General features: G+C 32.9%; 1 protein-coding gene across 1 annotated transcript; it reads left to right on the forward strand.

The window, feature by feature from the left end:
- Window positions 1-12,234: 12,234 nt before the first annotated feature.
- Window positions 12,235-58,329, forward strand: LOC126885218 (probable phosphoserine aminotransferase). The gene is made up of 5 exons (XM_050651671.1): window positions 12,235-12,499; window positions 40,082-40,212; window positions 53,301-53,578; window positions 54,595-54,859; window positions 57,919-58,329. The coding sequence occupies exons 1-5, from the start codon at window positions 12,440-12,442 to the stop codon at window positions 58,286-58,288; spliced, it is 1,104 nt and encodes a 367-aa protein (XP_050507628.1). The 5' UTR covers window positions 12,235-12,439; the 3' UTR covers window positions 58,289-58,329.
- The last annotated feature ends 7,539 nt before the right edge of the window (window positions 58,330-65,868 follow it).

Here is a 65,868-nt window from a genome sequence, read left to right on the forward strand (position 1 = left end):
AACGCGCCACAAAAGAGTTTCAAAATTCAAACTGTATCAAAGTTACTCTTTTGTGGCGCGTTTACTTCAAATTTAGCAAATATTATGGAAAAATCTTTTAAAATAAAACTAGAATTTTGTTTTGCATCAAATGAAAATCCATTTTCGCGCCACGTAATATTCATATCAGATCTTTTGTAGCTGGAATATTTTATGCGCCACTCATTTTTACGGCGTTTAGCCGTTTTTTATTCTTGTATACTATACCACAAATATAAGATTCAAAATGTATGCTAAACTTTATTCTTTTGTAAAAATTTCTTATCTAATAAAAAAAAAACTTTAATTCTAGTACATATCTCCTTTTTTTTAACCAAAATTCATTTAAATGATTCGTTAGACTGTTATGTTCTTATTATTATAAAAAAACAAAATTTAATTTTCACTTTTTAAATATCTCTGGCTCCTGTGAATAAGCACATAAGTCAATTTTAGTAAATTTTTCAGGAGAGCCGAAAGAATGTTTACGGGATCGTGCAAAATCGCAGAATAACGTTCAAACATTTAAATGCATTTTTTTGACGATAACAAGAGACTATTATTGGATAAAAATATAAGTAGTTACATTAAATTAAATTTTATAAAATATTGAATGACTTATCCGGATATTCACAGTTGTACTTTAGGTGCGAATTTGACATAACTCAAGATATCTGAAATAGTGATATGTAATACGCACATTTAGTGAGGATTTATTTGCTTACATCTAAAATAATTCCACAAAATTTTAATCAAAATATTTTATTATAAACCAAAGTAGCACAAAAAATATCTACATATCATCAGGATCGACCTCTATTTACTAAATCGGAATCGAGGTCAGGAACATCAGCTACCAACAACTCTTGATAAAATGGTCAAAATTGTTTATCTATGAAAGGCAAACGCTCCATAAGGTTTTTGTTCTTCTCTTTGCTCATCGGAACTGGCCCATCATGCAGCTTTAGTAGTTGAAGCTAGGCTGATTGTTTTCCCCTTCATCTGTAGTTGACAGACTTAAATTCTTCTTCATTATTAAGTGACGGCTTGAAATACAGAGTTGTAAAATTATCTGCAGAATAACGTGCCCACTGTAGGTCTTTCCAAAGAAACTTTTCGCCACTCTCAGTACCTTTTTTTTTTGTATCAAATTAATTTTCAATAATGCTGCAAAATTATGAAAATCGTTGGATTCCATTACTTTTACTATAAAAAAATTCTTTTGTTTACAGCTTTTTATAAGCTGTACCCAATCATATGGATGGTTAATTTTCATCGTAGTTTTCTTGTTTTCCTTTTCAATAACAGAATGATCTGCATCGCATTCCAAATGTGTATGACCACTCAAAAGAACCTTGTGATCAATATACTCTATTGTACTTTTGTTTTGCAAAACGCTCATAAACATTGCTGACACGTGACTGTTTTTATTCTGGCCCTGGCATGTATCCGAATATAGACATACTCTTTTATGGTTGATGGAAGATCCATAAGATATCGGTACAAAGATGAGGCAATTTGATTTCCTCCTCTGGCTGAAACAGACTCATTCCAAATATAGCAAGTAGCTATACCAGTAACTAAATTGTGGACAGTTAGATTGTAGGTTAAGAGTTGCCGTTTGTAAAATGAAATGGATATTTTCAAATAAGGGGTTAGCAAATATTGTTGAAAATCAAAAGCAAATGTTGTCGGATCATTTATGGATCAAACTTTTATCACTTGACTTTGCGTTATACGCTTCTTGAGCTGTTATGTGATGCTTTTTCTGCTCTAAGATTAAGTTTTCCGTTTCAGTTTCTTCTGCATATGATATTTTAATTGCTAAACTATCGCATTTAGAACACGTATCTTTTTGGGGATTTTTAAATTTGAGCCCTAGTTTATGGAATTTTGTAGAGTAGATTGTCATTGAAACACAATTTTTTATTTCAGTGTTCTCTTTATAAAGGCGATACATTAAATTTTGGCGAGAGTCAAATCAGATTGTAAGTATAACTTAGATGTTTTTGTCTACAATAATGACTCTTATGCAGGAAAGCTTCGGATATGTGCAACAACTTCATTTAAAACTTGTTCTGACCATTTATTTTTGGGTGAATTCAGACCTCTTTGATCATCTATAATTATCAAAGACACCGACGAGTGTCTGTTTACTATAATTTGGTTTATGAAGGCATTTGGATTAGGAATGCTGTTCTCTTGTACACTATTCCAATAATTATAAAAACAAACTGATTTAGGTATTTACGAAATAACACAATATAATTCCAACTGTTATAGATAGACAGAGAAACTAAACAGATTAAATTTCACAGATACAGTGGAACCCCGATAAGTCGGCCTCTGATAACCCGGAAGTCCGGCTAACCCGGACCGATTTTCATCAGAAAATACAAACATTTTTCACTTTGACTGAGTTTTTACAAAAAAATAAACAATAATTTATAAACTGTACGTAATTTAGATGTACTGTGCATATGTATTTCATATTTTTGCAATGTTAATGTGTGTTTGTTTAATATTTATATTTATTTTATTAATTTTTACCATATTCTCCGGCTAACTCGGATTTTCGATAACCCGGATCGGCCGTGGTCCCGATTAATCCGACTTATCGAGGTTCCACTGTACTAAGTTCCATATTTTTTATGGCTTATGGCGTCATAAACATCTAGTTGACGATGGCGTGAGAAAAGAATCACAAAGAATAACATTTATAACATGGGTAAAATGCCTAATATAGAAGTTTCAAATGAACCCAGTCCGATAAATCGCGTGGTGAATAAGCAAATAACTGTACTTATCGGCTTGTTTCCAATTCGCAAAAATTTATTGAAACCGTATAAGACTAGTTATTCTCTTGCGTTTCATAATTTTCAAGATGTTTGAATATTCACATGCTCATAATTATCTAAATTTAAAAATATTGAACTTATTTGTTTATGCACAGGCCGGGGAATTACATTTTAACGTTAAGTACATAATATCTCAGTTTTGATAATTTGTTGACTTATGTGCTTATTCACAGGGGCCAGAGATATATTACTTATATCTTCTATGAATTTATGAATGAATAAATTGCTGTAAAACTGTTAAGTTGACAAAAAACAAATATGGTATGTAATATAAAACACGGAATGGGACGTTTCATCGCCGCCGGTTCATCGCCGCCGTTTCGATACCGCCGGTTCATCGCCAGTATATTTCATCGCCGTCCGTTTCATCGCCGTCCGTTTTATCGCCAGTTAGTCAGTTGATTTTGTATTATGGGAGATGACACGACACGACGTTAAATTCAGTTCAAAACTTTTGACAATTAAAAAGATAAAAAATATTATTATATTTACTGTTCTACTTCCCCTAAATTTTTGTACAGAAATTTTGGGTTCTTTTCGAATTTAAGAAACAGTTTCTCTTGTTTGGAAATGTTGACCGTGAAATTTAAAAGATTATCATTATAATATATTTTATATTATAAAAGTTTAAAAGTCTATTAAAAGATTAAGTATGGCAACGGGAATGGTCACTTCCTAGAATTCCTAATTAACACTAAAAATAAATAATAAATGTAACTGTGGAAAATTCGGAAATATTATATATCAGATAGCGATTAAATGACTGGCGATGAATTGGCCGGCGATGAATGGGCCGGCGATGAATCGGCCGCCGATAAACTGGCGGCATCGAAACGGCGGCGATGAACTGGCGGCGATGAAACGTCCTAGACCCTATAAAACAGCTCTCTCAACAATATCAATCTTTATAACTCCAAGATTTCTTCTCTCAGGTCAATATCTCGTGCAAGTTGATATAAACCGGCTACTTGTTCCAGACAGAAACTGGAATCTATTCGGACACAAGGAGTTTGTACTTCTCGACTTGATCACGATTTCGTCTCAACACGGATCTGCTTCCACGGCCCCCAGATTAACCACTTTACACAAAAATACTACTTTCGAACTAGACTGGTTGCTTCCGATCATAATTACACAGTGAATCCTGTTTCCCTCATCAATCCGAAAACCAACCACTCTATTCTCCCTCCATCGTTCTCCTCGCCAATCACAAGCATTCTCTATACATCATATCCCTACTTTTTTTTCTTAAGAACAAATAGTAATGTATACAAATTTTATGTCTTGTCAATTTTCAGGAGATGTTAAAATTAAATTTTACTTGCATTCTAGAAAAACCCTCTATTCTAAACTAAACAAAATTGTTTACTATCGTTTATTTCTAGGAAACCATTTAGAAAAATGGTCTATTGTTCACTCCAACGCGGCACTTTAACTTTCTAAAACGACCGTATTTTATTTCATTGTTTTAAAATGTATAAATCCGTTCGTAGAAACTTTACCACTAGACTTTAACTCTTCCACGAACACTGCTTACGGCTAAATTATTTTATTTACAAATTTTGGTCATATACAGGGCGATGAAAATTTGCGATCTCGTGGTCTTTGGCATAAAATTAATTCTCTAAATTTTCCCCATAAAAATTATGTAACAATATGTAAATAATACCAAACTTGAGCAAGTTGATCAAATTGTTTATCTTGGATATGAGTTAAATTGTAACACAGAAAGTCACGGTGAAAATAGATCCAGAATATAGCAGGCCAGAGCCGCTTTTAGAATAATGTCCAAGGTATTATATTATAACAGAGACCTAAAATTTGCATTCAGGATCCGCTTACTTAGCTGCTACGTGTTCTCGGTCTTTCTTTATGGTATCGAGTCTTGGACTGTGAATAAAATTGATATTTTTCGATATCTATCGCTTTGAGGCTTTCGAAATGGGGTGCTATAGAAGAATTTTAAAAGTTTCTTGGTTGGACAAGATTCGAAACTCACAATACTAGAACGTCTCAGGAAGACTACTGAGATTATAAAAAGCATCAGGAAGAGAAAGCTGGAGTATTTCGGGCATGTAATGAGAGGTCCCAAATATAGGTTGTTACAAAATATTAAGCAAGGGAAAATAGCAGGCAAAAGCAGTCCAGAATGAAGAAGGACTTCATGGTTGAAGAACTTGCGAGATTGGTATGGTATTGATAAAAGCACGCTATTTAGGGTAGCAGTAAATAAAATTAAGATAGCCTTGATGGTAACCAACATTCTGAAAGGTATAACAAATACATGAAAAAGAATAGGTATAACAAATCTTAAGTTTTTAAAGTGGAAGGAATTTATGTGGATCAATTTTTTTACAAATGAGTGTATCTTTCAGACTGAATTAGACGCTATAAATAAGGGGTGGGGGAGTGGAAGGGAGGGGGTTGACAAATGACAGATGTACCTATGTACCGTAAAAATGTGTCCCCCTTAGATCAAGAATCGACCTGTTTCGTCATTTCCTGAAAATCTATTAAATACTGCCCAATATCGAGGTGGATTGTTTTCTTTGGCCCACTCTGTATATCTGCTTTATGTTAATTTTAATATTATTCTTGCCCACTATTTAGGTACCTATCTTATGCCTATTATATTTTTCAATTTTTCATGAATGTGCAGCATTTGTCCCTATTATTATTTCTTCTTTGCCTTAATTAAACTTCAATAGATTATTCTTGCCCACCATATACTTATCTTATACTTATTATATTTCCTATTGTTTCCATTAAAGTGTAGCAGTTGAAAGTACTTTTTCCATTTCACTTCTATTATTAATCGTTAATTTGATTTATCTAAATACAGTGCAACCTCAATAAGTCTGATTAGTCGGGACCGCGTCCAATTCGGGTTATTGAAAATCCGGGTTAGCCGAAGAATATGGTAAAAATTAATAAAATACATATAAATAATAACAAATATACATTATAATTACGGGTAGCGGGTAGGAACTCCTTTGGAGTCCCTTGGATTCTATTGGATAGTCCTATCAGGGAAAGTGAATCAATCCCTGCCCCCTGCAGATTCCAGGAGCTTCCTGACCCGGGAAGCTAGCACCTGCTAAGGGTCCCTTGTCCAGGGTCACGGATGAAGTCCAGAACGGCATCCAAGGCGACGAAGAATACTTCCGGTACGGCGAAGATGGCGGAGCTGGCAACCCTTGATTTTAGGGATAGTATAATCTCACAAACCAGTAGCGTCTGTCTCAGAGTGAGCGGCTACAAACAGCGTCTGACCCAGAGTCGGCGGCTGAATAAGAACTCACCAACCCGCATGGCAAGCGTGGTGTTTTAACTGCCATTACCCCCCTCTTTTTATCATGGCGAATAATAAAACAAACGGAAATGGTCCCCAGGTGGGTAAAGAAATTTCTGAATCCCACACCTCAAAGGTCTGCCTCACGGATTCTGGGGGAGGCAATAATTCGCTCTTGATAGATAAAAACAAAAACCCACTAAGACGAACACAACAGAAACCAAGAAAATCTATCAATCTGTCAATAGGGACATACAATATTAAATCAATGTCCACGGATGAAAAAGTACATGAACTGGAGGAAGAACTAAAAAATATAAAATGGGATATCATAGGCCTATCGGAAACTCGAAGGAAAGAAGAAAACCGAATACAGCTAAACTCCGGGAATCTACTGTATTATAAAGGAAATGAAAAGAATAGTAATTTTGGAGTAGGATTTATAATAAATAAAACCATAAGTAAGCATGTTCAAATAATCAAAGGTATATCAGATCGTGTCGCCTATGTCATACTCAAAATAAGAAGAACATCAATTAAAATTATCCAGGTATATGCCCCCACGACAGCTTATGATGACGAAGACATCGAACTATTTTATGAAGATATTTCAAAGGCTATGGAAGAACATAAAAATCGTCTCACACTAGTAATAGGAGATTTCAATGCTAAACTGGGTAAGAAACTAAACAAAGAAGAAACTAAAATAGGAAATTTCGGATACGGCCAGAGAAATGATAGAGGTGCTACTTTGATGAACTACCTAGAAGAAAAGCGTCTATACGCAATGAACTCCTTTTACAAAAAAAAGTCCCAAAGAAAATGGACATGGATCAGCCCTAATGGGTCCACAAAAAATGAGATCGACTACATACTGTCCACGGAACGATATATCATTAAAGATGTAACAGTTCTTAACAAATTCACAACAGGTAGCGATCACAGGATGGTCAGAGCAAAAATTAATATCGACGGTAACTATGAGATGAAAAGAAAAATAATAAGAAACTCGGATATAGTAGATAGAAACAAACTAGGGCAATATAAAGAGAAATACAAACACCTGTTAAAAGAACAATTCACCGAAAAATTAGACAGTGATGATAAAGATATAGACGAAATAAACAACATACTTACAGCAACGATGGTTACATCAGGAAAAGAAATAGCAAAAAAGGATGTTAAAAAGGACAACTATGTATCAGAAGAAACAAAGAAGCTTATGGATAAAAGAAGAAAGCTTGTCGAAGAAGGCAAAAGGAAATCTATAGAATATGTAGAAATCAATAAGACAATAAGCAAAATGATAAAAGAAACTAAGAGAAAAGAACAAGAAATAAAAATAGAAGAAGTAATACAGAACAACAAGAATATGAAATGCTTAAGACCGAAACTCGGCAGATTTGAAATAAACAAAATAAAAGACGTAAACGGAGTAGAAACAAACATTAAAGACGACATCATAAATATAATCCAACATTTCTACTCAGAGTTATATAAAACAAAAAAGGAACCATCAGAAGAAATAAAAACCCAACTTAACTCGAAAATAAAAAATGTCAATTCAGAATTACAGCCAGAAATAAGCAAATCAGAAATAAAGAAGGCATTGAAAGAAATGAAAAACAACAAATCGCCTGGAAAAGATGGAATAACTACAGAGATGCTGAAATATGGTGGAAAAGTGGTAATTAATACTCTCTATTCCCTTTTTAACAAAATATTAAAAGAAAAAAGAATCCCAAACAACTGGAAGGAATCCGTAACCATTATCTTACACAAGAAAGGGGACAAAGCAGATATAAAAAACTACCGTCCTATAACACTCCTCAATGTAATGTATAAACTCCTAACAAAAATTTTAACCAACAGATTGACGGCAAAATTCGACGGATACCAATCGAGAGAACAAGCTGGTTTTAGAAAGGGATTTAGCACAAGTGATCATTTATTAAGTATGAAAAACCTTATAGAACGAGCAAATGAATACAACATCCCTCTATATGTAACGTTCATAGATTTCGAAAAGGCTTTTGACAGTGTCGAACATTGGGCAGTGAAAAGTTCTTTGATTAACAGCAGAATTGACCACAGATATACAGACCTAATAGCCAATATATATAAAGATGCCACAACAACAATTAAAGTATACGAAGGAACACAATCAATTCAAATAAATAGAGGCGTAAGACAGGGTGACACAATATCACCGAAACTTTTCAATCAGGTTCTGGAAGATATCTTTAAAAGATTAGAATGGGAAGAAAAAGGTATAAAAATTTGTGGACAACGCTTGAACCATCTAAGGTACGCCGATGACATCGTATTGATAACCGATAAAAAAGAAGAATTGTTTGAAATGATGAAAGAACTGGACATAGAAGCCGGAAAGATAGGCCTTAATATGAATTACAGCAAGACCAAAATCATAACAAATACAGATGAGGACATCACAATGAGGATCGGACAAGATGAAATAGAACAAGTTCATGATTATATATATCTGGGTCAAATTATAAAACTTAACAAGGAAAACCAAACAGCAGAGATCAAAAGACGAGTTAGACTGGCATGGGCGGCATTTGGAAAACTAAGCTACATCCTTAAAAACAAAAGATATCCACAACATCTTAAGACCAAGGTATACAATCAATGCGTACTCCCTGTTCTCACTTACGGTTCCCAAACGTGGACGTTTACAAAAGCAAACATGGACAAGATCATAAAGACGCAAAGAGCAATGGAAAGGCAAATGTTGCACATAAAACTATTGGATAAAAAGAGAAACGAGTGGATAAGAGAGAAAACCAAAGTTAGGGATGTTAGACAAGAAGTTGCAAAGTTGAAATGGAGATTTGCCGGACACACTATAAGACAAAAGGAAGACCGATGGAACAAAATTCTCATAAATTGGAGACCGTGGCAATATAAACGAAGCAGAGGAAGACCACAAATGAGATGGGCAGATGATGTCAAGAAGCACGTGGGCTCTAGGTGGATAACTGTAGCGACAGACAGAGAAGAATGGAAAAGGATTGGGGAGGCCTATGTCCAAAGATGGACCGAAGAAGGCTAATTAGATAGATAGATACATTATAATTGCAAGAACAAGAAATACATATGTCCAATACATCTAAATTACGTACAATTGTAGATTAGAATTGCAGTATTAGTAGAGGATCCGATATAAGGTCGTTTTTGCACCGATCTGTTTAATGGATAAAAATTATTGGATATGTAATTTAGCATGTTAGCAATTACAAAAAACATGGGTGGCCCGATCTAATCTTGTTCTAACTATAATTAATTAATAAGTAAAAAACGAAATTTTTTTATGAATTTAAAAAAAATTGACCCGGGCAGATAGTATATTAAATTTTTGGATCAATCTAAACAAAAAAAGTCTTTTGTAATTTTTCTCTAAAGTTGATCATTTTCGAGTTATAAACAATTTAGAACTGAAAAAAGAACGAAAGATGACAATTTTCAAGGCTCAAAAACACAAGTAAAAAATATCATTTTTCTATGGATGCTATACAATGTGCAACTTCTCTCACTACTTACATACATTCAAAACGAACAATTTCTCATGCAGTGAGAAAAGTCGGCCATTGCAGTGAGAAATATTTTTTCTCACGGGTCCTCCTACGGTTTTCCATATACGATTGCCGTTTCCATGGTAACATGCACAATACAAACACAATTAATGTTGTCAAATAAAACGTGTTGAAGCAAAACCTACCAGGAATCACCTTTCAAAACTGTTCGAAAATAACAACTGTTAATTAGAATTTTAAATAAATAACGTAAGTACATAAATTTTAAGAATATTAAATACCTACATGTATATATTTTATTTCAATTTATGCATATAATATACCTAAAAGCACCTAAATTATTTAATTTTGTAGTTTGAAATCTTGACAAAACTGCATCCATAGAAAAAGTACAGTGTACAGGACATGCTAAAATGACATAATTCTCCCTCGCTTGATCTCCCTCGCAACAAACTTCTGCGCTCGTGAGAAATATGTCTTTTTTCTCACTTGTTGTACAATATACTATTTTCTATGGATGCTATACAATATGCAACTTCTCTCCCTACTTACATACATTCAAAACGAACAATTCCTCACACACTGGGAAAGTAGGCCATTGCAGTGAGAAATGTTTTTTCTCACGGGCTCTCCTACGGTCTTCCATACTATGATCGCCGTTTCCATGGTAACATGCACAATACAAACACAATTAATGTTGTCAAATAAATGTTTTAATGCAAAACTTACCAGGAATTACCTTTCAGAACTGTTCAAAAATAACTGTTAATTAGAATTTAAAAAAATAAGGTATATAAATTTTAAGAATATTAAATACCTACATGTATATGTATTTTATTTCAATTTATGCATTTATAATATATCTAAAAGCACCTAAATTATTTAATTTTGAAGTTTGAACTCTTGAGAAAACTGCATCCATAGAAAAAGTACAGTGTACAACACATGAGAAAATGACATATTTCTCCCTCGCTTGATTTGCGGCCCTCGCCTCGTGCCTCGACTCGTGCCAACAAACTTCTGCGCTCATGAGAAATATGTCTTTTTTCTCACTTGTTGTACAATATACTATTTTCTATGGATGCTATACAATATGCAACTTCTCTCCCTACTTACATACATTCAAAACGAACAATTCCTCACACACTGAGAAAGTAGGCCATTGCAGTGAGAAATGTTTTTTCTCACGGGCTCTCCTACGGTCTTCCATACTATGATCGCCGTTTCCATGGTAACATGCACAATACAAACACAATTAATGTTGTCAAATAAATGTCTTAATGCAAAACTTACCAGGAATTACCTTTCAGAACTGTTCAAAAATAACTGTTAATTAGAATTTAAAAAAATAAGGTATATAAATTTTAAGAATATTAAATACCTACATGTATATGTATTTTATGTCAATTTATGCATTTATAATATATCTAAAAGCACCTAAATTATTTAATTTTGAAGTTTGAACTCTTGACAAAACTGCATCCATAGAAAAAGTACAGTGTACAACACATGAGAAAATGACATATTTCTCCCTCACTTGATTTGCGGCCCTCGCCTCGTGCCTCGGCTCGTGCCAACAAACTTCTGCGTTCATGAGAAATATGTCTTTTTTCTCACTTGTTGTACAATATAATATTTTTGTAATCATCAAGTACATAAATTCAAGTTCAAACCTTTTTCTATCAGGTCTCGATAAGAATTTTAGCCATGTTTTATTCTAAAACATATTTTTTTAATTGTTAATGAGGAAGGTTTCTTATGAGAAGACGGGCATTAATAAGTCTAAAAGACTTATCAAGAACTGATAGAATAAGGTTTTAACTTGAATTTAGGTACTTCGTAATTTCAAAAATGATATTTTATACTTATGTTTTTGAGCCTTGAAAATCGTCATCTTTCGTTCTTTTTTCAGTTTTAAATTGTTTATAACTAGAAAACGATCAACTTTAGAGAAAAATTACAAAATACCTTTTTTGCTTAGAATGACCTAAAAAATCTGAAATATCATCTTCCCTGGTCGAAAAAATCTTTTTTGAAGTTTATAAACAAAATGTCATTTTTTGATTATTAATTAATTATAGTTAGAACAAGATTAGATCGGGCCACCCTTGATTTTTGTAAATGTGAACAGGCTAAATTACATACCCACTAATTTTTATCCATTAAGCAGATCGGTGCAAATCGACCTTATATCGTATCTTAGACTATATTGTTTACTTCTTGGTAAAAAACTCAGACAAAGTGAAAAAATATTTGTTTTATCTGATGAAAATCGGTCCGGGTTAGCCGGACTTCCGGGTTATCAGAGGCCGACTTATCGGGGTTCCACTGTACACAAGAATTAAAAGTCATTAACTGTTTTGACAAAATAACATATTTTTTAAATATAGTTTTAATTGCAAATCATCTTGTTTTATGTTTAAAATATTCCCAATGTACAAAAAATTACGAAATTTTATCAATAAATTACGATTAAATAAAGATATATATACACACAAGCAACCGGCAACGCTGTTGAAGCGCCCCACAACAATCCCCACCACGAAAATAATTATAAAAGTGATTTTTGCTCTATCTAAATGTAAACAAATCAATTGTGTGTTTAAAAAGTTCGATCGTTAATACGAGAAATCAGTGTGGAAAGTGACTTAGTTCACTGTTGTAGAATATTAGTTGTAGTTTAAGTGACAGGTTTACTCAGTAGTTTATTTAAAATGGGAAGTGCACAGTCAGCTTTAAATTTTGGTGCCGGGCCCGCCAAGTTACCTAGAGAGGTAGGTCTTAATTATTTTTTAATCTGATTAACAACAAATTTTCTTTTTTATAAGAATTATTACTAGTTTTTAAGGATAGGTACTTCATAGACCGTCGTAATTTCCGACGAAGTTTAACCAAGATTTTATCTTCCTAGGAAAATTGAATTTTCTTTTTAAAGAAAATCTCATGTGCTATGACGATGGCTTATGCCATTTTAGGAATCGATAGAGGAGTATTGATTTAATTTTTAAAAATTTTGGCATTAGGGCTACTGGTAACCTCTAAAGGGTGTTAATTATTATGACCTAAACATATGTAATGTTAAGGTCAGTGTCCGTGATTTTTTCTTTTATGCTACTTGAAAATTTGTTAGTTTTCACGAGAAGCAACCTGCAAAAAAAGACATAACGGTAGGTTGTGAAAACAAAAAATTTACGTTAGAAAAGTTGCGAAAAATAATAGTGTAGGAAACAGAGGGGAGCCTCGCAAAATGGACACAAGTCCGGTTTTATTTTTTTTTCTGGTATATCAAGGGGTGCTTATTCTGAGACCAACTTTTTCTTAAAAAATTTCGCCCCGAAACCCCCCTTTTCATCCCTTTAAAGGGGGTAATTTGTGGTTTTTGCAAAACGTAGCCCTTCCTGTACGTTTTGCAAAAAATTTACTAAATAGCAAAATGAAGAGAACTACCCCTATCCCTTGGCGAGCATGTTTTTACGATGTTCTCATTAGCTATGCATTTTTTTAAAACAGTAGTTATATATAATTAAAGACCACTATTTTCTCTACAAATAAGGTTCTATGCATTTTTTTCGTATAAGCAACCGTTACGGCACAGTGGCGCCGTAAACCTCAGAAATGCGTTGGCGGGCTCCAGTTTTTGTTTTTTTTTTTGTCACCTATTCATTTTATTGATAACGTACTTATGGAAAATAAAAGAACACACTGTCTGCTACACATTATGACCTATGCATATTTTACTTTCTTTACACCCTAAAGCCACAGTGGTGGTCCAAAATCAATTTTTGATTATTTTCTTTATTAATTCTCCTTTTCTTTTGGGGTGGTTCTGGGGAAAATATGGGGGTGCATTATACAAATTTCTAAATAATACTTGCACATGGGTAATCGCTGAAAGTTTTTTTACTCTAGCGTAGGCGGTTCAGATGGTATAAAAAGGGGCTTTTGAAAATATAAAACCCTGTAATTAAAAAAGGGGGAATTGCCCTTAAATGAAACCTATATCAAAAATCAGCCACTTATTTGTGATTAATTGCCGCAGGGTTTTTTCTTGATTTTCATTACAGTTAGGGAAAAATATATTTTTTAAAAAAACATCTTTTTTAAAATCTTGTCAACTTTGGGGCGCCACCCCCGCTAAACTGTGGGTGATAGACATATGCTGTCCAGAAATAAGTAGTAGGAAATATAGTCCTATTCATTTTACTATTAAGTAAATTTTTTGCAAAACGTACAGGAAGGGCTACGTTTTGCAAAAACCACAAATTACCCCCTTTAAAGGGATGAAAAGGGGGGTTTCGGGGCGAAATTTTTTAAGAAAAAGTTGGTCTCATAATAAGCGCCCCTTGATATATCAGAAAAAAAAATAAAACCGGACTTGTGTCCATTTTGCGAGGTTCACCCTCTGTTCAAGGGCGCCCATATAAAAATTTTTAGGGGGGGGCCAAACGTGAAGAAGTTGCACATTACATTTTGTATATTTCGGATGACAATATATACAGTAGACTCTCTCTATAACGAACACGGATATAACGAGGTTTCGCTTATAACGAGGTACATTAGGTGTCCCATGAAATTCCTATTGAACTATAACGCTCTATAACGAGGCATATTTGGTCATAACGAGGAAAATTTAAATCGAAGAATACTTGTCTTTACCTGTTTTTAGCGTTGTAATGGTCATAAATAAATAAATGCCCCAACTACCTGTACATAGAAATGCCCAACATCTGTCTTATTATCGAGGCCAGTGCTATAATAAACTCGGCCACCTGTAATAAACATCTGCCTGTTTATCGACCGATATTGAATACTATAGGAAATTTACAATTTATGGCGGCGAAGTCTCATTGTTCACTGTTCAGGTTGACTATCGACACATAATAAACTACGTAGAGGCATCAAAAGATTTCAATATTATTATTGTTTGATATAACGAGATCCGCTTATAACGAGATAATTAATTCACCATTTCAGTTCTCGTTATAGAGGGAGTCTACTGTAGTTTAAACCACCTAAAAAACCTAGTTTGAACCCTGTTGTGAGGAATTATTCATACATTTAAACACTAGACCAAGTTTTTAAATGGAAATGTCATGGGTACCACAAAAGTTGAGCCTCTCTTTAAAACCCGTTTGAAAAGAATACAATGCTTGCAAAGCCTTCCCTTCAACTTTGGCGAGCAGACTAACCAAAAGAGTATGTGTCGAACCAAGTTTTTACTTTAAAATCTTAAAAAGGAGCCCCCTTTATTTTTGCAGATATAGAATCCTTATGAAAAATAAGGCACACATATTCCAAACATTTTTAGAATTGTTGATAGATGGCGCAAATAAATCTCATTTTCCGAATATAGCGCCATTCGTCAACAATTCTAAAAAAGTTCGAATAAATGTTACTTATTTTTTGAGGAGGAAACTCAATCTGCAAGAAAAAATGGGGGTTCCTATTTAAGATTTTAAAGTTAACTCTCACCCCACCTCCAGAGTGTGGAATGAAAAATCCTGTTTGGTATCATTCTATAGATTTTTGAAAAATATTAAACACGTGTTTTTTAGTTTTATTTGGAAGTACATATATTTCTCGAGATATTAGACCGTTTCTATAATTTTGCTGTGGTATCACGATATACCGTTTTTTCCGATTATAGCGCTATCTAGGTATCCACAATTCGCAAAATGGCTCGAATAAAATTTGCTTATTTTTACAAGGAAAATCCAAATCTGCAACAAAAATTAGGGGTTCCACTTAAGATTTTAAAGTTACCCTCCGCTCCACACCCAGGGGTTGAAGTGGTGGACTTGTTTAGTGTCATCGCATAGATTTTTGAAAATTATTGAACACGTATTTTTCAGTTTTTCGATCCGATGTTCATTTCGCGAATTATTCGGCCTTTCCGCTACTTTTGGGACACCCTGTATATAACACTCATTCATCATGAAAGATCACCTGTTTTTCATTTAAATAAAATTGTTCTGTTCATCATAATGCACATTTTAAAAATAATCTACTTACTAAAAAAATACTTTTGCAAACTAAAATTTGACTATGTTCAATAACTTTTAAAAATTATTTTTCAGTATGAATTTTTTCAAAATATAAATATGTACTTTATACCAGTTGTTAAAGACAAATGGCTCATTAGTGATTATCGATCAGAGATCGGAATTCTTGCTGATATGGTTTTTTTGCAGTATAAATGATTCATTTAATTTGTAATTTTGGGTGTCGATTACAGTGTATATGTTTCCCACGCCTCTACTCTCTTTCAATGTTTTCGTTAGTAGCATACCGTGATTGTGGGAAATGTGTATTTGCACATTCCATACAGACCACTGTCGCAGACACAAAGATTTTCTGTTAAACTATTAATAACTACCCAATATGTGAATTTTTTTTATTAATAAATATGTTGTTTCCAATTTATCTCTCAAAATTATCCAATAATGTTTTGACAAAAATGCGTTTATGTAATATAAATTTAATTTTTTTCTTTCCCGAAAATCTAGGGGGGGGCACGGCCCCCCTGCCCGTGTGTATGGGCGCCTATGCCTCTGTTTCCTACACTATAGCAAAATTCGATTTTCAGAAAAACACACTGGTTTAACTCTAAATTTCCTTATTTTGTTTATCTAATATGACATTTTTAGTACACAAAAATGCATAAGGGATAAAATTGTGATTGAACTTCGTCTATCATTGTCTGTTCTTCGGCTCGACGTGGTTTTTCCTCATTTAGGCTCGTCATTTCCTCTATTCATGCTAAAATAAAAATAAATTTAGAAAAAATTGTTTTTTATGTTATTCTAATTTGCATTCCTCAATTAAGTTCGTTAGATAATTTTCTAAAGAAGAAGCTAAGGATCATGAGAACAGATCAGAGCAAATCTGCGGTATCCCAAAAAGCCACATTATGGAAGATGTCTGAAAATTAAAAAGTACCTTGTGCATCTTTTTCTTGATGTACCTATCCCTGACGAATGTAGGCGATCATCATGGTAATCTTTATCTCACCTGCAGCATCTCGGAAAATCTGCATAGATGTTGTGTTGAGCCAGGTTCTGAGGTTCTTTAACCAAGACGATACTCTTCTTTCTGGACCACGCTTTTAAAATATTCTTCTTTGAGGGATAGCTTGTAGGAGGGCATATCTGGATTGATTTCTCATAATCTGCCCAAAGTATTGTAACTTTCGAGATTTGATTGTGATCTGTACCTGTCGGTAGAGATGTATCAAGTCAAACTAGTTTGATTTTACTCAACAAACTTGACTTGACTTGAAAACCAAACTTTTTTTGTAAAAAAGTTTGACTTGACTTAATTTCGATAACTTTAGGTTTGACTTGAAATCAAACTTCTTCAAACAGTTTAAAGTTTGAATATCATATATTAAGGGCCGGTTGTTCGAACGCTAATCAACAATGATCAAATATCAACTATCAAATATTTAATTACTGTCACCAACTGTCAATGTGAACTTTGATTGGGTTGCTGAAAATATAATTGATCATGATTATGACATTAGTTAATCAATTAACATAACAATTATTAACATAATTGATTAACTAATTTCATATTTGTAATCCATAATTATGTTTTTAGCAACCCAAACAAAGTTGACATTGACAGTTGGTGACAGTAATTAAATATTTGATAATGATCATTTTTGATTAGCGTTCGAACAACCGGCCCTATATTTCTACTAATTATTCTAATTGAGACTTTGTTTTGACTTATTTGGATAGATCTGAACCAGTACCTACTCTGATATAGTCTGTACGCTGCTATAAAAATATACTCATACTCCGCAAATTAGTTATAGTTCATTTAAGAAGTATATGCTAGGCTTGTTTATTACGTTCGTTTTGAAGGGTGTGCTTTGTGCGATAATGTCTGAATCTTAACCCTTTTCGGCTCAGAATATGTACCGGTACAAATTGAGTCTGATCTTGAAGGTATTCTTACTGTAAAAATTAAGAGAAAAAATCTGTAGACGAAGCACAATTAATTAAGAAAAATAAATATACTGATTAATTTGATGTTGTGGCAGGCGATTGCAAAACAATGAAAATTGCAAGTGCATATAACACACAGTGGATCTAATTCTTTAAAACGCCATCTGATGCAATGTCACAAAAAATTCATTAAACCTACTCTGTCAAAAATATAATGTTTTGTTGTTTCTTCATAAATTTTTGTTGAAGTAGATTATATTACACTTGGTATGATAAAAAACCCATCCAACGAATTTTTTGCTGTAATCTAGTAACACTAGATTACAACAAGTAATTATCACCGATTATCGATAAAACGAATCTTGCCAGCAAGCAATGTTGCTACACGTTATGCATGATACTACGCGTAGTGAATCATTTCCAAGAAATTTAGGATCTATTCTGACTTAAATTGCTTCCCGTATCAAGTTATTTTGATATGAAGCTCATTGAATTTTTAATTTTGTTATCTTAATTTGCAACTAACATTCCTATCTCGACAAAAAAGTATGTCTACTAAATAAATTATTTTTCAAACTCTTTCAAACAAGTTTGACAAACAATTTGAATTTTCAAACCAGTAACTATTGACGAGTTTGACTTACTTGAATTCTTTGTCAGAAGGATTGACTTGAGCAAGTCAATCTCAAACATTCAAGTCAAACTTGTGCAACTCTACCTGTCGGTCTTTCTTCATTCTTCTGAGGACCTCGTCATTTGTGACTAGGTCAGTCCACGGTATCTTAATTATTCTCTGATATAGCCTAATCTCAAGTGCTTCCAATCATCTGCACATATCCTCATTCAAGGTCCACGATTTAACACCAAAAAAGGACAGAGCAGACGTAGCATCGCAACATTTATAAGAAAAGAGAGAGGTTGGGACTCTTGAAGAAGGCCCCCATCCGGTTGGAGGTGGATCTGGATTTTTCAATGGCTTATCTCATGATTGGAAGCACTACAAGCATGCAGCATTGACTACCGATACACAAGGTTAATTTACAATACATACAAAAACGCAACTATGTCGGTGAAACTACATAAAAACACGTACCATATTCCAATCGGCAGAGTCCGACAGGGCGATACCTTATCGCCTAAACTGTTTACCGCAGTATTAGAATATGCTTGTAAAAAACTTAACTGGGAAGAGCGAGGCCTGAATATTGACGGTAGAAGATTAACAAATTTGAAATTCGCAGACGACATAGTTTTATTTTCTGACAACCTCAAGGAGATATGTACAATGCTACATGAACTTCAGTTAGTGTGTACCAGTGCAGGTCTTAAAAAAACATCCCCAAAACAAAATTCATGACAATCCTAGTACCTAGCGGAAATATCAACATTGGAGACAAGAAGTAGAGCTAATGGAAAAATACATGTACCTTGGACACGAAATAAAGATCACAAGAGACAACCAAACATGCGAACTACGAAGAAGAATAAACCTAGCTTGGGCAGCCTATGGAAAACTCAAAGACATCTTTAAAAGCGATATACCAATTTCTTTAAAACGTAAAACATTTGACCAATGTGTGTTGCCTGTGATGACTTATGGTGCCGAAACTTTGACATTGACAGCTACAACTTCTAAAATGCTGCAAATAGCCCAGAGAAAAATGGAGAGGTCAATGCTGAGTATATCGCTTCGTGACCGAGTTAGAAATGAAGACTTAAGACGAAGAACAGGAGTTACCGATGTAATTTCCCGAATTGCCACCCTGAAATGGACCTGAGCCGGACACGTCGCCTAAATCAGTGATGGGAGGTGGACGAAGAGATTATTTGAGTGGAGGCCGAGATTAGACAAAAGAAGTAGAGGAAGACCACCTACTCGTTGGACTGACGATCTCAAGAAAATATCAAGAAATTGGATGCAAAGTGCTCAAAATAGAGCACAATGGACAAAAATGAGGGAGGCCTATATCCAGCAGTGGACGCAAAGGGTTGGTGGAGGAGGAGGATGATGATGATATCTCCTGATTGTTGCTTCATTCGTCATTTATTATGGTGCCGAGGGAGTTGTAGTGCGTCACTCTTTCTACTGGGGTTTGGTTTTTCTTCTTTACTCCTTTATATTTACTCCATATACTGTTGACTGAAATAAGTGATTTTTTTCATAAGGACTTATAGAGCGTCTACGTTGTCCGCAATACTATGGTGTCATCTGCATATCTGATATTGTTTATCCGAGATCCGTTTAGTAAAATGCCTTTTTCAGTTTCTTGTAAAGCTGCGATAAATAAAAGGAGACAAAATACAGCCTTGCCTCAATCCACTCATGATTTTCACATATTTGGTGTGTTCACCTTCAACTCTAAGATTTGCGATCTGATTCCAGTAAAGTTTTCTAATTATTTTCAGATCTTGGTTATTAATTCCTGTTTCTATTATTATTTAAATCACCTTGTACTGTACCTACTCGATCAAACTCTTTCTCGTAATCAACCAGACATGCGTATTATACGCCGCTATTGACGTAATGTGAATTCTACTAAGGAAATCTTTAAGACCCTAAAATTGAGCTCAGGGGAGTCACAGGTATTCTCACTGAATATTACTCACTCAAACTATCATATCCTTAAAATAGACGAAGTAGACAGATTCAGCAAAAGTACAGATGACTCGGGCGAGCATTGTATCTTCAACTGTGAAGTAATTATTCACGTAAACCATGAATACATGGAGTAGTCTTTTTCAAATCTGACCAGAATATGAAATGTATTTTCGAAAGGGATAATATTACGCAAGTGAATGGGAGCCGGAATAGGATATTTCTTCCGAATTCTATCCTACTGCATGGATTTTAATGAAATTTATTGCCTAGCCTCTACTTATCTCCTAATTCAAAGTCTACCCTATGCCAATGTGTGCTTTTATCTTGCCTTCTTAGGGGTGGAAAAATTGTTGGTTAAGATTACCACGTAATTCGCTAGAGAACCTAATTCTAAGCAAAAACTGTTTTATAATTTTTTTTTTTAACTCAATACTTTTTGAGATATTCGTGGTTGAATATTGGCCATTTTCATTGAAACATAATACCTTTTCGAACGGTTTTTTTGCGAATACCTTAAAAACTATGCATCTAACTAAAAAAACTATATTAAACATTTTTGTAGGTTATAAAAAAACAAAGAGACACTCGCATTCATAAATATTCTAGTTATAATACAAAAAGAGATATGGTGGGTGAAAATAGTTTGTTTTTTGGTACATTCTCAAATTCGTGTATTCAACTTGAAATAACAGAGAAACTGTCGATTTTAGGTGTATAATGCTGCTAATACCTTTTGTAGTACTTGAAAAGACCTTAAAAATGAGCTCTATTAAAGGTACATTACGTTAAAACTAAGCGAGATATGCTGCAAACAAAATTGATAGGTAACTAATGTATTTTAAGAAAAAATGAAAAGTAATTTTAACCCCATCCACCAAAATGTAAATGCATCGTTTTCCTTCCACAAAACCTTTTACTATAGTGTTATTTCTATGTTCAAAAAGTTGGACGGGTTTAAAATGAATCGTTTTTGAAAAAAAAAGATCAAATTATAGAGCGCATTTTTAAATTTTCTTAAAAATCGTACTTTTTCTCCATGTAACTTGAAAATGATAAAAGATGCAGTAATGAAAAATAAAAAGGAAATTTTTATCTGAAAAAGCCCTACATTTTTGTGTCGTATGTTTTTTTCATATTTCTTATATTTTTCGAGTTAAATGGAGGAAAGGAAGATTTTTAAGAAAATTTAAAAATGCGCTCTCTAATTTGATCTTTTTTTTTTTTTCAAAAACCATTCATTTTAATCCAGCCCAACTTTTTGAACATAGAAATAACACTATAATAAAAATTATTGTAGAAGGAAAACGATGTATTTAAATTCTGATGGATGAGGGGTTAAATATACTTCTTATTTCTTCTTAAAATACATTAGTCATCAACTTTTTTGCAGAATATCTCGCTTAGTTTGAATGTAATCGACATTTAGTATTATAGCTCATTTTAAAGGTTTTTTCAAGCACTACAAAAGCTTTTGTATCATTATACATCTAAAATCGACAGTTTCTCTGTTATTTCAAGTTGAATACACCGATTTGAGCATGCAGCAAAAAAACAAACTCTTCTTACCTACCATATCCCTTTTTGTTTTCTATCTAGAAGATTTATAAAGGAACGAATCTCTTTATTCTTTTATAACCTACAGAAATATTTTATATAGTTTTTTTTTTTGTTAGATGCATAGTTTTAAAGGTATTCGCAAAAATCCGTCCGAAAAGGTGTCATTTTTCAATGAAAATCGCCAATTTTCAACCACAAATAACTCAAAAAGTATTGAGTTTACAAAAAATAATTATAGGACACTTTTTGCTTAAAATTAGGTTCTCTAGCCTCTTCCGTGGCTATTTTAACCAAAACATTTTTCACCCCCGAGAAGGGGTGGGAACCACCCCCAAAATAAAAACGGACATTGGCATAGGGTAGACTTTGTTTCTTGAGCTATTCCCTACTTACTGTGAAAATATCAATTAAATCGATGCAGTAGGATGGAATTCGGAGCCAAATACACTCATTGACTGCCCTATATGCTTTATTTGTCATTTAGATCATTTGAACTAAAAGATCGGTGTAAAATATCTATAACCAAAAAATATTTCAGGTCGCAGCGTTTAAAGGCTTTCGAGGTTTCGATATTTTTTAAATATAACCTTTATATACATATAAATCCATAGATATATAAAAGTCAACTATCATCTATATTTTTCTTTGTCTATCTAGTATATAGACAATCAGAGTTCAATATTAGTTCAGCCAAGATTTTAATTCTTATGCCTTTGAGAGTATCTACTGAGAGACCCATATTACGTATCGATAGAGAAGTACAGAGAACATGCAAAAAAGGCATAATGGCAGGTCGTGAAAATGAAAAGTTTTACCTTGGAAAAATAGCGAAAAATTAGGAGAATTCGATTTTTAGACAAATGAACCCGCTGTAACTGTAAATTTTCTCGAAATTTATGTTTCATGGTACTATTTACAGAAATAAAAACACTAAAAACCCAATAATCACTAATCGTTTAATAATAAATTAACAGATTAACGATAGACGATGAGTTTTTAATATTTTTTCCGATTTAAAATACTTATGATTAAAACAAGTAGAACAACAGGACAATCACCTATAAAGTGTGTCAGTGACGTCAAAAAAAGGAAATAATTATCATAAACAACATAAAATAAAGGAAGACAGTAAAAGAAAAGAGAATTGAGCGTTTTATATCGAGTAAAAAACAGAATAACTAGATAGTTATATCAATCTATCTTGCATTAAAATCTTCAGGCCACCTCAATATTCTAACCCACTGGCACCATTAACCGCCAATTCATTTAGAGGTTAAGATCATTCATAATAATTATTGTTATTTTAGAATTATCTGAAAATGATTTCCAGATTGGAAATCGAAACGTCAAAACAAACATCAAGTATAATTCTCATTACAATCAATAGGGCTTTTCATTCACAGTCATTTGTTTCGAGCTTCTGTCATGTGTCACATAATATTAATGTATCTACGTCATACGTTATTGACATATACTACTGATACAAACCAAAGACGTATGACGTAGATATATTAATATTATGTGACACATGACAGAAGCTCGAAACAGATGACAATCGATGAAAAGTCCTATTGTGGTTTAGTCTCACTAAGGCCGATGCCACATTATGCGTTTTGACCGGATGCGGTGAAAACGCATCCGTTTCCAACGCAACCGACCGACCTGTCACACTATGCGTTTAGTCTAGTGCAGTTTGTAAGCGCGTACCGATGACTCAAAACGCATCCGTTTCCAACGCAACCGGACCGATCTGTCACACTATGCGTTTTCACCGGATGCGGCGGAAACGCATCCGGTCAAAACGCATAATCTGACATCGGCCTAACTCAACATTCTAATGTTCCATTTCCATTCAATCTTGTGTCGTTTTATATTTAGTTCAGAGAAATAAGGAAAAAAATATCCTGTTGGTGACACGACCCCCTCCAGGCCGAAACCAAATTTTTGTTAGTATGGACCACGGTACACAGAGAACCGGTATGCCGATTTTCGTCGCTAAATTTGGTTTCGGCCGCGCAGCACGTCACGTGGGAACCTAACAGATATTTTTTGCTTATTGTTTGGATGCATTATTTCGTATGTGGTGGCGTTGAAAATGAATAGATTGAGCCGGTTTTAAAATATTAAGCTGTTAACGATTGAAGTAATTCTATATTTTAGTTACAAATTGTTGTTTATTAGCATAACCGTGTATTTTTAAAACTATTATAATATAACTATTAGTTTTATAGTAATTTATTAAAACCGAGACAATAATGCCATTTGAGGTGATATTATGCATGTGCAGAACACGAACATATATTAGAATGAGGGATATTAACAGAAAAAAGTTTTAAAAACTGCCAGAGATCACTTGACAAAAAGATATCTAAATTTTCTAATTTTAAAAAATGATTTTATTTGTAGATACTTTATAATTCTAATATTATTAATAAAACTTTTCCCGCAAATTTGTTTTTTTAATAATATACATAATATGTATATAGTATTTAATATAGGTACATAATTGATTTAAAGTTAAACCAGGTTAGAAATCTAAAAGTTTAAAGTGCGAACATTTTATACATACATATACAGAGTGGGCTAACGAAAACAGTCCACCTCGATATTTGGCAGTATTTATTAGATTCTAAGGAAATGAAGAAACAGGTCGATTTTTAATCTAAGGGGTATACATTTTTACGGTACATACATCTGTCATTTGTCAACCCCCTCCCTTCCATTTATCCCACCCCTTATTTTTAAATAGGGAATACGGGTCGTGTGCTACCTCATTTGAAATGTTATTAAATTCTTTATTCAGTAATATTAACATTGACATACTTATTTATACAGGGTGTCCAAGAAAAATTATTTTGAATTAAATTAATTGGCACAAAAAGAAGAATGTATGCAATTTATTGAAATCAAAATACATTCTACTACTGACAGAAAACAGAGAAAAATGTTTATTTGATAAATAAATATTGTTTTTCGCTTAAATTCAATATTCAACCTACCAAGAGGCAGATGGGTGGCAGCTTGAATATTGAAATTAAGCGAAGAGCCATGTTTATTTATCAAAAAACATTTTTTTCTGACAGCAGTAGAATATATTTTGAATTAAATAAATTATATACATTCTTCTTTTTGTGTCAATTAATTTAATTAAAATATTTTTTCTTGAACACCCTGTATAAATAATTATGTTTATGTTTATATTACTGAATAGAGAATCGAGTAATCTTTTAAATGAGCTAGCACACGACCCCTATTCCCTATTTAAAAATAGGGGTGGGGGGAGTGGAACGGAGGGGGTTGACAAATGACAAATGTATGTACCGTAAAAATGTGTCACACTTAGATCAAAAATCGACCTGTTTCGTCATTTCCTTAAAATCTAATAAATACTGCCAAATATCGAGGTAGACTCTTTTCTTTGGCCCACTCTGTATATTATGTATGTATATTACAGTCTAATAAAATGTTCGCACTTGAAATTTTTGGATTCCTAACCTGGTTTAAATTAAAATCAACATTTTTCTATTTTGTAAATCAAATTTGAAAGTCATCAAGTAATTGGTTCTATTCATCTAAAACTTCAAATTTCTTAATTGATTTGTGGTTAAGTTTTTATTTTTAGTCAAATATTTTTCAACGATCTAGAATAACAGTAAGTAGACACAATTTTATGTGAAACATTTTTACAGACCCAGTAGTAAAGTGAATGTTCATATTATTTCTGTTTTATTTTTTTTTAATATACTATGGTGAATGTATATTGGACAACAGATACCTAAAATCTTTATTTTTCAACGGAAATTCATGTTTAAATTAAATGCACATTGGAAAATGACAGTAAAAAGAATATACAATACAATTACTTATTTAAAAAGCAATGATAGGTACATAATTTTAAAATTCAAACAATATTACCGCTTCATTTAGCATTGCCGGATGAAAATTAAGGTTCCCATATGACGTCACGCGTTCGCCTTCCATGCGTGCGAACATACCGGTTCTCTGTGTACCGTGGTATGGACATCTATAATAGGTGCGTTCGCGGGTACAGTTGACAAATTGTCGCCGACAATTTCTAACCTCACTTAATATAAATAATACCGTTAATAGATAAATATACAAGGTATATTTACTTTTAATTAATATTAATAACTAATAATTAAATTATACTAGGTAAATATACCTTGTATATTTATCTATTAACGATATTATTTATATCATTTTAAAGTGCGCATGCGTTTTGCTGCTAATTTGTCGCCGACTAGTCGCCGACAGGCTCCCGCGAACGCACTTATTAATAACCTATATGTTCCCTGCAGCCGATTTTGATGATATACATACTTAGTTATAAACAAATGAAGATCGAAAAACGGTAAATTTCCACTTTTTTCGTCTATAACCAAAAAGTTAAGTATTTTAAACAAATTTGAGAGTGAGAAACTCATAAATCGTATAAAAAACTTTAATATGGCGTTCGCTGGAGTTTTTATAAATATTCATAACTTATGTAAAAATTTACTTGGAACGTTCTTATAAACGGAATGCTGAGACTTCTGGTGCTTAAATCATACCCTAAATTTCAAAGCAATTGGTCAAATAGTTTAAAAGGTATTTAATTTGTTTATCCCAAATTAATTTTTTTTTGCAACGCTATAAGTCAGAAAATGATGAAGCTACACTAATACTTTGGATAGTTTATGAAAGAAGAATATTTACACTATTAATTTAATTTAAAAAAATGACAAAAAGTAATTCTAAATACTGCAAAATTATTTTGCAAAAACATGTGTTATTCTAATTGTTTATAGGTAAGCAAAAAATCGACGTGTTTTTGCAAAATAATTTTACACTGTTTAAAATTACTTTTTGTCATTTTTTTTTAATTAGGTCAATAGTATAAATGTTCTTCTTCCATAAACTGTCAGAAGTCTTACTGTAACCTCATAATTTTCTGACTTATAGTGTTGCAAAAAAATGAAATTGGGATAAACAAATTAAATAACTTTTAAACTATTTGACCAATTGCTTTGAAATTTAGAATATAATTTAAGCACCAGAAGTCTCAGCAATTCGTATAATAAGAAGGTTCTAAGTTAATTTTTACAAGTTATGAATATTTATAAAAACTCAAAATTTATGATTTATTTTGCAATTTTCTAAGCAACCAATAAGGAGATACATATTCAGCGAACGCCATATTGAAATTTTTTAGACGATTTATGAGTTTCTTACTCTCAAATTTATTTAAAATGCTTAACTTTTTGGTTATAGACGAAAAAACAAAAATTTACCGTTTTTTGATTTTAATTTGTTTATAACTATGTGTATCATCAAAATCGGCTGCAGGAAACATAAAGGTTATTAATATAGATGTCTATACTATTAAAAAAATTTGGTTTCAGCCTGGAGGGGGATGTGTCACGAGAAAAATCTTATTTCTCTGGACTAATTGGGATTTACTTGTATTCCCATTAGTGGGAATATATCCCACTAATAATCGTATCTGTAATCCACCTTCCTTCAGTATATCCGGTGCTATTTGATCCGATTACTGTAATTTATTATTCTTTAATTTGTCTACTGAAGTTCTGATCTGGGCTATTTTGGTGGACTATTTTCTCTGTTGTCTGCTTCGTCTAATGTTATATCATGGTTGTCTTCCATCCTATCCCCATCATTCCTATTCTTTAAAATAATCTACAGAGACAGTAAATAACGTATTTGAGCAAAATAGTAATCCATAGAGAAAAACAGAAAATATAGGTATATCCGGAAGATATAGGTTTCTGTATTTGAAATAACTTCCCAAAGTAGAATAATTAAATTTTCTGTATCTATAGCTATTTGACGAAAACAATTCCTCACAAATATTTCTTGTTAAAAGTCCGTCCTTACAGTATAGGTATAAACGTTTATTACTTTATCATACTTTATTCAAATCATTGTAATTTATATGCGCGTGTATTAGCCGTATACATAAACAGCGCAAGTTGGATAGTAACGACTTTCGATTGGTATTGAGTTCAAATGCAAAAACAACTATACAAGGTTATACGAAGATAACCAAGGTAACTGGTATCTCAGGCCATTGACTATAATAATTAAAATAGGAAAAAGAAAACATAAATGTGCTGAAATAAAAGAGTAAATTGAAATAATAACTGAATTAATACTTTTTGGAGATTTAATTAAAATGGAATAAAATACAGAAAAAATGCATCAAGGGTCATAAAATTTTCTTTATTTAAAACATAGTTTTACAATTTTTATTCGAATATATGTATTTGGGATCGTACCTACATTCATAATAATACGGTGGCTATTGTATTCCAAGCTCCCAATTATTTCTGGTTTATCAGCATATGCAAAGATCTGGGTGGCCAATGTACAGGTCTAAAACATTCACCAAAGGATCTGATCTAATCCATCTCCAAGATCGTTCCATTCCTGGTTTGGTCGAAAAGATATAGACTTCTGTACCACTTATTAGTCATTTCCTTTACATTTTTGATGTTGTGTGTAGATATTACATAAACATATTCTGTTTACACTTTATCTATTTCAAGGAGATGATATCTGAGTGAGCAGTATCCATTTAGTCCAGGGCGGATCTGTTTTGAGATGGACGTTGAGAGGTGACTCAAATTTTTTTGCAGAAATTGCTTGAAAATAAATCAAATAATAATATTTGAGTTATCCTCCCTCTCAAAAAGGTCCGCAACATTGTTTAAATAATCAAAATGTCAAAAATTGAAGGAAAAATTGGATTTTTTTCTTTGTTTTTTGATTATAACTTTAAAAGTATTCATTTCCGAGAAAAGTTGTACTGACATAAAAGTCGCGTAATTCAATTTACTACAATATAGAATTGGTTAAAAATTTAAAAAATAGTAACCCTAGTTGCAAAATAGCAATAATTGCGAAAAAACCATACAAAAACAAATATTCGCATTTTACGTTTTTCAACCATTTATGCTACACTTAGGAGCTTCATATTTCTCCCTGAAAAACTTTATGATACAGTAAAACAATACTGTAAACTTCATTAAGATCGGTTCAATAGATTTTGCAAAATAAATTTTGCAATACAGCTTTCGCAAAAAAAATTCATTTTTTCAAACTGTTACAGGACTGAAAGTAAAGCAGATAGCAAGTTGAATTTTTTTTTGCTTATAGAAATGTACTCTACCTTTCATTTGCAATTTTCAAAATTAAAATCGATTAATTACCACGGCGTCAGAAAATTTTTGAAATAAACAATAATTTTTGGTGCTACGCGCAGGACAGCTGTGTTCGATTCACACAGGTTGATTTCCACCAAAATTTCTTCTAATCTTTATCTAATATATTACTTTCTTACTCTATATTTTGTTGTATTTTAATATTTTAATTCCACAAAAATCAAACTAATTTTATTATTGTTTGTGAAATATTGTTTAAACAATTGAATATGTTTAAAAATAATAAACTTTTATTATTTAAGTTAAAATATATGAACAAAGAAAGTTTTTGCTAATAAAAGTGTTATTTCAAAGGATAGAGTATGTGTTTTTATTTTGCAATAAACAAATTTATTTATTTATATCAAAATGTCATAAAAATTAAAATGTATCAATCATTATAAAAGGTCATTGAAATGCCCAATCAGAGCAACCTATCCGCTGTCCTGCGCGTAGCACCAATAATTAATGCTTATTTAAAAAAATTCCTGACGCCGTGGTGTTAAGCGATTTTAATTTTGCAAAATTGCAAATGAATGGTACAGTACACTTCTATGTGCAAAAAATTTTCAACTTGCTATCTGCTTTATTTTCAGTCCTGTAACATTTTGAAAAAATGAATTTTTTTTTACGAAAGCTGGATTGCAAAATTTATTTTGCAAAATCTATTGAACCGATCTTAATGAAATTTACAGTATTGTTTTACTGTATCATAAAATTTTTCAAGGTGAAATATGAAGGTCCTAAGTGTAGCATAAATGGTTGAAAAACGTAAAATGCGAATACTTGTTTTTGTATGTTTTTTTCAAAATTATTGCTATTTTGCAACAATTGTGAGTATTTCTTAAATTTTTAACTAATTCTATATTATAGGAAATTTAATTACGCAACTTTTATGTCAGTACAACTTTTCTCGGAAATGAATACTTTTAAAGTTATAATCAAAAAACCAAGAAAAAAATCGAATTTTTCCTTAATTTTTTGACATTTTGTTTATTTAAACAATGTTCCGGACCTTTTTGAGAGGGAGGATAACTCAAATATTATTATTTGATTTATTTTCAAGCAATTTCTGCAAAAAAATTTGAGTCACCTCTCAACGTCCAAATGTACTAATATTTTTACAGATCAGCCCTGGTCTAATTGTGAACGCCCGTGATTAAGTTCAGATTTATAAGTTCAGATTTCTATAGCTACACCTAAAACAAAGTTATTTTATTGCTCATCGCAAGTTGCTTAAGAACCTTCTAAGCTTAAGAAGGTTCTAAGGTAAGCTTAAGAATTATAAACTTCTGTCAGAGAAAATAAATATTTTGGTGTTTTTTAAATCCACGCATTGTCTCTGACTTCCTTGAGTTCAAGTATCTATTGCTGCTCAAACATCTAATTCTGCTTGAAACATTGTACGAACACAGTTAGGGCACTTCTTGTTATTGAACAATTTTATTAGGTATTTTCATTTCGTTTTCTAAAGAGAATTCAAAATTTTGTTTTTTGTTGCTAAATTTTGTTTTTGTTTAATTATTTATATGGGAAATAAGCCATAAATAAAATTATTTTTTTCATTTTAATTGTGGCTTATTTCCCATATAAATAATTAATCATAAAAATGCCACAAGGAAATAGCTTCAGAACAACATTAATTTTGTTTTTGTTTAATAAACAACGATTTTGTTTTTCTTTATCAAAAAGCTAATACAGTATGGATTTTTTTGATAAATAATCGATTTTTCGAAGTATTCATGGATTATGTTGTTCCAACTCTTAAAAAAAACACCCAGACAGGTCACAAGGTTTTAGGTGGTGTGCTTCTATTAGCCTAAAGTCACTTTCTCTACTTACATGTACATACATTTAGCAGAGGAAGGTTTAACATTACGTCTAATGCTGCAGTGAAACACGATTTCGTTGTACCTGTAATACTTATATATAATGATTGTCCCAAAATTTACGAGAGATTTGAATTGAACAGAAAACTCTGTTTGTTTTCTTAAGATTATAATTTTTTATTATTACTCCGTGGAGTAACTAGGTGCATTTTACGTTGGAACTGTATCAAGCTGCAGACGGGGGTTGTGAATTGCATAGTGTAAAATTCCTTCCCTTTTGTCTTCACTGCAGCATCCATTTGGCTTGCAAATTGTAGAAGCCTTGGAGGTGTCACCAAGGAAATGTACCAATAAGTTTTCAATTTAAAAATCTTTTAGTAATATTTTTAATATTTTTCAATATGTATTATTAATGTTGCTATTAGGATTGAAAAAATTTATCTTTCAATTGCCAGATGACGCTAGTCACCTAATCCATTCACCTCAGTTGCAGTGTGGGACTAATATATGTCGAAAAATTTACTGGATTAGAGAAAAGCAACCTATGCATTCTCTGAAGAGCCTCTAACAAGAGGTGAAATCGTCGATAAGAGTGCTGGTTGCGCTCTCTAATCTAAGTAAAAATTAAGAAATTTTTGGCCCCGCATTGCAACTGAATAAAATGGTATACATTTTTATTTTATAGTAGTATTACTCCGTGGAGTAACTAGGTGCATTTTCCGTTGGAACTTTACCAAGCTGCAGACGGGGGTTGTGAATTGCATAGTGTAGAATTCCTTCCCTTTTGTCTTCACTGCAGCATCCATTTGGCTTGCAAATTGTAGAAGCCTTGGAGGTGTCACCAGGGAAATATACCAATAAGTTTTCAATTTAAAAATCTTTTAGTAATATTTTTAATATTTTTCAATATTATTAATGTTGCTATTAGGATTGAAAAACTTTATCTTTCAATTGCCAGATGACGCTAGTCACCTAATCCATTCACCTCAGTTGCAGTGTGGGACTAATATATGTCGAAAAATTGACTGGATTAGATAAAAGCAACCTATGCATTCTTTGAAGAGCCTCTAACAAGAGGTGAAATCGTCGATAAGAGTGCTGGTTGCGCTCTCTAATCTAAGTAAAAATTAAGACATTTTTTTCCTCGCCTTGCAACTGAATAAAATGGTATACCTTTTTATTTTATAATTTTTTATTGAAACGTAAATTACATAAGAGAAGGATATGTATGGAATAGCACATCAGGCAATTAACCTATATGGCTTTGCTGGAACATACGCACTCTTTGGTCGAAATGCTTCATAATCATTTTGCATAAATGTGGCTGAACTTCTTTGGATGCAGCATTGAATTTCCTCCTTCAATACACGGGTGACCGTAACCCTATAAAAATAAATGCAATGGTGTTAAATCACACTATCCAGGAGACCACTTCTGATCACCGAAACGAGAGAGTACACGACCAGGAAATACCTCATGCATGTGGCGACGTCTTGTTAAAACCACAATAAGAATAAAAAAAAAATTAAAATACTATAGCACCTAAAGTAACCTTCCGTGACTAACATTCGGTCTGTGAGACGGACCGTAGGGCCAATTTCCAATTTCTCATATCGAGTTTAACTCCAGTTTAACCTGAACTTTTAGTGAACGTTAGTTTAAAGTCAAAATCGTCTTTCTCAATTCACGTTCAACCGATGGCACTTGAACGATGCTTGAACGCTGGAATTCTGCCGTTCAAAGATTTTAGAACCCAGTTCAGATGATTTCATGGATTAAGCATGCGTTGTATTAACACGAAACGCTGTCATAATATAAAGACATCATATTTGATTATATTAAGCCTAACGATAAATAACATTATTTTTGTTTTTATAACATTTATTTATAATTATTAAAATTACTATTTGACTATAAATACTTAAATTTAACTTTATTCAAAAACAGCATAAAAAATTTCGTACAAAATGGCGATAGTTTTTTACCTTTTGCCATCTGTTGGCATTTTTCGAAAGCTGTAGAACGTGCACTGACATGAACGTGCAATGAGAAATGCATTCCAAACAAAACCGAAGTTCACCGGTGAACTGCGGTCAACTGAACCATAGATTAACGCAGGTATGAGAAATCGACCCTTAGAATTTTTACGATTACATATATAATATTTTATATCCAATACTACACTGCAGAAATCAAAGTCAGAATCGAAAAAGCACGTTCTAATTTTATGAAAATGAAAAAGGTCCTATGTAGCAAAGATTTAACATTAGCTCTTAAAGTACGCCTAACAAAATGGTACGTATACAGTGTACTATACTATGGAGTGGAATCATGGACGTTAAATGTAAAGACAGTGAGACGACTTAACGCCTTTGAAATGTGGACCTATAGAAGAATTATGAGGGTTTCCTGGGTAGATAGAGTTACGGTCAACGAAGTACTGAGAAGAATAGGTAAAGAGAAGGAAGTTGAACTTACAATTAAAAAAAGAAAACTAAAGTATCTCGGACATGTGATGTGGGGCGAGAAGTATGGCATCCTGCGACTCATAATGCAAGGAAAGATAGATGGCGGAAGAAGCATCGGAAAAAGGCGAATTTCATGGCTGAAGAACCTGAGAGAATGGTTTGAATGCAGCTCAAAACATTTAGAGCTACTCCCTCAAAAATTAAAATAGCTATGATGATTGCCAACCTCCGTAGCGAAGATGGCACCTAAAGAAGAAGAATATATCCAAATCGTTCGTTATTAATCTTCGCCGCCATCAGTAGCTGCCTGATTTAGGTGCCTGTTTTTAGTGTTGAAGTTTGAGCCTTCAGTGCCAACTAATTATGCAATTATCGGCAAATTTTGTCTCAGAGACCCATGTTGGATCCATGTTGGACCCATGATCTACTCGATGAAAAAAATATTTAGTTTAACAACGGTTTAACGAAAGACCGTGCGAACAAGTGCTGATAATTTAGTAACCCAATTGCCAGGAGTAAAAAGTGAACCTAGAACCTAGGTACAAGAAAACAGCAATGGAAATATTGAGGTTGTTTTTGACAAATGAGATGTTATGTAATTGTTTTTATTTTCTTTGGTACTTTGCTAATGTTAAAGAGGTTTAGTAATTTAAAAATAGGTATCATTTTTGTTTAATTTTATTCCTTCAAAGAGTAAACACAATCCTGCGCTTGAAAGTGTGTCAATGGAAACATTTTTTATGTCGGTCTCTGACACCAATGTTAGCTTTAATATTCAGAAAACCTATGTTAGTTGCGGAAGGGTAACATAGCTGCGAAATATAACATTTAAAAGAACGGGCAAAAAAGAGACCAAGAGCCACAGAGATGGACGAACAGCGGGAAAACAAGGGGAGAAAGGATTACAAATAAAAAAAATCAGACAAATTATGAAGGTAAAACATGAAGTCAGATACGAAATACAAATCAAAAAATTAATTTGTACGGACATGTAAAAAGAATGCTCAATCACAGAATTCCAAAGAAAGTATTAGAATTAAATCCAAAAGGAAAGATAAAACGAGGAAGACCGCGGAATTATTTTTTCAGCACCTCTCTTTTCTACAATAATTCTTCTTCATTCTAATATACCTTGCTTTATTCGTCTTGGTAATTCTCTTTTATTCCATTTTTACATATTCACATTTCCTGAAAATTAAATTTTCGTGTTTTTTGCAATATTATATATTTTTTGCAATATTATCTATCATCTACTTACAGTCATGGATATATTTATCATTAAATAAATAAATAAATGAATGAGGATTTATTCAAATGCTAGTGAAACCTTAGCTAGGTATATTGGGTAATTATTCATATATTTTAGTTCGTATTTTTAAAATTAATATTTTTATTACTCAGAAATATGAATATTATCGTTAGCAGCTGATAACGTATTCTATCTACATAGTTATAAATAATATAGAATTTCCGATAGATAGCATTTTTCTATTTGAAGTATTTTGTATTATGCAGCGACACCAACCAATAACCTTGAACATGACAATTATTGACTATCATGGATGTGTTTAATGAGCCACAAACAGGAATAAAGTTATGAAACTCAATATTAATAACATCGAGACATCTTTTTTTTCCTGAAAAATGGTTTTGGCAGAGCCAATTACTATTAGCCAGATTCGAGACATCTTAACCACATAAGAACCAATATAATGAATGATGTACCAATGACTGGCAATGACAAAGAATATTTTATGGTTTATAGAAACTAATATTTTCATGGGCACATATACCTACCAGTTAATACCTACAACAATATGTACCTAGTACTACCTTGATACAACAAAAATATCGACAACGGCAGAATAAGAAAAAGAATTAAAAGTTTAGGAACACAAAAACTAATTTCAGTCATATTTAATGAATATCTAATATCTATAAAATACAATATTTATTTGAACAGTTGAAAACCATTTGTTTTATGATTGGCGATTCATGGAAATTGATAAGATAATAGTTTATCTACTTATTTGTTTCATTCATACACCACAATCTTCTGTTTAAATAATTAATAGAAAATTAATATATTTTTTTGACATAGTTATAAAGAATGAATGATTAAACAACTTATTAGTGGGATGGACGTTCACCACAAATTAATATCTTTTATTAGAATGACACTCAGTAACAAAATGTTAAGAAAAGTCAACAAAGGGACATAAATGTTAAGAAAAATTTCAAATTCATTCCAACTGGACAGAATTAAAACTTAAGATATATTTCAAAAGCAATGTGTCCAGACTAGATAATAATTTTATAAACTAAGTACATAACACTTTTAAAATATACACCTATCAATAATTTTCTTTATTAACGTGGCTTCTAAATGCTGCTGTCTTCATTTGAACATTACTTTTTTCATTGGCTCTACTACAATCTAGTAGTCCTAATCGATCGAATAATTGAAGAATACCTATTTTGACTTAACTATACTGCAATCACAATAAAGATGCACTAGAAATAAACAAACGTGTATTACTATGTTAATATCAAGATTTATATCGTTTAAACATAAAGATAGTAGGAAATTTTTTAGATGGGGCCATATTACCGTACATGGCCATATCACCTACACCTACCTTACCTATATCCATTGTAAAGCCCAAATAATGATTTACAAAGTTTATACATTGTAAATCATAATTCGGGAGTGCTCCTTGTAACATTCAACGTGTCTTGGTTTGTTTTAATATTTTTAGTGCATCTTTATTGTGATTTTAGTATAGAGAAAGCAGATCTGGAATTCGAACCTATAAATTGTTTTGGTCTTAACGTCCTGTTCAAAAAGCGAACACCTACCTACCTATTAAATTCACCCCTCCATACCAGAGGCGTAGCTACCGCCGTATCAGCCGTATCAATTATATAATTCTACCCCCGACATTCAGGGGCCCCAGCGCGGCATGTCCAAACAAAATTCCATTCAAAAAATTGAACAAAATATTCTACAAATACTTCACTATTAAAACGTTTTGAACAGTGTATATTGTTTGGATATCGACATTTTCGTGAAATGGATTCTTTATCTATATAAACTATAGTTATGTACAGGTACCTATCTATTTTCTGCCTCTCGCCTTTTTATAACTTCAGAGCTTTTTTGTTTTCACGCTACTTTTTATTGTCTATTCACCGTTTGCTTTGAGTGAGACATGGTATAATGTATAATGCCAAATTGCAATATTTGTAATCGTTTTACCTTTGAATATTTGAAACATTGAAACACTGTGTAATGTTTGCTTATATTTTCGTGTAATCTGTTCTTTATCTATAAATTGTATTTAGGTATATCTATGTATTTGCCGGTCGCCCGCCGCTAAAGTACAGAGCTTCTTTGTTTACGTTCATTTTCAATGTCCATTTACCCTTAGCTTGAAAAAACTGAAACTGTTTTAAAACAATGAGTCTCAACAATTCAAATCTATTTTTCGACTGTGGTTTATTAGAGTTTATTAGGTTTATTATTATTATTATTATCTATACTTGGGTGTTATACGCAGCACTTATTAGTTCCTAAGCTTGTATTATGCAATTTGCAATTTATTTAAATTTAGCAATATACAGGGTGTTTTATTAATAATTGGAAATAATTTAACTGTAGATTCCTGGCCTCAAAATATTAAGATTTAACCCAAATCACCTAGTCCGAAAATGCTTCCTAAAGGAGCTAGAGCTCTTTGAAGAAGGCGTCTTGTAATTAGTTTTTTTAAACACCTCCAGCACTCTTCTATTTAGAGAAACTAAAACTGGTACGCCTATTTATATTCCAGAGATAAATCGTCTCCATAATTTCTAGTACCGGTCATAGGCGTCCGTTTTGGGTAGGGCAACGGTTATTTTATCGCATCTTTTTTGTCTTTAACTTTTAAGCCTTTTGACACTGGAGTTATAAATTGTGAGGTATTCTGGTAATAAAAGGTACTCTTGATTTAAGTCGGTAAGATACACCGTTTACTAGAAATATCGATTTGAAAATTTTGTGTTTTTAATTTGAGAAAAATTTTCAAAAAAAAAATTTGAAAACAAAAAACGAACACTGTTACGTTTATTCCAGAGATGAATCGATTTCATTAATTGCGAATTTCTAGTACAGGTCATATGCGTTCGTTTTGGGTAGGTTTAGGTCGGTAAAATACACCGCCTTTTTTTTGAAAAATTTTTCAAATTTTGTTCAAATTCAAAAAACGAAACATTTTCAAATCGATTTTTCTAAAAACAGTGTACCCTACCGACTTAAAGTAAGAGTAACTTTTAGTACTAGGATACCTCACGATTTAATAATCCAGTGTCAAAAATGCTTAAAAAATAAAGACAAAAAAGTTATGCCATAAATAACCGTTGCCCTACCCAAAGATGACGCATATGGCCGGTACTAGAAATTCGCAATTTATGAAATCGAACAGTTTTCGTTTTTCTACAGGGAAGTGTTCTAGAGGTATATAAAAAAAACTAATTAAAAGACACCATCTTCAAAGAACTCTAACTCCCTTAGGAAGCAATTTCGGAGTAGGTGATTTGGGTTAACCTTAATATTTTGAGCCCAGGAATCTACAGTTTAAATATTTCCAATTACTAATGAAACACCCTGTATTGTTTTCTTTTATCTCATAATTTTTATTTTGTAATAATATTGACCATTTATGTAATTTCAGTTTGTTATTGTTTTTTTCCTAATCTTTTGTCCATAAAATTGTAAAACTTTCAGTGACAATAAAGCATATTTTTGTTCTATTCTCTACAAGCGTTTTTGTTTTTTTTTGTTGAACATTTTTTTAGCACTATGCCATATCAGTAGTGGAAAAGGGCCCCGCGACAAACTTTGATATGAGGCCCCTGTGGGGCTAGCTACGCCACTGCTCCATACAATTAAAATACCTTCAAACAATTTGTTACAGGCTTTGTACCATATCGATAAAACATATTTCCTTCTTAATGCTGCTCTGTATATATTTCTTTTTCGACAAACACAATCCAGCTCTGTACTATTTTCCTTTCGAAATATTTATTTAACTCGTAAAAAAGGTGGAGTCTTTCAAATGTATTTTAATTTTGTAACTCAAATCTCTCCAATTTTATTCCCTTCTTCATAGATCGTCTCATCCCCCTATTTATATACATGATTTACAGAATATTTAAATCGCCAAACTCTAGTGATCAGTTAATATAGGTCATGATTTATAAAAAAAAAAGTGTAAAGGACCCTTTCATATCTTTGGTGCCGTTCCGATGCAAAACAAACAATTGCAATCGACAACAAACTGCATGTTAAATTCTCACTGAAAGATTTTAACAGCTGGTCTTTTTTATTCCTTTGAATTTACCAAAATATAGCCGTGCATGGACCACATTGTCATTCTATTTTTACTAAAAGCTTTCTTAATAGTTGATTAAATAGTTATTTTCCTAACTAGTGCGGAAAGGATACTTTCACGTACGAGACTACCGTTGACCCGAACGACGCGATAGCGGAATTCGGGCAAGCAGTCGAATGCGGGGAAGACACTTTCCGCATGAGTTAGGAACAATATTTTTTCTAGGGCCGTACGTTTGGAAAAAATCCACAAAAAATAGAGTTATATCAATTTTTATTTAGAGTGAAAATACACAAATTAATTCTTTGGCAAGGTTGTCAAAACCAAACTTTCAATATAATGCGTTACCACGACGACGATATCGGATTCCATTACGACGATTCAAAACCATTGTAATTGTCTACTGATCTGACTTTTAAATATTATGTCAAAATAATTTTATTTCATCGAATTATTGCGCTAAATTCATTAAAACATGAACACAATAAGATAAATTGAAATAAATTAGTAAATAATATCTAAATATTAGTTTATTGCATGTATTATAATATATTATAATGCACGTCGTGCGGGAACATTTACTTTCACGCACGCCGTGCGGGAAAGTGCAACTTTCGGAAACGAAATGCGTGCGTGGCTCTTTAGCACGGCCGTAGAAAATACTATATTGTGCAACAAGTGAGAAAAAAGACATATTTCTCACGAGCGCAGAAGTTTGTTGGCACGAGACGGGGCACGGGGCGAGGGCCGCAAATCAAGCGAGGGAGAAATATGTCATTTTCTCATGTGTTGTACACTGTACTTTTTCTACGGATGCGGTTTTGTCAAGAGTTCAAATTACAAAATTAAATAATTTAGGTGCTTTTGGTTATATTAAATGCATAAATTGAAATAAAATACATATACCTACATGTCGGTATTTAATATTCTTAAAATTTATATACCTTATTTTTTAAAATTCTAATTAAGTTATTTTTGAACAGTTTTGAAAGGCAATTCCTGGTAGGTTTTGATTTAACACATTAATTTGACAACATTAATTGTGTTTGTATTGTGCATGTTACCATGGAAACGGCGATCATAGTATGGAAGACCGTAGGAGAACCCTTGAGAAAAAATATTTCTCACTGCAATGGCCAACTTTTCTCACTGCGTGAGGAATTGTTCGTTTTAAATGTATGTAAGTAGTGAGAGAAGTTGCATATTGTATAGCATCCATAGAAAAAAAAACTTTTTATTACATGAACCAGTTAGAGGTTTGGTTCTCGTCTTATGTTGGGGATAACTGACAGTCACAACACAATTAACATGACTATCTATTTAAAATGGTTTTATACTAAAACTATCGTATTGTTGCAGGTGCTAGAAGAGGTCCAAAAAGAATTCCTTTCCTACCAAGATTCAGGAATGAGCTTGATTGAAATGAGCCACAGAGGCAAGGAATATACCAAAATCAATAAAGATTCACAAGCGGTTATCAGGGAGCTTCTGTAAGTATATCGTCATCAGAATACAAAATTTAGTTTTAAGTTAAGTTCGTTCCCATCTATACATCTTAAGAGATGCGTAATGATTATGAATGTGCCTTCCATCCAGGATCGTATTGGTCTTTTTACGCTGTCTCTCCATCTACATATTACTATTTTGAGTGAAACGTACGTGACAATAATGAAGTTAATATCAAATAATTTCTCGACTGTATCAGTCATTCAGTCCATCGGGTTAGTGATCACCTCGATTTCTTCTTCCCACTGATTTGCCTTGGACAACTAGTCTCTCCATATTATCGTACGTTAATAACGTGTACATAAGAATGATAATCTTTTTGAATATAATGTAGAACTAGAGAGACGTCGTGGAATGTTAACATCCGAAAAACAGATGTATTTGTTCTTCTTGCTGTCCAAGAAATTCGTAGCAGTCTTCTCAAACACATCTCAAATGCATGGATTCTTTTGCTGTTAAGATTGATCTAACTGTTTTTTATTATGTGTGTGTTTTTCCATATTTTAGTCAGGTGGGACATTGCGGTTGTGAATACGTCGTGACACTATTCACTCTTCTTCTTCTTCTTCTTCGTAGCTTTCTATCGTCCACGTTTGGACATAGACCTCTCCCAACTCCTTCCACCGGTCTCCAGGGCCGCGTTTAGGTCAATTGACGCCCTAGGCACTTCTCTAGTTGCCGCCCTTTAAATATGTACCTACCATTTTTGCGAAAAAAAAATTGCAGAAATTTTTTTTAAATAAGAATACACTAAAAATAGATTTAAACTACGATGTTAATATACCTATAACAGAAAAAATCGTCACTCCAGTTCGATCACATCAAAGAATTCTTTTCAAATAAAGACTTTTCAAAAAAAAAATTTTCTTAACAAAATCGACAAATTGTTAACACGTTCTTGCTTCATACTTAATGAGAAATTATTTTTAATTCTTGACATTTTCGAAAATGACCTTTCAGAGGACACGTTGGCAACTGGGATGCCTAAATAAATGTGCAAAGCAATGTTAAAATTAGGGAAAATATCTTTCAATCATCTTAGTGCAGTCACTGAAGGTTTTCACCTCCGATTTCGTTGAACTTTCATCGATTTTCATGAAAATTGGTGAGTGGTTAGAGGATAGCTCAAGGAACAAAGGTGACATGATGCCAACTTGCGCTTTTGCCGTGGTGGTGGACGCCACCACTTCTCAGCGGTGAAAATTATTATTTTTTAAATAATACCATAAATCGATAGAGAGACAAATTCTAAGCAAAATTTGTTATATAAAGTTATTAATTTAAATCAATACTTTTTGATTTATTAAAGATCAGATTTTATTTTTTCGTAAAAAATGCATGTTCTCAAAAGCTATAAGTTTTTACAAAAAAGTTATTATTATCAAAATTAAAGATAGATTAATAGCATGGTTTCTAAGTCATTAAAGATGCTTGGCTTTGTTAAAAGATGCAGCTATGACTTTACGACTGGTCGTTCTTTAAAATTTCTTTATTGTTCTTTGGTTAGACCACATTTAGATTATGCATCATGTGTTTGGTCACCTCAATATAACTGTCATATTAATAAAATCGAACAAGTTCAGCGTAAATTCTTACGTTATTATGCTTATAAGATGCATCTCACTGGTCAAAGTTATGAGTCTTTACTGCAAATTATTCGACTTGACTCATTACAGAGTAGGGTGGAACGAAAAAAATGATTTTATAATTTCAATGTGTAATAGTGATAGAAAGTTGCCTATAGTCATTGTGAAGCCACAAATAAAATATTTTTTCAAACAAAATATTTTTAGAGGTGCCGCAAAAGGGTTGAAAGTTAGAATTTTTAGTTAAATTTTGCAAATTTTGATGATTTTGGTTTGGTAAAAAATAGCTATTGTAATGTCTTAATTCCTATTTTAAATGATAAATACACACTCTAAAACTACTCTTTCAAGATAATTTTAGTTTTTACTTACAACAATCCATTGTTTATTTTTACTAAAACTGGAAAGTTTCAACTCGAATTCCACATTTAAAGAAATATTTATTTCATTCCTTAATACAATTTAACATTCTGACTATAGCAGAAGAGCACATTTCAATAGTAGAGGAACCTGGATCAACCTTGCTAGGGTATATAACTTCTGCTTCCGGAACAGGTGAAGCTATAAAAGATAATGGAGCATTTCATCTTTTGAACATTTCCAATTTAACAGCTGTCGGATTTGATGGAACTGCCACTAACACCGGCATTAACAATGGTGTAATTGCTTTTATAGAAAAAAACCTAAATAAGCCGCTGAAGTGGCCAATTTGTTTGTTCTATACTAATGAATGATTGCCTTTGCATCATTTTTTTTGCACATTAGATGGAAAAACTAAAGACCTTAATGAATTTGGAGGGCTTTTAGGCAAAGAACTTGAAATCTGTAACCAGCTTCATGTGGTTAATTTCGTTCCCATACAAAACAACCTCCCTACTCTAGAGATTAAGGATGATCTAAACACAGATCAAAAATATTTACTTGAAATCTTTCTTTAAAAACCCATGGGAAATTAGCTCATTCACGATGGCTTACGTTGACCAATCGCCTTTTTCGGTTATATGTTGCAACAGAGAATCCTTCAAATAATCCGAAAACTGTAACTATGTATGTGATGAAGGTGTATGTCCCAGTCTGATTTCATATCAAACTGAAACGATTTTGTGTAAATGGATCAAAACATCTATGGAGACTCATCAAATTTTCACGTTATCTTTGTGAGGAACATCTCTAAATAATTGATCCAGTAATTCAAAGGAATGGGACAAGAGAAAACATATAAGGAAGCTGGCCTGCTGCGACTTTTGAAGCCAAGATCGGAACTCATAAATGGTGTAAGGAAGTTTGTTGTCCCGAAGCTTAACTTTAATGCCAATGACTTACATTGATATAGATATAATTAACTGAACGGTATAATAAAATTACTTAGCCTTCTATCACAAAACATAGAACTGACGAGGACTTAAAAAATATATTATATAAGTGAAGCAAGAGACCCTAGTTGTCAGGTACAGTGTGTGGATTTTCCGTGTTTTCACTGTCATACATAGGTAGCGATGTGAAATTACGTGTAATTTCAGAAATTGTAAGTTACACGTGTAAAATTACCCAAAAATTACAAACCAGATGTAATTTATGTAACTTATGTAATTTATGTTCATTGTATTAAAAAATCAATTGTTTGCATTCATATTGAATATAATAAACACAAAGTAACTACATACTTATGAAATAAAGAAAAGTGGATAAGAAATACATACAAATAATAAAGAAATGAAAACATAGGTTCTTTAGTTTTGTTTTAAGCGGCTTTTATAAATCACAACTTCCTTTTTCGCAGACAACTGGAGACCTTCTTGTTATAAAACGTCGAAGTTTCAATTGTTTGCTCTTCCAATGAGCCTTGTGTAATTTTTTTTATCTCCGGCAAATCCAGAACTGCATCCTGAAATTAAATAGGAAAGTGTAAACATAGAGAGTAAAAATAATGGGTTTATAATATAATATATACAGATCTAACTACCTTGTTTTCGGCATCTGAAGTATCCTTCTCGACTTCCGTTTTTTTTTGGGGTTGTTCTGTGCCTTTACCCTGAAATTGATAATTTTGGAATATAAACAATAAATATGTATGTGTTTACACTAATTTACCGATTTCATTAAGACGTTTTCTAAAATGTTCACTTTGCTTTGTCTCAAAATGCGTGCTGGTCTCTGTTCCCTAGTTTCCATTCTTTGATCAATTTCATCATCGGTCATTGCAAAGTCAGCAAAATTAAAATCATCGTCGGAATTTCCATTTCCTGTTGTATTTGAATGCCATGATGATATTGTCTGAAAACATAAGATTTATAATTTTTTATTCGAAAACGGTGGAATGCATTGGAAAATCGGAAAAGAAGCAAACTGCATATATCACATGCACATATCACATATCTAAAAAATGCCTAAATTTAAAATTACCTCGTCTAATTCTTCCTCTTCGGAAATATGGTTTTCAATTACTTCTATCTCCTTCTGTAAGTTTCTACCTTCTATCGAAACGTTGTTCTGTACAGTCTCTTCTATAGGATATTGACTTTGTATGTGATGTTGTCGTGAACGTTTCAGCAATTTTGAATTATATTGTATATAATTTAAATTTGCTGCCCTTTGAGTTGTTAGGCGATTTCTTCTCTTCGTATGAATGCTGCTCTGGGAGCTAAAGCTTCTCTCTGTTGCCGCAGAAGTGCACGGCATTGTCAATATCCTGACTGCAACTTTGGAGAGGCATGAATGTCCACAAAATCCTTTCCACCATGTAACCAAAGAGACATTATCGAGTATGTTCCATAAAAATGTTTCGCCAAAAAAGTCTGTTTTAGCTAAATAGTTTCCTAAATCCTCAGTAATCTTTGACACTCCTTCATCACCAATCTCTATCGTGGTCGTGGTTGACATAGTAGTAATGTATTTCATCGCTTCAATCCTTTCGGCTGATGATAAATTTGCACCAACAGACCGAGGGTTTAGTAAGTCTGCGGCAAAATGGATCGGTTGAAGGGCGTATTCCTTCCTTGATATAAATTTATCCATCGCTTCTGTTTTTTCGCAATCCGTTAGTTTCACGCATTCTAAATGAGTAGATATGTTACTACCGATTTTCGCGAAAGTTTCACAAACCAAATGAATTGACGAAGAATCTCCTTCAAGACGTGTTATTGCTTCAGTAATTGGCTTAAGCAATTCAACAAGAGCGCTAGAATTTATCCAGAATCCTTCATCAAGTAAATTTGCTTTTGCGCTGCGTATTCTATCTTGAATTGTTTTATCTGGAGATATTGCTAGACGTTGTAGGACGGACTTGCATTTAGTCAGATCTTGAAGACATTTTACATGTGAACCCCATCTTGTTTTTACAGGTAGGCTAAGAGACACTCCACACTTCATCTCATTTCTTATTTCTGTGAATTGAGCTCTCAGTACTTGACACTGGTTAATAGTTTTAACGATATGTATAATATGTGACAAATGTGTCTCTATTGAAGATAATTTCAAAATATCGCTGCACAATAAATGTAATGTGTGCGCTAAACAGCCGTATGATACAAGATGGGGATACATCTCTTCACATTGTCTCACAGCCTTCCTCATATTCTTTGCGTTATCAGTCACAATAGCGAAAAATTTTTTAGGTCCATACTCCTCCAGAACTTCAACCATTAATTTTGTTATATATTCTGCGGTATGCTTCTCTGCTTTTGTTAGTACTGATTTGACAAATAACGGTTCGGGTGTTGTAACAATGAAATTAATTACACTTTCATTTCGCAAGTTGGACCAACCATCGCATTGCAATGATAAATTGTCAGCTTGCTTAATTTTATCATTAACTTGAACTTCAACTCGCTCGTACTCTTCGGTCAGGAGACGATTTGATAACATATATCTCGATGGTAAGGTGTATGAAGGTCTAATTTTTTTAAAAAACAATTTCCAATCTTCATTCTCGGTAATTGAATGTGGTGCTGAACTGGTGTAAATAGCTCTAGCAAGCAAAATATTCAATTCGTTATTTTGTTCGTGTGTCATTCGATCACAAAATGATTGTATTCTGTTGATTTTTGTGCAAACAGGTGTTTCCACATGAATGTTATCAGAAGCAGATGTTGATGCTGTGGAAACCGTTGATGATGTACAAGCAGCATCAGTGTTATCGTTATCCAATTTTGCCGATGTGATCTTTTTCATGGATGTTTCAAATGGAAATTTAGAGTGATTCCCCTTTGACTTTGGAGTTAAAATATTGAATTTAAGTTTTATCATATGCGGCACATAAGTGCATTGTTGAAGATGAGATTTCATTCTTGTAGCATTTTTTGCATGTACACTCTTGCAAAATTTACACCTCACATTTATGGTCTTTTGATTAGAAGAACCCGCAGGTAACACTTCAAAATAAAGCCAGATATCTGTCTTACGTTTCACCATGTTTTATGACCTAAAAAAAATATTCAGGTAGACTTAAACATTAAGAAGGGAAAAAACATTATTTTTCAAAGTATTTGATGGGCACGAGGGCATAAAAAATTGTTAGGCATCCTTAAATAGAAGAAAGATTAAAATTGAATCTGTGTAACAATTTAATGAAATTCGAATAAGCAGAATACTGGATCGGACAACTACATTATTTTGCCCTCAACGTTATCAAAATTTTTTATTTAGTAAGTTATGTCAGTGTAATTCAATTACACATGCTACATGCACAAGTACCCCCGTTGCTCCTATCATTCTTATAGTTATTGTACAGTAAACTAATCTAAAAAATCGAATAAAACTTGGTAAACCGAATTCAGAATTAAGTACTGTAGCCACATATAAAATGACGCGCGTTAGATTTAACGTACAGTCGATATGCGATAGGCCCGCCCCTGTGTTTCCCAATCTAAGGTTGCTATGGACATCACCGGCACGTGTTTTGCTGTTTGTAGAAATAATATATTTCTTACCTTATAGTTTCTGTGCTTCCTTATAAATAAATGTAAAGTAACCAACGCTGCGTGAATGAATAGAGAAAGAACAGTCGAAAACTAACTTATACATACACATTACACATACAATAACAGAAATGTAAACATAACCTGCCTGACTCAGACTAAGGAACGACTAACGAGCGACGAGCGTAATAGCACCCACTGGTTCGCGCGCGCCGGCACCGGCGCACCGCACTTACGACAATTGCGCGCGCATAAGTTGCCATAATATATGTAATTTTACCAGTAATTACATAAATTACGGTAATTTATGTAAATTTATCATAAGTTACGTTAAATTTCATAAATTACGTAAATTCCAAAAATTACATAAATTACATTAAGTTACGGGTATCATGTAATATTACCGTAAGTTACGTGTAATTTATGTAACGTAAGTTATGTAATTTTACAACTCACATCACTATATATAGGCAGTGAAAAGAGCCATAAAGCTCGTGACTGTGTTATCTCTTAATATCTGTTGTCTTGAAGCAAAAATTGCTTTGGTAGAGCAAAGATTTCTTCCCAAAAGAGCATGCCCAAGTTTGAAACAAAAAACCATTTTATGTAAGTATCAAGATGCATATTGTAACTAAAGAAATCTTTAGCAAGAAAGAGCAATAATAGCAATGTTAACTGTTATTAGAAACAATATTTGACTAAGAAATGTTAGTTACGTCACCAGGTTAAATATAAAAAATATTTGAAATTTTCTCTATTTTTGTCAAAAACCTATCTTTTAAGAGCTCTTGCGGCACCTCAAGATGTAAACCTAGAACAAAAATATTTTGTAGTTTTATTGTAGACGTGATAAGGCAACTTTCGAGTGCTATTAGAAAGTTCCATGATAGAAAAAAATTTTTTTCCTATCCTTTCGTTCCACCCTATTACAGAGTCGTCGTCAACATAAAGATCTTTGCTTCTTATATAACTTAATTCATGGTCATAAATTCTGTATCCCACTTTTAAATAAAATTGGTCTACATGTACCTTCAAGAACCACCCGTTCTGTGACCACCTTCCACGAGGTCATTAACCGCACAAATTATAGTTCAAGTTCCTATCTCTCTAAAACTCTTAAATTAGCAAACACATTATCTCCGCAAATTTATTTCTTTGTGAACGACTTTACTGCGTTTTCCACACAATTATATTTATACTTAACTTAATGTTCTAATTTCAAGACTGATTTGTCAACTACTGTTATTGTCTTTGTTCTAGGATAAGTTGTATTTGTCAATTTCAAAATGTTCTAGCTCTCAATTGTTGAATGAGAGCAAGTAAGTTTATTCTTTATTATTGTTTGTTATGTATTTACCAATTTTGTATCTACTAGATCTTATTTTTCTAATTTGTGTGACATTTTAATTGTAAAAAATTTTAATTGTATCATGTACTAATGGACTTCGGTTCGTAAATGAATAATAAATAAATAAATAAATAAAATCTGAATACACTCCTCACTTAAAGAACTAAACTAATGTTAACTCAAAATGAGTTATGGGTAATTGAATGTATATTTTTGTCGACGAGTACGCAAATCTAAATATTCAAGCTTAAATAACGAGAAAATGATGCGTTTTATAAAATATACCTGTAAAATATGATTTCAACAATTTTGACCGGTTTAGAATTTATATTTAAAAAAAAATTAAAAAGATCAAAAATTTTTAAAAATATCGTAATTTTCATTTTCTTTTGATTATTTCACTAGACTGTTTTTAACTGATAAAACTTCATAGCAACGCCACGTTTCCTACTGACAAAACTCCTTAACGACGTGATTTCTCAGCGACAAAATTATGACAGATCTGTCACGAAAGTTTCTGGTAATAACAAATAAATAAAGATTATATTTCGTTGATATTGTGCATTAATTGTCTCGTGAAATAGTCTTGTCGAATATCATTCGAGAGAAAATTATTTACCGGCAAAATTTTCTCCTGGTTTCATTCAAGTTCGTTGCCTTTTGGTAATTTTCGCTTATGAAATTTTGACAAAATCACTCGACTGACGTCTCGTGATTTAAGTCAAAATTTAATTCGCGAAAATTGCCATGCAACAAACTTTCATACCAGTCGAAAATATTGCCGGCAAAATTTTCTCTCTTGTGATATTATATACGATAAAAACTCCAAAAATACTCAATATACGTAAAAGTGACAAAATGTATAACCAAATTTTTGTTTTTTCTGTATCAATTATTTTACCTTTTTACTATTTCTGTAGGGTAAAATAATACACGAGATAGAAACATTTAAAAATTAAATTTTGCTGCGAGAACCATGTAACCGGGGCCATCCAACCTTTTATTTTTTAAAAAAGTAAGGCGTTTGAAAGATTAACTAACCCAGGAGTAGTCGCGCTCACTTCTGTAACGTCGATAGTCGCGTGTGAGATTCTATCTCAAAATACAGTGGAACCCCGATAAGTCGGCCCCCGATAACCCGGAAGTCCGGCTAACCCGGACCGATTTTCATCAGACAAAAATTTAACAAATAAACAATTTAACAATTTTATCAAATAAAAATGTATGTAGGTCAAATAATATTTGAGAGATAATGTGTATTTGTGTAATTTGAACACATATAAGTATGTACAACAGTAAAAATGATTCATGCACACGGCGGCAGGCAGAGCGACCGTCTCAGCTTATCGGAAAGAACAGGCACCTGTCTGTATTCCTTTTCGGTTATTTATGTCAAACTGTCTTAGCATTGTTTAAAATAGACGTGACTATTTAAAAATTCTTTTTTAAAACAATGGCCTTAGTCTGTTCTTAAATAACAACATTGTTTTAATCACTTCCGTTCTGTAATCGTGCTTCAGATTGTGTTTGCCTGATTTTTGTCTACGTAATGGTAACAAAACTGTAATGTTAACAAAACGTAAAAATGTTGTGACAATGGAAAAGAAACTAGAAACATTAGGTAGGATTGATAAAGGCGAATCTTTAAAATAAATTTATTGCAGCATCATAATATGATATTATGATACCATAGGTCTGGATCCCGCGTATGAAAAAAAAGTTGATTAATAGCAAGCTAAAAATTTGTTAATAGCTTAAGGGTGTCTAGTCGGATAAACTTTGATATATGAGAACACTGGAACAGGGGCAGTTTTAATTGTGGAACAGGTAAAAAATCTGGAACGGTCAGAACACGAAAATGGCACATTTGTTTTGTCCGACAGAACAGACATAAACTCTACGAACAGAGATTAAACTCTCATGCAAAAATCAGACTGCTATTTATCACCTGTCATAATTCCTGTCATTTGACATATTCTACATGTTCCACTCATTAAAACGCCAATTTGGTGATAAATAGCAGTCTGATTTTTGCATGAGAGTTTAATCTCTGTTCGGAGAGTTTAAGTCTGTTCTGTCGGACAAAATACATGTGCCGTTTTCGTGGTCTGACCGTTCCAAATTTTTAGCCTGTTCCACAGTTAAAACTTCCCCTGTTCCAGTGTTCCCATATATTAATGTTTGTCCGACTAGACACCCTTAAGCTAATAACAAATTTTCAGCTTGCTATTTATCAACTTTTTTTTCGTACGCGGGATCCAGACCTACCATATTATGGTGTCGGTACATCTCTACAGTATGACTGAGTTTTTTACCAAGAAATGAACAAAACTCTACACTCTATACAACTATACGTAATTTAGATGTGTACTGTGCATATGTGTTTCATGTTTTTGTAATTATAATGGAGGTTATTTATTAATTTTTACTATATTCTCCGGCTAACCCGGATTTTCGATAACCCGGATCGGCCGCGGTCCCGATTAATCCGGGTTATCGAGGTTCCACTGTACGAATTTAAAACAAATTTTTATTTTGTACTATTTTTATCTACTTTTTATATTGAAAATATATATTTCTAACAATTTTATTAAAAAAACCTGTGTTAACGGCCACCTGCCAACATCGGCAACCTGTCCTAACGGCCAGTTAAAAAATTTCCCAATTATATGTAGGCTACAAAAACTGGCAATACCGTCCACCTTTCTATATCGGCCAATAGTTCTTTCATTTTTAGTGGCCGTTACTGACAAATTTTACTGTACAGTAAAACCTGTGTTAACGGCCACCTGCCAACATCGGCCACCTGTCCTAACGGCCAGTTTAAAAATTTCCAAAACCAATTATATGTAGACTACAAAAACTGGCAATAGCGGCCACCTTTCTATATCGGCCAATAGTTCTTTCATTTTAGTGGCCGTTACTGACAGGTTTTACTGTATTACGAAAAAGGATGAAATGTGAGATTCTATTTAACGGCGCGACTACTCGCAGGTTAAAGCTAATTGGCTCTCCCCAAAGCCATAAATTCCACAAAAAGAAGAAGAAGAAGAAAAAAATTCCTACGCATTATTACACCCTTCCTCGAGGCACTTACGAAATTTTTTCAAAATTGCAAAATTTTTCATCAAGTTATCGCGAAAAAGAATAAAAATTGAGATTCTATCTCACCGCGCGACTACTCGCGGGTTAAATTCAACGTGATTTAATAGCCATTAAAATTAACTTTTAAATGGTTTTTAGGCAAACCTGATATCGTAAAAATTAATGGAGTTATTAAAAAAAACAATAACTTTTTTGGAAAAATTTTTAAAAGGTAGATTTTGAAAAATATTTGGTGCATAAATTTTAATGCTATCAACTTGTTCGGAGGCTCATTTTATAGATATTTTTAAGTACCTACTTTGACAAATATTTAATAAGGTTATGTTATAAAATGCATCATTTTCCCGTTATTTAAGCTTGAATATGTACTTTGATTTGGGTACTCACCGAAAAAAATATACATTCAATTACCTATTATAACTCACTTTTAGTTAACATTAAAATGTTTTTCCAGTAAGGAGTTTATTTCATTTTTTATTAGCTTCAATTTTGGTAATAATAATTATTTGGTAAAATCTTATAGTTTTTGAATTATTTATGAAAAATCGGTTAAAAACATGCATATTTCTCACGAAAAATTAAAATCTTTGATCTTTAATAACTTAAAAAGTTTTGATTTATTTTAATAACTTTATGTAACAAATTTTGCTTAGAATTTACTCTGTCTAATTTTGGGGATATTTTTAATAAAATAATTTTCACCCCCGTTAAGGGGTGGCATCCACCTCCAGGGTAAAAGCGCAAGTTGACACCATCTCACCTTTGTTCCTTGAGATATCCTCTAACCACTCACCAATTTTCATGCAAATCGATAGTTCAACGAAATCGCAGGTAGCTCATATCCACATTCAGTGACTCTAACTCTTCTTATATCAATTGGTGATTTTATTGTGATATCGAAATGGCCCTTTAAGTGAATGAATTCATGTATGAATGATGTATCTTGGTCGTCTTTATATTGTATCAGATTTTCAGCTTCTTTAATAATTTCTTCATTGATTAATTTTGGCAAATCTGTTAATAACACGAAAACGTTGATAAATAAGTCGATAAGTTTCCAGACGTCTATTCAGGTGTCTTATCAGAGTGTCGATTATAATATAGAATGTGTGGATTTTCATCTCATCACTAGCTGAAAAGTTTAGTTCATCATCGGCCTCCTCGTCAAATTGAATTTTTCTTTTTCTCTTTCTTATTTCTTCATATGTTTTATTTGGGCACAATTTTTTGGCTTCCTTGAGGTAAAGTAATTTGATAGAGCTTCATACTCTTTAAGATCCATAATTTTTATATACAAATATTTTTTGTACAGTATTCTTGCCGCCCTCTCATAATGTGCCGCCTTAGGCAACTGCCTATATTGCCTAATGGATAAAGCTGCCCTGCCGGTCATTAAAATATGCTATAAAAGCATTTATAAAAATGAAAAAAAAATGTTTGTTAATCGAGACCTTCCTCTAAAGCTGAGGATAAGAGCCTTAATATGCTACGTGTTCTCGACTTTGTTGTATCGAATGGAAAGCTTAACACTAAAAGTTGACAATATAAAAAAGTTGGAAGCATTTGAGATGTGGTGCTTTAGAAGGATATTGAAAATACCATGGATTCAACAAGTTACAAATGCAGAAGTGCTAAGAGGGCTACAAAAGGATTGCGGGGTCATAAAAAACATTAAAACAAGAAAGCTGGAATATGTGGGCCACATTACCAGAGGTGTAAAATATGAGATATTAAAGCTCATAATGCAGGGTAAAATTAAGGGTAAAAGATCCATATAGGTAGAAGAAGAATTGCCTGGTTGAGAAACTTAAGAGAGTGGTACAGTTGTCGCCAATAAGGTAGGGATAGTTGTGATGAGAGCCACCCTCCGATAAGAGAAGCAACTGCAAGAAGAAGAAGAACTCCACCTAGAGAAATGTCTCCTCCTCGTTCATTTAAACAAGTCTGATGATGTGTTCGCTGTATAGCCTAGTAACATTGAGGATAATATGCAGCCTTGTCCGGTGCCTCTTCTAACTTTAAAAAATCCCTATTACCTGCACAACCCTTGGATATTTGTAAAATTTTCTTTTTTCTACGATTAATATATAAAACATTTAACAATTCATTTTTTATAGTAATGTTCCGGACAACTACAAGATTCTGCTTATGCAAGGCGGTGGATGTGGAGCTTTTGCCGCAGTTGCCATGAATCTCTTGAATAGAACCGGAACCGCTGATTACGCCGTGACTGGTACATGGTCCGACAAAGCAGCTAAAGAGGCATCCAAATATGGAAACGTCAATCTAGTATTCCCAAAAGCCAGCAAACCAGGCAGTGTTCCTCCTCAAAACACGTGGAAGATGAATCCAAATGCTTCCTACGTATACTACTGTGATAATGAAACTGTCGATGGTGAGTAATATAGTGAAAATGTTTAACTCTCTTTTGTGATTTGTGTCATTAACTCTCATCCTTCTCTTTGCCTTATCCCTATGCGGGGTCGGCTTCCGTAATTGCATTTCTCCACAAAATTCTATCTTGGGTCATATCAATGTTAATCCCCTTTACCAACATGTCCTGCCTTATCGTCTCCCACCAGGTCTTCTTTGGTCTTGCTCTCCTACTCCTTCCAGGAATCTGCACTTCAGCTATTCTTCGTATTGGGTGATTAACGTCTCGACGTTGAACATGACCAAACCATCTTAACCTATGCTCTCTCATTTTGCCATCAATTGGTGCCACACCTAGACTTCCCCTAATATACTCATTTCTAAATTTATCCTTCTTTGTCACTCCACTCATCCATCTAAGCATTCTCATTTCCGCCACATGCATTCGTTGTTCCTCTTTCTTTTTCACTGCCCAACATTCAGTTCCGTACATCATAGCCGGTCTTATGGCTGTTTTATAGAATTTTCCCTTCAGCTTCATTGGAATTTTTCTGTCACACAACACACCACTCGCTTCTTTCCACTACATCCATCCAGCCCTAATTGGTCATAGAAAGCTCTTCTTTCATTCTCACCCAGACCTGTTTGAGGAGCATACCCACACACAACTTTCAATACCTATTTATCAATTACAAATTTCACTGACATCATTCTATCACTCGTTCTTACAACTTCTACTACGTTATTTTTCATTTCACTATCAGTAATTATACCAACTCCACTTCTAGTGTTATTACTCCCTACATACCACAATTTGTATCCTTCACCTAGTTTTTTCGCCCTTTGTCCTTTCCACCTAGTTTCTTGAATACAAGCAATTTGAACTCTTCTTCGTTTGAGCGCATCCACTAATTCCAGACTCTTACCTGTAAGGCTACCAAGATTCCAAGATCCTATCCTGATTTGTGTCATTAACTCTCTTTCTATAATTTTATTTGTTATTCCTTCCTTGCCTAAAATAACTGTTCTCTTTTTTAGGTGTTGCATTCCATTACATTCCCGAAACCAATGGTGTTCCACTAGTCACTGACATGTCATCCAGCATAATGACCAAGAAACTAGACATCTCAAAATTCGGCTGCATCATTGCTGGTGCCCAAAAGAATATTGGACCTGCGGGAGTAGTAGTGGTTATTGTCCGTGAAGATCTTCTAGGAAATCCCATGAAATGCTGTCCATCTGTAATGGACTTCACTCACATAGCCAAAGAAAACTCTGTACATAACACTCCAGCAACATTCTCGTAAGTAATAAGTATGAAATATGATTTATTAAAATTTAATATATTATAATATAATATACAGACATATTATGTCTGTATCAGTATCTTTCGGTATATTTTTAAAACAAAAGAAATCCTTTATTAAACTTTAAAAGTAGTTAAATTAACTTATTACTATTACTATTCTAAAAATGCCTAGTAAAGTCTCAAAAGTATTGGAACAGTAAAATGATGTCAAAAAGACCATACTCGTATTTCCTCCAAAGGTTGTACCTACGAAAACGCAGAGAACATTCTGCAGAGGAAACGGCTGAGCGTATTGTCTTTAATTGCAGTGCAATTTTTTGCCAACGACATGAATATCTGAAACAAGTCTTTTTAAAACCTGACCACGTTAAAAATGGATCAGTGAAGCATAAAGTAGGCTATTTTAGAAGCGGTTGTTTAGACTGATCGTGGATATAGCATATGAATAAAAGATCTACAAAGCTACAAAAACTATGAAGCCAAACTATTTCTTTGAAATTTAAAATCCGCAATCCACAAATCACATGGTTAGCAAATTTGCATATACCAAATAAAGAAATAAAGAATAGCGATGTTTAGACAATCCACAATTAGAAACCTAATTTCAAAAGTTAGTTACATTATTGCACTACTTTTTTTAATTCATGAATTAAAATGTTAGTCTCTTCGTGGCTAGATGGATTATTGGCAACTTTCAAGTAGTTAATATGAAATTACCACTTGGCAGTTTTGACTTTAAATCATGTGTGGGTAGGATAATTTAGTAATGGGAGAGTGTTGCCCAGAAAACTAAGTAAACCTTTAAAACTTAAACTTCAGCATTTCGAGCTCCACTCCTTATTAACAAAAATGTATTAGTCCTTGTTTCTTTTCGCTTTTTGTATCTGAAATCATACAATCGTCAAAAAATGGCAAAGCGACAGGTCCTGATAAAATTCCAAGTGAAATTATACTAGCTTATAAATTATAGCAATGTTTTAGAGGTTATAACTTCTTTTTCAATACCGTTTATAGCGGACAACTACCTAATAGTTGGTCCAATTCATTGTTCACAGCTCTACCTACGAAGACAATAGCAAAACATTTATTGCTTATAGAACCATTAGTTTGTTCTTCTTCTAAAGGTACTTATCTTCTGGAGATGATGGCGACCACATTGACCCATCTTATTCTCTTTACAGCAGCTCGAAATAGATCAGTTGACGTTAGACCAGTCCACTTCCTAAGATTGGCCAGCCAGGATATACGTCTACGTCCAGGGCCTCTCTTGTGCTCAATCGTGCCTTGTAGACTCAACTGCAGAAGTCGGTATTTATTATTACGTATAATGTGGCCGAATTAAGCCAATTTTCTGTTTGTTAAGCCATCTCATTAACAAGAGAGGAATTGTTTGGGATGAACGTTCTTGCTCAAAGAAGCCATGATGTATCTGTAGACCTGTACTCTTATTTTAATGACTTCCAAGAAGCATTTGACCGTGTTAAGTACTCTATATTGATCGAAGTCCTTAGAGATATACGCTTGGATACCATAGACGTTTGAATAGCTACGAAGTATTGGAATCAAACAACATCAGTTTTAGTAGACGATTTGAATAGAATAGAATAGAATAGAAATATGCTTTATTGTCATGAAAAATTTAACAATTTTATAGACAAAGCTTACAAGAATCATAAATAAAAACAATAACAAATACAATTTACTAAAATTATACAAATCGTCAATATAAATAAAACATAATAAAGTCAAATAAAAATCAGTAACAATCTATTGCAAAATTAAAAAAAAAATTCAAATTGCGTAATCTACCTTAAGAAATTTAATAAGTGATTTAATAAGTTATGCTGCTGCATATGACACTCAAATATAGATTAAGATTCTACTTATACATAAGAATACTGTAATTTCTAGTTATTGGTTAAGAAACTCTGCTATTGAATAATATGGTCTTTCAGATTTGGAATCACAGGCTCCTAATATTAAAAAAGGAGTACAACAGAGATGCCTCTTATCACACCTGCTTTTCAACGTTTACTCCGAAAGAATTTTCAGAAATGCCCTTTCTGAAAAACAAGAAGGTATAATTTTGGATGGTGAAGTCATTAATAATTTGCGATATGCGGACGACACAGTACTCTTAGCTTCTGCTTAAAAAGATCTGCAAATATTACTTGATAGTGTCGTTGATAGCTGCGAGATAGCAGGTCTGGATCTGAACATACAAAAAAAAACAAATTACTAGTAGTAATAAGTAAACAACAGAATATAAAACAGTCTATATTATGTAAATAGTATCAAATTTGAGGAAGATAATCGAATATTTTACCTTGGAAATAAGTTAAATTATAACGCAGAGACTAACGGTGGAATTAGATCCAGAATAGAGCACGCCAAAGTCCCTTAGAAGGATGTCCAAGATATTATAACAGAGACCTAAAATTGGCATTGAGGATCAGCCTACTTCGTTGCTACGGGTTCTCGGTCTTACTTTATGGTGTGGAGTCTTTAACTGTGAATACAATAATTGATCTAGATTGCCTAAGATTTCGAAATATGGTACTATAAAAGAATTTTAAAAGTTTCTTGCGTGGGGAAGATTGGAAACTCCACGATACTAGAATTTCTCAACAAGACTACTGAGGTTATAAAAAATCAAGAAGAGAAAGCTGAAATATTTCGGACATGTAATGAGAGGTCCCAAATATTGACTGCTACAAAATATTATGCAAGGGAAAACAGCAGGCAAACGCAGTCCAGGACTTCATGGTTAAAGAACTTGCGAAATTGGTATGGTATTAATACAAGCATGCTATTTAAGATAGTAAGTGAATAAAATTAAGACATCTATAATTACAACCAACGATCTGAGGACATGATACATGAAGAAGAAGTATATGAAGTGATTCTGCAATCCAGATTCCATTATAATTTAGTATAATTTTATTTCCGATCACGTTATGATTTCAGTTTCAAAAAGTGAATTGATATGTATTCCTTTAGACTTTAGAGGATAATTCTGATTCAAATGTTCTTATATTCTTTTTTTTTTTCAGTGTCTACGTCATGGAAAAGGTACTTCAGTGGATTAAAAAGAACGGAGGTCTCGAAGCCATGGAAAACCAAGCCATAGAAAAGAGCAGTTTATTGTACAACGCCATGGTTGAATCTAAAGGTTTCTACACTTGCCCAATTGATGAAGACGTCAGAAGTAGAATGAACGTACCATTCAGAGTGGGTGGAGGCAACGAAAAACTCGAAGAACTTTTCTTAGTAGAAGCAGAGAAAGTTAAGATGTATCAACTAAAAGGGCACAGATCTGTAGGAGGAATCAGAGCTAGTTTATATAATGCAGTTACTTTAGATGATGTTAAATTGTTAGTTAAATTTATGAAAGAATTCCAAGCGCAACATGGATCAAAGTGATGTTATTAATTTGTGTAAAATAAATATAATTCGGAATTGTATGTTTGTCTTTTCTAATTGTAAATTTGTTTAATATTTAAGACTGCTCTATTTCGGGATGTAAGATGTTATATGTACATATTTTTTAATAAATATTTATTTTGTAATAAGTGTCACTGTTTGCCACTACTTTTACGAAAAGTCTCTAAATTTGTTTCAAGCTTTCGTCAAATAAAAATGTTAACCAAAAAATCATTTACATATTGCTGAGACTGGTGATAGGATATTTACTTCTGGCAGAGAAAGTTGAAGATACAATTTTATGACAAAGAGATAATCGTTCAACGAGTTGTCAAACACAGCAAGGATAAACACGAAAAATGTATAAAAAAATATAATGTGCATATAACTATATTGGCACCTGATAAAATAAAAAAAATATTAATAACAGTAGAGAGCTGAGACATCTACTCTACATCGCGCTATTTACGCAGTAGATGGCACAACACCGATCAAACTGAGGGAACCAGAAATGCGCATAAACCACCTCACTAAAGACGAAAAAATGCGCACCTGGATGGGTAAACCTCTGCACCGGCGACATCCCAATGAGGTCAGCCACGACTATGTCGACAATACAGCGTCGAACTATTGGTTCACATTAGGAAAGATATTCCCTGAAACGGAGGGTTCATTGCTGGCCATTCAGAATCAGGTTATACCAACCAGAAATTACCTGAAATATATCAGCAAAGACCCTCAGGTTCAAAACAACAGATGCCGATATGGATGTCAAGCCCAAGAAACCATCCAACATCTTACAGGGGGCTACCAGGCATTTGCTGCAACTGAATACAAGGAACGGCATGACGCAGTGGGAAAAATACTTCATCAAGAGGTAGCTATCAAGCTGGAACTTCTCCAAACGGACCATCTCCCATATTATTAATACGTCCCTGAGAGTATGCTTGAGGATGGCAACTACAAGCTATACTGGGAATGCACTGTGCTCACAGACCAAACAGTGGCACATAATAGACCAGATCTCGTACTAGTTAATAAATTAACAAGACAGACAACACTAATTTATGTGGCGATACCTAACAACAATAATCTACGTAGCAAAATTTACTGAAAAGATAGCCAAGTACAGAGATCTGGAAATTCAAATACGAAAGCAATGGAGAATGCAAAGTACTCAGACGATCCCGATTATTATGTCTACTACTGGAGTCATTCCGAAGACCCTCCTCGAAAACATAAAAAAGCTGGGTCTGAATAAACATCTTTATAAGACCATGCAGAAAGCTGTACTACTTGCGACGGCCAGAAGGGTACGAAAATTTTTGGGAGATACACCTGCATTCCAAGACACCTAGGGCTCGATAACACGGAAAGAGTGCCACCAGAGCTCAATCCTTTTGATACCGTAGGTATCTGGGATGAGTCAATTTTCCCCTTAGAGGGAGTGTGAGCCGAATGGCTAAATCTGGATAACAGTAGAGAGAACAACATTACCGAGATACCTAGGAGGAAAAGAGTCATGGACATAGGTGAGCAACTGGATAAACAAGTTACTAATCTAAGAGCTTATTTTCAGGCGCAGGCTGAGACCTCTACTTTACAACACTGCTTAGGGAACAAGAAATGCGCATAAACCACCAATCTAATGAAGACAAAATTCGATAGCATGATTAAGATGCGTGCAAGAATTACACGCATCTTAATCATGCTATCCGCACTAAACACGACGGTCAAGTTCCGGCCCTTTTTTTTGACTGCGTGGTTTCTCCGAGAGAATATTTTGATCGTGGCTTGAGCTGACCGTGAGCGGAGCGTGACCTGAGCTATTATGTGAATCAGCCTTTTATTATTCCGACCATTTCTTACCTGAATGGATCAGGGATAACTATGCAATTCAGTGTTAAGGATGAAGACGAATGATAAAGTACTAGGACTAACATAATCTCTGTATTTTGTTTGCGGTGCTTCAAAATATATCTAATCTATTTTAACTCAATATTACTTAAATAGTACGTATCTAGGTAAGTACATATAAGTATATAAATTTTAGTTACTTATATAACATAGTTTAGTTTAGCTAAATATTATTTAATATAAATAACTAAAATTTATATTTATAAATATGTACTTTCTTTTTAAGTAATATTGTAGAATGTAGGTATGTACTAACTACATTCTCATATGCAATTAAAATATATGTAAATATAATAGGTATTTGGTAGAACCAGTAGAACCTAAGATGAGATTAGGTGATGCTGAAAACATACTTCTGAGCAATATAGCACATTGACAGCACTTTCTTAGAATGTTCTTAAAAATATAATTCTTCCCATACAAGGATGTACGGTAGTACGTTCTAAGTATATAAATATAAGGTCTATTGGCTCCGTGCGTCTCCCCTCTACGTACAGTCACGTGATACGCTGTCAGATTTTGTAAGGACGTTTTAACATTGAGTCTTATGGGATTATTTTGTTAAACTTGAATATTTTATTTTGTAGTGATAATAACCGAATACAATTGTTAGAATTCATTAGTTATTAATTTATACTGTAATTTATAGTGCAACAAAATATTTTCTTTTTCGTTAATAAATATTTATTGACATAAACTGCGATAGTGAGGTTATGCATACAAAATCAAACTGATAATCAATATTGGAAAGTGAAGAATTTATAGTGCGTTTTTATTTTCTGTTTATATTAATACATAATATCACTAGCGTGACACGGCATTTTTTTAAATGGGTCATTTAAACATACACAAAGCGTCCTTATAAAATTTCAAAAAACCGCCACCATGAGCAGGTCGGTCGATTTTGCTTTGACACTTTGTTAACGCTCGGAGCGAATAGCACTTCCTTGGAATACTCTAAAAAGTACGTTCTTGGTATAAACTAAAAAGATGTGCGGTAGTACGTTCTAAGTATATAAATAGAAGATTTATAGCACTTCCTTCGAATGTTCTAAAAAGTATATTCTTGGTATATACTGAAAAGAAGTGCGGTAGTACATTCTAAGTATAGACATAGAATGTTTAGGTACCTACTGTAATGTAGTATATACTACTCAGATCTGCTCTGCACATTCGCAATGGTAATTACGCATATTCTCAGTATATACTTTTTCTGAAAAGTATGTTCTATGAATCTACTAGAACATGAAATTGTTATGTGGGTAATTATAATATACCTATAATATAATAGATAATGTATACCTGCTCATGTACCTTGCTGACATCTCTGCTCATCACAACTCTGATGAACATTATGACATTAAGTCGATGTTAATGGAAATAAAAATGAACAAGGAGATATACCTACTCATCCCTGCTCGAAATGCACGTGGTGCTATGGTGAGAGGAAGGTGAGAAAGTTGGTATTTGCCTCTCACCATAACACCACGTGTATTTCGAGCAGGGATGAATATATCCCCTTGTTAATTTTTATTTCCATTATCATCGACTCAATGTCGTAATGTTCATAAAAAAAGAATGTGTGTGTACTTTGTACGCACGTAAGAAGTTATACTTCTATTATATGATTTAAACGAAATTAATATACTTTTTATTTATATTTTGTTTAAATATTAAACTAATTTATACTTACTACTTCTCAAACATTTTTATTAGAACAGTGCCAAAAATTAAAATAATAAAAGAATAAAACATACACAAACACATTAAACAAGCCACAAATGATGTCTGAACATTAATTGTCGAAAATTTTTTTAACTAAATACGTATTTTCTGAAAATACAATTATATAATAAATATACTTACAATCATAAAATGTATTAAAAAAACAAAAAAGAAAGTTTCTATTGGGACTCGAACCAGCGCTGATAAGAGCGGTTAGTATTGGAATTCATTCGCCTTCTCCGCTTAGCCACAGACACTATGGGCCGGTTGTTCGAACGCTAATCAACAATGATCATTATTAAATATTTAATTACTGTCACCAAAACTGTCAATGTCAACTTTGTTTGGGTCGCTGAAAACATAATTAATTACAATTATGAGATTTATTATTAATTATGTTAATAATTATTGTTATATTAATTGATTATAGTCTCAGAATTGTAATTAATTATGTTTTAACAATTGACATTGACAGTAATTAATTATTTGATAATGATCATTGTTGATTAGCGTTCGAACAACCGGCCCTTGGTGTCATTATTTACGAAGATCGACTAACTAAACGGATTAAACTTGTGATATTTTGATATTTTGAAAATTGATCAAATTATTTTAATTTTGAATTGAAATGATTTAGAATTGAAAAAATACAACAAAACATAGAGTAAAAAAACAATATATTAGGTGAATATTGATAGAAATTTTGATGGTAATCAAATTATATAAATAAAACTATTACATACTATGTACTTTGGCAGATCAAATAGGTAGGTTTATACCCATGATACATTAACAATTTTACGTACCTGTTGCTTTTAAAAACTATTTAAAAGTCACTACAATATTATAAACTTTTTTGTTTCTGTCCTCACAACAATAAAACTAATATATTATACATTTGTTTACCTTTACCTTTACCTCCAAACCACAGCTGCCATATCGGATAATTTTTGACATGTCATTTGAACATCCAATCAGAACAAAGTTGTAATGCGCATGCGCCGGGCTGATAGGTTCTAACATATAAAAAAATCACCCTCTATCGCCGGTAAAGAAGTATAACTTCAAAAATGATTAAACAATGTAATTTAAAGATCTTTTTAACCATTTATATGTGGCTAGTTTCAACTACCGATGTACTTAGACGTTTGCACTGATGATGGTCTGAGACGACCGAACACGTTCCGTGATGTTCTTTACTATAAAATTTGGGCAATTAAAAAAAAATAACTACTTACACTTGAAGTTTGTTCCCTTATTAGTAAGCTATTATTTCTATTATAATATTATTAACATTGTATAACTTTTGAAGCACCCTTGTATATTTTTATTCTTTTTATTTGGCCTTGAATTTGTTATTGTTGATGGTGGACAACAGCCACAACCACAACAAGACCACAACGCCACAACCTCTCTTTCCTTGGCTGCATTCAGCAGAAAACTGCGATGACTAATCGATTACTTAGCGATGTGTAATCGCTAACGATTCTTCTGAATGGTATACTTTCATGTACATACGAAAAAGGTTATGACAACTGTCACATTTTTCAAAATGATTTGCAAATACGTGAAAGACACCCCAATAACAGAAATGAGAATTACTATGAAATGGTAATTTATAAATAACCCCATTTAATTCATACATAGTTTCAAATTCTTGAATTTCTTGCGACATAGGTAAACCTAATAGGTACATAAGAATAATCCAACAAAGCAGTTCAGATATTTATCAGTGTGATTTATATGCCTTTCAGCCTTCCTTGCCTTCAATTCATGTTTTTTTAAGATACATAACTTAAAATATACGTGTTAGACACACGTCATACGTCAATCTTATTTTGATTTGCTAAGTAATCATATTTCAAAACCGATGTTTAAAATGGCGACCGATAAGTCATCGAATGATAACTAATCGACAATTTATGTGGCATTCAGCAGAAAATCACTAAGCGATTAGTCATCGATAGGGCTTTTCATCGATTGTCATTTGTTTCGAGCTTCTGTCATGTGTCACATAATAGGCTTGTTCCAACTCGACACAAAACCGTTCTTGAACGGTTCGTGAACCGCGCAGTAACGAAAAATGTGTTTCTGCGCATAATTGTTCGTTATTGCGCATGAGCGTGGCGGTTCAAGAACGGTTTTGTGTCGAGTTGGAACAAGCCTAATATTAATATATCTACGTCATACGTCTTTGGTTTGTATCATGGGTATATGCCTTAGACAAGGAAAAAAGAGTGTCTCTCTTTCCTTGTCTAAGGTATATGCCAATAACGTATGACGTAGATATATTAATATTATGTGACACATGACAGAAGCTCGAAACAAATGACAATCGATGAAAAGCCCTATACCCATGAACGATCACATCAATCACTTAATTTATGTTTGTTGTCTTTTTCTATAAATAATAAATGTTTGTTATAGAAAAAGATAGGAAACACAAAATAAGTGATCGATGTGATCGTTCATGGGTATTCTTTATTTTTCCCACTGTAGTTATCTTTGTTTCACACTCTTAAAGACAAAGAGAAACAGTGTCACCTGTAGTTGCTGTGGTAAATACATACTGTCGAAAAAATGAAAGAATACCCATGAACGATCACATCAATCACATATTATTCAGATTATTAATAATCTATCTCTCTCATTTATTATTTATGAAAAAAAAAACAGCAAATACAAAATATGTGATTGATGTGATCGTTCATGGGTATTCTTTCATTTTTCTGACTGTATATGTTTTTATTTGGCAACAGCGCTTGTTTCCAAACTTAACGGTAGTGAAAAACTAATAAATGAGGAAAAATTTGTTGAATTTGCTTGCCGTCAAGTTTGTACGAGTACCAGTGGGTTATATTTCATTAAATATAATATGAAGTGCATGCCTAATTGTTTAACTTTTAGTTTATCATACTTTAACAATGAATTGGGTGGCTCTCTGATCCAATATAAGTACTGTTATTATTTCCACTAAAAATGGTTACAGGAACAATTTTTGAAATTTTTTGATTTGATTGATATGACTCATTTTTAAAATTCTGATCAGTCTGACGTAGAGGACATTTTGTTTGAATAATAGGTTTGTTCTAGCAAACAGTCGAACTAGTCAGCAAACAGTTGGTCAGTGAGAGAACATAATACAATTACGAGTGCTATCCCCTCTACTCGCGCTGGTCCACTATTCGCTAATGGTTTCAGACCGTTTGAAACTCGTGCTAGAACAAACCGATTGTCTGTAAGAAACAAATCACAATAACTGAATAAAACAGATTTTCCCACCTACCTCTATCCAAAGTATACATTTCCTGGCCTTATTGTAGGGAGCATAGTCATATTTTTTTCTCCCTAGGGAAACAAAGTACTTTTAATCCCTAGGGAGTAAAAGTAAAAGTGATGTTGACGTCATACTATGTCATAGCATAGATGAAATAACTTATTGACACCCTATACTATTACTCTATTTTCTATTAGGTAAGTATCCATACATTTTAAATTTTATTTATAGATGTTGCAAAATGGTAAAAACAGTAAATTGTTATTTTGATTTAAAAATTTTTCATTAATAATTTGATAGTTATACTGTACCTACTTGTTAGTTTTAGTTCTCTAATAAATTTTGTTAATTCTATTGTTGATTGAATACACAAATTCCTGTATTCAATTATGATTCATGTATTCAATCAACAGTTATATAAATATTTTAAAAATGAAAAAATGACTTATTTGAGGGAGGTGGAAAAATGTATAACATGGGAGAAGTGCCTTTTCCTCCCTTGAATGATTACTGTAGTAAACTAGTAAACTTTATTCTTGGGAGGAAAAGGTGCACTTCGCTCTCTTGTTATACAAATATCTATAGGTGTTAAATTGGTGAATAAACAAAAAACCAATATAAATAATTAAATACTTTCGCTTTCTTCTCTAAATATTGTTGT

This window comes from Diabrotica virgifera, chromosome 5 (genome assembly GCF_917563875.1).
Source record: "Diabrotica virgifera virgifera chromosome 5, PGI_DIABVI_V3a".
In the NCBI taxonomy this organism is placed as follows: Eukaryota; Metazoa; Arthropoda; class Insecta; order Coleoptera; family Chrysomelidae; genus Diabrotica; species Diabrotica virgifera.

Excerpts from the sequence above, each read along its gene's own strand:
- LOC126885218 (XM_050651671.1), top strand. The coding sequence starts at position 12,440 with ATGGGAAGTGCACAGTCAGCTTTAAATTTTGGTGCCGGGCCCGCCAAG. Across the intron at positions 40,213-53,300 it reads GCGGTTATCAGGGAGCTTCT|TAATGTTCCGGACAACTACA; the intron begins GTAAGTATATCG and ends CATTTTTTATAG. Across the intron at positions 53,579-54,594 it reads TGATAATGAAACTGTCGATG|GTGTTGCATTCCATTACATT; the intron begins GTGAGTAATATA and ends TCTCTTTTTTAG.